The sequence below is a fragment of the Hesperophylax consimilis genome, chromosome 20 (genome assembly GCF_061612785.1).
Source record: "Hesperophylax consimilis isolate HC1 chromosome 20, BYU_Hcon_1.0, whole genome shotgun sequence".
Taxonomy (NCBI): domain Eukaryota; kingdom Metazoa; phylum Arthropoda; class Insecta; order Trichoptera; family Limnephilidae; genus Hesperophylax; species Hesperophylax consimilis.
In genome coordinates, this window is record NC_142855.1 from 9,485,359 (window position 1) to 9,542,801 (window position 57,443).

A 57,443-nucleotide genomic window follows, 5' to 3' on the forward strand; every position below is an offset into this window, starting at 1 on the left:
CATGGGCTATCCATTACTCCAACATTTGTTTGACAGCATGAGGGAACCATGTAAAACCTCAGCCGGAGTAGTTTAGGTTAGGTTAGGTTAGGTTAGTGGGACTATCTGACATGGGCTATCCATTACTCCAACATTTGTTTGACAGCATGAGGGAACCATGTAAAACCTCAGCCGGAGTAGTTTAGGTTAGGTTAGGTTAGGCTAGGCTAGGCTAGGTTAGGTTAGGTTAGTGGGACTATCTGACATGGGCTATCCATTACTCCAACATTTGTTTGACAGCATGAGGGAACCATGTAAAACCTCAGCCGGAGTAGTTTAGGTTAGGTTAGGTTAGGCTAGGCTAGGCTAGGTTAGGTTAGGTTAGGTTAGTGGGACTATCTGACATGGGCTATCCATTACTCCAACATTTGTTTGACAGCATGAGGGAACCATGTAAAACCTCAGCCGGAGTAGTTTAGGTTAGGTTAGGTTAGGTTAGTGGGACTATCTGACATGGGCTATCCATTACTCCAACATTTGTTTGACAGCATGAGGGAACCATGTAAAACCTCAGCCGGAGTAGTTTAGGTTAGGTTAGGTTAGGCTAGGCTAGGCTAGGTTAGGTTAGGTTAGTGGGACTATCTGACATGGGCTATCCATTACTCCAACATTTGTTTGACAGCATGAGGGAACCATGTAAAACCTCAGCCGGAGTAGTTTAGGTTAGGTTAGGTTAGGCTAGGCTAGGCTAGGTTAGGTTAGGTTAGTGGGACTATCTGACATGGGCTATCCATTACTCCAACATTTGTTTAACAGCATGAGGGAACCATGTAAAACCTCAGCCGGAGTAGTTTAGGTTAGGTTAGGTTAGGCTAGGCTAGGCTAGGTTAGGTTAGGTTAGTGGGACTATCTGACATGGGCTATCCATTACTCCAACATTTGTTTAACAGCATGAGGGAACCATGTAAAACCTCAGCCGGAGTAGTTTAGGTTAGGTTAGGTTAGGCTAGGCTAGGCTAGGTTAGGTTAGGTTAGTGGGACTATCTGACATGGGCTATCCATTACTCCAACATTTGTTTGACAGCATGAGGGAACCATGTAAAACCTCAGCCGGAGTAGTTTAGGTTAGGTTAGGTTAGGCTAGGCTAGGCTAGGTTAGGTTAGGTTAGGTTAGTGGGACTATCTGACATGGGCTATCCATTACTCCAACATTTGTTTGACAGCATGAGGGAACCATGTAAAACCTCAGCCGGAGTAGTTTAGGTTAGGTTAGGTTAGGCTAGGCTAGGTTAGGTTAGTGGGACTATCTGACATGGGCTATCCATTACTCCAACATTTGTTTGACAGCATGAGGGAACCATGTAAAACCTCAGCCGGAGTAGTTTAGGTTAGGTTAGGTTAGGCTAGGCTAGGCTAGGTTAGGTTAGGTTAGGTTAGTGGGACTATCTGACATGGGCTATCCATTACTCCAACATTTGTTTAACAGCATGAGGGAACCATGTAAAACCTCAGCCGGAGTAGTTTAGGTTAGGTTAGGTTAGGCTAGGCTAGGCTAGGTTAGGTTAGGTTAGTGGGACTATCTGACATGGGCTATCCATTACTCCAACATTTGTTTGACAGCATGAGGGAACCATGTAAAACCTCAGCCGGAGTAGTTTAGGTTAGGTTAGGTTAGGCTAGGCTAGGCTAGGTTAGGTTAGGTTAGGTTAGTGGGACTATCTGACATGGGCTATCCATTACTCCAACATTTGTTTGACAGCATGAGGGAACCATGTAAAACCTCAGCCGGAGTAGTTTAGGTTAGGTTAGGTTAGGTTAGTGGGACTATCTGACATGGGCTATCCATTACTCCAACATTTGTTTGACAGCATGAGGGAACCATGTAAAACCTCAGCCGGAGTAGTTTAGGTTAGGTTAGGTTAGGCTAGGCTAGGCTAGGTTAGGTTAGGTTAGTGGGACTATCTGACATGGGCTATCCATTACTCCAACATTTGTTTGACAGCATGAGGGAACCATGTTAAACCTCAGCCGGAGTAGTTTAGGTTAGGTTAGGTTAGGCTAGGCTAGGCTAGGTTAGGTTAGGTTAGTGGGACTATCTGACATGGGCTATCCATTACTCCAACATTTGTTTGACAGCATGAGGGAACCATGTAAAACCTCAGCCGGAGTAGTTTAGGTTAGGTTAGGTTAGGCTAGGCTAGGCTAGGTTAGGTTAGGTTAGGTTAGTGGGACTATCTGACATGGGCTATCCATTACTCCAACATTTGTTTGACAGCATGAGGGAACCATGTAAAACCTCAGCCGGAGTAGTTTAGGTTAGGTTAGGTTAGGCTAGGCTAGGCTAGGTTAGGTTAGTGGGACTATCTGACATGGGCTATCCATTACTCCAACATTTGTTTGACAGCATGAGGGAACCATGTAAAACCTCAGCCGGAGTAGTTTAGGTTAGGTTAGGTTAGGCTAGGCTAGGCTAGGTTAGGTTAGGTTAGGTTAGTGGGACTATCTGACATGGGCTATCTATTACTCCAACATTTGTTTGACAGCATGAGGGAACCATGTAAAACCTCAGCCGGAGTAGTTTAGGTTAGGTTAGGTTAGGCTAGGCTAGGCTAGGTTAGGTTAGGTTAGGTTAGTGGGACTATCTGACATGGGCTATCCATTACTCCAACATTTGTTTGACAGCATGAGGGAACCATGTAAAACCTCAGCCGGAGTAGTTTAGGTTAGGTTAGGTTAGGCTAGGCTAGGCTAGGTTAGGTTAGGTTAGTGGGACTATCTGACATGGGCTATCCATTACTCCAACATTTGTTTAACAGCATGAGGGAACCATGTAAAACCTCAGCCGGAGTAGTTTAGGTTAGGTTAGGTTAGGCTAGGCTAGGCTAGGTTAGGTTAGGTTAGTGGGACTATCTGACATGGGCTATCCATTACTCCAACATTTGTTTGACAGCATGAGGGAACCATGTAAAACCTCAGCCGGAGTAGTTTAGGTTAGGTTAGGTTAGGCTAGGCTAGGATAGGTTAGGTTAGTGGGACTATCTGACATGGGCTATCCATTACTCCAACATTTGTTTGACAGCATGAGGGAACCATGTAAAACCTCAGCCGGAGTAGTTTAGGTTAGGTTAGGTTAGGCTAGGCTAGGCTAGGTTAGGTTAGGTTAGGTTAGTGGGACTATCTGACATGGGCTATCCATTACTCCAACATTTGTTTGACAGCATGAGGGAACCATGTAAAACCTCAGCCGGAGTAGTTTAGGTTAGGTTAGGCTAGGCTAGGCTAGGCTAGGTTAGGTTAGGTTAGGTTAGTGGGACTATCTGACATGGGCTATCCATTACTCCAACATTTGTTTGACAGCATGAGGGAACCATGTAAAACCTCAGCCGGAGTAGTTTAGGTTAGGTTAGGTTAGGCTAGGCTAGGCTAGGTTAGGTTAGGTTAGTGGGACTATCTGACATGGGCTATCCATTACTCCAACATTTGTTTGACAGCATGAGGGAACCATGTAAAACCTCAGCCGGAGTAGTTTAGGTTAGGTTAGGTTAGGCTAGGCTAGGCTAGGTTAGGTTAGGTTAGTAGGACTATCTGACATGGGCTATCCATTACTCCAACATTTGTTTGACAGCATGAGGGAACCATGTAAAACCTCAGCCGGAGTAGTTTTGTGAATCTGAAAGAAAATTGTGGATGTTCTGTTAAGATTATAATTGCTTACCCTCTTAACAGAACCATTTGTAGGATAGAAAGTGTTCTTTAGCGCTCTTGGTTCGTGATTTCTTGCGTTAGCCATGTTTTAGATTGATCGGATAGCTATAGTGATCGTGCTTAATGTGATTTAAATTTATTTTTATGTCTTTTCATTATTATTTATTTTGTTCCTTAATATTTGTAATGATGTTTTTTGCGAACTTAATGAAGATTTTTCGGAGAGGTATAATTTTTATGACATCAGAAATGTCAGTAAAGTTTATATCTCTTCTCTGGCATTCTTTGGTTATTTGCCATCTTTCCATCGTGAACATTGGGCAGTCTAGCAATAGATGTTTCACTGTTTGGTCCGATAGTTTGTCACACGGGCATGCGGGACTATCTTTCAGCTTGAATCTGTGAAGGTAGGATAGGTTTGCTCCGTGACCGGTAAGGATTTGTGTGAGTTCGAAAGTTGGAGTTGTCTTATTACCAAACTCTTTGGCTTCTGTTATACTCCTGAAAAATAGCCGTGTTCCTTTACCTGTTTCAGAGTTTTTATACCTTTGGTCCCATTCTTCGAGAATTGCCTCCTTTATTTTGAACTTTGCGTAGCTCAGTGGGAATTTTGAATAGAGTTTTTGTGTTTTGCTTTTTAATGCAGCGTCTTTTGCTAGCTCGTCTGCTCTTTCATTTCCATGGATTCCATTGTGCCCGCGTATCCATAAAAATTTACAGGTAGACCCTCTTTCTCTCAAGAGTTGAGCCGAGCATTGTATATTGAAGACCATAGGGTTGGTATGTGTCCCTGTCTCTAGTGCGTGTGTAGCGCTTTGTGAGTCTGTCAAGACGTTAACCTTTTCCCAATGCTTTTGCTGTTTGTTGACCCACTCTAGTGCTTGCATTATTGCGAAAAGCTCTGCTTGAAATACTGAGCAGTGATCTGCCAGGGGCAGTTTCTTTGCTGTAATTTCTCCGCTAGCATTGAACACTGTGTAGGCCGCACCCACTTTTCCTCCAGTTTTACTTCCATCTGTGTATATGTCTATTTCGTTCTCTTCAAAGGAGTTTCTCTCGTATGTTCCTGGAAAGATGACATGTTCTCCAATTTGTTTACTAGGGTGAGGTAGACGAGTAACCTTTACGATTCCCTGGTACTTTTTATCGTCACTTAGTAGATGCAAAGTTCTGTTCCTTTTTGTCTCACCGATTTGATTTCACTGAGTTCTTTGAGTTTTAAGAGGTAGGTTAGGTAGGTTAGGTAAGGTTAGGTAGGTAGGTAGGTAGGTTAGGTTAGGTTAGGTTAGGTTAGGTTAGGTTAGGTTAGGTTAGGTTAGGTACATCAGAATATTGAATCAATCTTTACTGTCGTATTGTTGTACTAACTTTAATACACTGTTTTGTGTTGAGTTTTTACTGTCGTATTGTTGTACTAACTTTAAAACACTGTTTTGTGTTGAGTTTTTTTGCAGAAAATCAACACAGTTTTTCTTTAATTTAGACAAAATAAATTACAACACCCATTTTATTTTATTTATTAATTTAAAAAAAAACATGACATATTACATATTACAGTGATCTTTGGCTGTCCAACTAGGAGATTACCTGTTTTAGGACAGTCAGAAATAGGCAGATATATTAAATGCGATTCTTGTTTAGTCTAGTGCAGGGGTGCTCAAACGGTCGATCGCGATCGACCGGTCGATCTCGAGTGCTTTTTGAGTCGATCTTGAGAAAATTTCCCATTTTTCATGCCTTTTTTATTATTTATTTGTAGCTTGTAGCAGACTGAGTTACTGAACGGAGTGTTCTGGAACAGTTGGCAAATTTCGTATTCGCAATGTTTAGGTCAACTTACTTGTGCGAGTCTGCATTTTCTGAAATGAAGATAATTAAGTCAAAATATCGCAATCGACTAACTGACGAACATATGTCATCGTGCTTGCGATTAGCACTAGTTAAGTATGCTGAGGACATGCAGTGCCACGCTTCAACATCCAAAGTCATTATTTAGTTAAGTTTAGAAACTAGAACTCGTTTGTTTTTTGTAAGAATCAATAAACTTGCAATTTTTAATAAATAACATTTTTTCATCGACTTTTTAGTGCAGACCTCCACCTACCTTGACTAAAAAAATGCATATTGCGAACTAATTTCTGTCGTTCCTCCAAATTCTATGTGGATTCGTGGCCATGCAATTATGCAACGTCCCTATATATACACTTATACCTGCGCCACGATACACCCTACCTACATAGACGACAATCCTGCATCACACATACTTGCAGCCTCTCAGAGTCGATCGATCGGAATCTAATAATATTGAGGTAGATCGCCAGCAGTTCAAGTTTGAGCACCCCTGCTCTAGTGTATTGACTTTTACTTAATTATTGCACTTTATAAATAATTTGAAAAATTTTCTTGGTAGATATAAGAAGTTGCTAACTATATATTTTAAATAATATAAACGTAGAGAATAGACTAAAAGAATATTCAAATATGATAATTAAAAAATTGCAATAAAGTAAAAAAATATTGACATGTGAGTTCATCAAATTGAAATTTTACTTTTTATTTAGATGAAATTAATAAGCTAGAAAATCAAAAATAGATAAAAGAAAGAAAGGAGATTAGAAGAAAATAGAGAATAAAAATAAGCCAAAAAAAATACAAATAGGGAATTAAAAATATGCAAAAAGAAAAAAGTATATGTATAAATAAATAAATAAAAATATATAAGCATGTAAGCTTTTCAACCATTCCGTGAAATCTTACTTTTAATTTGGTGAAATTAATGCGCCAGAGATATACATATTGATTAAACTGGTAGAAAAACCAGCAATAAATGGCACGATCAAGTGAATCAAGTATGTAGTTACTCTATTCAGGTCATGTCAAGAACGATCATCGTTGATCTCGCATATCCCACAAACAAAGTTTAATCGTTAAAAAGTCCCTCCAGACAGCATGCTCAAAGAAGATAGTCAAATTAATTCCCTCAATAATTTCAAATATTTTCCTGTTTGCGAAAAAGTAACTGGCGTTAAGATAAGAGTTACTGAAATAAACCAAATCGTTATCTCTTTCATGCTCTGAGTGTACAGATAAAAATACTTTATAAATATGATTGCTTGGCTGTTTCCAACCATTGTAGACGTGACGTTGTAGAGTACGGTTTTTAAAAATAACTTCAAAGTATTTTTCAAAATGAGCTTCTTAAAGGAAATCGCGTTCACTGTGTTAGTAATTACTTCTTTAGTTTCGGGACAGCTGCAAGGTAAGAATTATAATAATTTTTTCACACTTTAAAAACATACGCACATTTACATTTTTAATTTAAAATCTGAAGAATTGTCTTTTTTAAATTTTTCTTTTACATATTCAAACTGATTGATAATGCCTTTGAAAGGCGTAACATCTGTCACGCTCATTAATAATTACACAGAACATTTATTTAGGTTTTTTTAATAAATTAAATAATACTATAGCATATTGAGTAGATTAAAGAAAAACTTCAAATTAAAATGGAATTCCGCAAATTAAAGTTGATAACAATTCATAAAATATAATGTGTTGTCCATTTTTCTGTGTTACATAGAAATTGGAAACAAGTTATATACCTAACAACTATATAATTTGTTGAATTTTAAAACTAGATTAACTGGCATTGATTGTAATATACCAATTTTTACTGAAACCCGTGATTATTATGAGTATCTAGTACCAACATTTAAATGCAGTTTAATAAATTAGATTGATTAATTGTATTTCAAGTAGATAGATTTTAAATAAGAGGTTTATTAATAGATTTGTTACAAAAAAAATCAATTCGACACAAATACTTACAACACTAAACAATAGATTTACTGACATTTATTGAATGCTAATTTTTCTTATTAAAATCCGTCATTTCCACAAATGAAATTTGTTAAATAAAAAGTCCTTAGTATTTTTTTAATCGTTATGTTTTAATTTTTTTTAAATACGTTTTCGTGTATATTTTTAACACAGATTTACTTCATAAATATTGTTACCTAAATCCAATCTGGTCGGATTTATAATATTATGTAAGTACATTGGAAAATAAAACTCAATAATACAAAAATGTCTAGAAATCGTTACATAGTTAAGCCCAAGAAAGTCATAGTTGACGCACAAGAAATACATAGTTAATGCACAAGAAATACATAGTTAATGCACAAGAAATACATAGTTAACGCACAAGAAATACATAGTTAATGCACAAGAAATACATAGTTAATGTCCAAGAAATACATAGTTAATGCACAAGAAATACATAGTTAATGCACAAGAAATACATAGTTAATGCACAAGAAATACATAGTTAATGCACAAGAAATACATAGTTAACGCACAAGAAATACATAGTTAATGCACAAGAAATACATAGTAAATGCACAAGAAAAACACATTTAATGCACAAGAAATACAAAAACGTGTGAGAAACTCAATTTATAAAAAATTGGTTACATAATTAGTGACTTAAATATTTAGTTATTTTTTAATACCGCACAAAAGTCCCAATTGCTAACGTTTTATTTGAATCATCTTTTTTCGTTTTAATTTTATTTTAGTTTATCAGAGAAACAAACGAATACATATTTTATCAATATAATGACATGTTACATGTTTGCATGAACCAATAAAGTTTCCGCATAAAATACAAAAAACATAAATGATATAAAACTTTGCGCAACGTTTTTCAGAAATAATTTGATTTTGAATGACGAACTCGATTTTTTCATATAAAACTACTGGTGAAAAATTTAAGCACGAAAGAATTATTTACTTTTCCTTTGTGAGGTGCAATCTAATGACTTGTGATACACTAAAATATTTAACACATTTCTTTGATCCTCGCGAGGCGTAGTCCGTTTCTGTACTGTTCCAAATTAACAAATTCTAAGTTTAAAAATTTTTCACACAATTCCCGACCCTTTTTTAGATCCAATTTCCGATCAAAATATTTCTGTTTTTTCCAATTTCTCAACATGGAAAATTCCCAAACATCACATAATATCAAAAAGATAAATGATTTTGGGTTATTTTCCCGAATGTGTTATATTTACTATATGATTAGATAAAGGGGCTTTAAGTTGTGGCAATACTAAATAATTAACTAACTTTAAATAGTCATTTGAAAACCTTATACATATGTTGTGGTCCGCTGGACTCATTTTTGTAATCAGTGATTTTTGAACCAAAAACTATTGATTATTTCGGAAATTTGAACTTAGTTAGTTATTTAGTAATGCCACAATTTAAATCTACTTGAGCTAATAATATAGCATGAAAATCCCTTTTTGACGCAGGTCGGGAAAATGATTCTTTTATGAAAAAAATCACAATTTTCCTGAAAGAATGTTTTTCACAAAGAATAAAAAATTTGCAACACGTAAAATTTCCAAAAATCACAAAATATAAAAAAAAGCTTTTATAAAGATTTCCCCACCAATTTTCGATTAAACAATTTCCTGGGATTTTTTTCCCTAAAATAGCAATTTCCCAACATGGAAAATTGTTACACATTTTACAAAATTTAACGAAACATTTTCCGAACTTAAATTTTCCTATTTTCTTGAAAGAATTTTATTTTATTTCCAAAAATTTACGTTATATCAAAAATATAAATTATAATAATGATAATTTCCTCGTGACTAATTTGTCACGAGGAAATTTTTTCAAAAAGAATGAATCCAGGGTAGAACATTTCCCAACAGAAAAAAAAAGTATTCCAGGATGAAAAAGTTCCAAACTTTTCAAACTCGAATAACAAAGTAAAAAAAAAAAAATTAAAATTACACTTTCAACATTAAAAATAGTAATTGTACTGAAAAAATGTAACTTATGAATCCAATATCATATGAGAATATTTTCCTGTTTTTTTTCCCGGTGACTTTTCTGCCACTGGATCGCTAGAGGTTACGTTTGTTGTAAGGACTGGTTTTTTCATAGAATTTGAACAAGTCATCAAATGACTCTGTTCATGTTAATGTTCAAGTTCTATTCAAGTTCTGTTATTATATCAGAATTGACCAGTTGTTTAAAAAAACTGAAATAATAACAGAACTTGAATAAAACATTCAAAGATCTTGGAAAACAACTTTGAAATTTGATGAATTGTTAAAATTCTATAAAACAACCCGTCCTAAGACTTATACCAAAAACTTCAATGCACTGACTTCAGTTGACAAGTCTGGCAATTATGGTTACGGCATTCTATTTAGAAATACACGATTTCTGCAAATTCTTTAATTTCTAGAGTCTTTTGGTAATAAATTTATTAGTAAATTGAAACTCCCATACTTAGTACTAATTAGTATTTATTCGTCCAGTGAATTTAAAATGAACTGATTTAATTGAAGACGTACATATATTACGTAGGTATTCAAAAATGGTTTTTATTTGGATACATAATTGAATAGATAGGTACCGATGTGATAAGCCACTTTTTGCACACATTCTAATAACTGCTATTGTACATACAAAGGGGCAAGACTCCACTTTAAGGGAACTTTACTAAATTGGGCGAAGCTGGATATTGATGTTACAGTGGCGTAGCTGAATATTGATGTTACAGTGGCGTAGCTGAATATTGATGTTACAGTGGCGTAGCTGAATATTGATGTTACAGTGGCGTAGCTGAATATTGATGTTACAGTGGCGTAGATGAATATTGATGTTACAGTGGCGTAGCTGAATATTGATGTTACAGTGGCGTAGCTGAATATTGATGTTACAGTGGCGTAGCTGAATATTGATGTTACAGTGGCGTAGCTGAATATTGATGTTACAGTGGCGTAGCTGAATATTGATGTTACAGTGGCGTAGTTGAATATTGATGTTACAGTGGCGTAGTTGAATATTGATGTTACAGTGGCGTAGCTGAATATTGATGTTACAGTGGCGTAGCTGAATATTGATGTTACAGTGGCGAAGCTGAATATTGATGTTACAGTGGCGTAACTGAATGTTGATGTTACAGTGGCGTAACTGAATATTGATGTTACAGTGGCGTAACTGAATATTGATGTTACAGTGGCGAAGCTGAATATTGATGTTACAGTGGCCGTTACCTGAAATTTGTAAGTGCGTCGAGACATATTATATCTTCATTTATTGGTGAAATATATTTATTTTTTTTGACTTGTCAAATATTTTTATGTTTTTAATGATAAACTAATGTTTATAAGACAAGGTTTAATGCATAGCACAAAGGATAACAAATAAATGGAAGCAATAATTATTCGCCTGAAATATCAATACAAATTGAAAATATCGCCCGAGTAAAAAATAAAATAAGCAGTAATTGTTCATTGAGGTACTAGTACTTTGGCGGGTTGAAAATAAGCCGACATAGCTCAGTGGTTACAGAGCACCTGACCGGACATCAGAACGCACGGGTTCAATTCCCGTCGGCGGCATTTATTTATACTCGGAAGATATTTTCAATTTGTATTGATATTTCATGCGAATAATTATTGCTTATAATTATTTGTTATCCTTTATGCTATGCATTAAACCTTGTCTTATAAACATTAGTTTATCATTAAAAAATAATCAAAAACTCTTTTTGAAATAAAAAGAGTTTTATTAAAATTATTATTTATTAAAATCTACACGTAACACACAAAAACAACTAAACACACATCACTCACAAACACACAAGAATATTTTCACTGTATTATTTTTTAATTTTAAATGTATTATTATGTATTTCGTATTTTTAATTTTAAATTTATTATTTTCTTTTCAAATTTATTATCTTCTCTTTAAATGTAATATGTAGATTAGATTTTCATAATATAAAATGAAGGCCTCAGCACGGGCAAGCCACCCAGTGAGGCCTACATTACTGGAAAACATAAATTGTAACAAAATAATGTACCAAATAAAAAAAAAAAAAAAAAAAAATACCAAGCTGGAAAACCTAAAACTGATTGACATTCTTTATGTGTGACAAAAAAGATAATATTATTAATTTGACATACAAGATCACATTGACCAATAATCGGTATTTAATTACATACAAAACCAGACACATTTACAAAACCCTTTTGTAAAATAGAATTTAACTTATTAAATATAAGAGCCATGCTTGACTTGAATAATTGTTATTATTGATGTTTCTTATTATTCCAACGTAACGACCTTCAGAGAAAGAATCACTCTCTTTATTAGGTTTTGATGTAAATTTAAATTTCTGACATTATTGCGACAATTTTAATTATTTTTGAAACAAAATTTTGCAAAGCGACCAACAGAATTACATGACCTGCATTTGACATTTATATCTGTGTTGCTGACCACATGTCATCTTCAACAGGGTATAATATGACTGTGACGGTGACCCGTGATGATTGAATTGACGACTTGCCGATGAATTAACGACTTGACGACCATAATGACTTGATCCTCTTGGACTTGACCCTCTTTGACTTGACTTCCTGACTTGTCGAATGACTGTTGACATTTTGCCTTTGATAAGATGACCTTGACTGTCTTGATGCACTTTTTTGCTGACTAATTTGAAGGAAACCCGTTATTGTTATGGCTACATTCAAATGCAGTTTGATTAATTAAACTGATTTATTTTATTTCAAGTTGCTTCTTCAGAAGTTTAATATAACATTTTACAAAAAAAAACCATTCCGCACAAATATGGACTTAAATCTTTATACAATGCATTTACTGGCATTTATTAAAAACTATTGTTTTACTAAATTCCGTCATTTTGATAGGTAATTAAAGCACTTGGTATTTTTTTTTTTTCTTTTTACTAGAGTAACCCATCAACGATTTTGTCTTGTACTGGCTCAGTTAAAATATTGTTTAAGTTCACTCTAGGTATGTGAGAAAAATTCCATTTAAAAAAAAATCTAATGTGTAGTTAGTGACCTAAATATTTCGTTATTCTTTTTAATACCGCACAAGAGTCCCAACCGCTAACATTATTTGAATCATCTTTTTTCGGTTTTCTCGAAACACGAAACTCTATAAACGTAACATGGTTGCATGAACCAATGAAGTTTCCGCATAAAATACCAATAAACGTAAATGATATAACACTTTGCGTTTTTCACAAATACTTTGGTTTTGAAAAACGAACTCGACTTTTTCATATGCAAAAACAATGGAACGAAATATATATTTTTTAATCCTAGCAAGACGCTGTCCGTTTCCTTCGTGAGGTGCAATCTAATGACTGTTGATACACATGAATATTTAACAAAATTCTTTGATCCTCGCAAGGCGTAGTCCGTTTCTGTTATTTTCTTCCCGCGAGGTGCAGTCCGTAATAATAGTGAGAGGCAGTTTGACCATGTAATGACTCAATAACTCCCATAATGCAGAGTGCTTGAGGCAGTACCAGTTCCAAGCCTACTTCAGAATAACTAGTATAAAATACTTCCTCTTCTAATACTAGTCCCCGGCGTTGCCCGGGCTTTACGCATTTTTTCGAAATCAGATGTAGACAGTAATTTTCCTCTTATTTAACCTACCCACAAGCTGCGTAACTTTGATTCAACCAACCCAAATTTGCTTTGAATTTAAGTGTTTTAATTTTTAAATTAGACCGATTGTGTGATGAATTCAGATAAGCGATTAGGTACCCACCTATTATACGAATTTCAGTTGTCTGTGCTGTGCGTTAGTCCTGCGTGAAATCTGGAATTTAAATGTCGTTTTCAAAATATGAACTGATTGTATCAAGCATTCAAACAAACGATAAAGTAGATAAGTACATTAAATTTTGTTTTTTTTGTTGTTTTGTTTTTTTTTTTTGTTTTTTTTAAATAAATTTAAAATAAATCAAATTTAATAATGTTATGATAATTAGTAAGTTCTGCAAGTATTTCTGTTAGTTTTACAGTTTTTAATGTGACAGCTGTTTCGGCTTTTGAGGCCATTATCAAACTGTGGACATGTCCACACGGTGACGACTTATTTATATGATTTTATCTATTCCCATCCATTTAAATTTCTATAATGTTCAAAAATGATTCATTAAGAATTGGAATAACCAAAATATTTGGAAATCCAGCAGTGTTTATACACCTGTTAAAATTAATGACCTAAGGGTTTTCTTAATTGTTGGTACGTGGGTGATAATGTTAAGGGATTATATTTTTTTGGTTTTTTGAAAATATTAAGCAGGGGAGAATTGATCATTTTTGTTTGATTATTAATTAGGGTTATGTTTGGATCATTAGTTCTTTTATTTATCTCTAATTGTTCTAGTAAATTTAATCTAAAACCCTTTCTTTCTATGTGTAAAGGTTTAGGCTCGTTGTTGTCAAGCGGGACGTGGTTTTTCTCAAAGAGGTGAGCTGCGAATTTTGAATCAATTTCATTATTTTTATAGCAACGCATATGTTCTTTGAATCTAGTTGAAAAGGCTCTCCCAGTCTATCCAATATAAACGGCATCACAGTCTATATGGTCGCATTTTAATTCATAAATGCCGCTATTTTTAAGTTAGAACAATTAGAGAAAATTAAATGGAGTTCTACAAATTAAACACCAAAACAATAAATTAAATTTTGTTGTTCTTTGATTTGTTCGTAATTCAGACTATTCCGTGATTTTTAGTTGTTTACTACTTGGATGAATGTCTAACTAATTCAAATGCACGACAATAATACAAGTGTTGTTTCGCTTTATATTTATTTCAAGGATAGACAGATATATTATTTTGCCATTTGCAATTTTGACAATAATTAGCATTATTAGCCCTTCTTATTATATTCTTAGAAAGTTAAGTAAACGACAAATGGGATCCACCTCTGATCTAGAGCCTCAAAATACAAAAAAAAAACCCTTGAATTTGTGCAAAAACAGGCGATCCGTTTGATAGATAGATGGAATGCTGTCCTTGTTATACCGGTATTTCAATGGAAGATGCTCCGAGGAACTAAAGTCATTGATACGTTTGTCACCGGTGCAAAGTAGCGAGACACGCTAAATGCGCCCCAAACATTTGTCTCAAAAAGACCCCCCACACAGCATCCGAAAAGATAACATTATTCGCATTGAGTTGTGTAATTGTGAATTAACAATTGTGACTAACTCCGTGGTCGAGTGGGCGACTAATACATTGAAACTAAACAAGGCACGTGTTCAAATTAATCAATTCTTTACAAACGTATCTCGTTGTTACGTTTTGTGTGTGCATATCGGTATGACACCCCCACTTACCTATTTGTACCAGTCTCAAGATGGCTAAAACCGGTTAAGGTCAAAAATAAAATACAGTTTTTAAATTTTATATTGTTTTTGTGCCCTTATTTAAATAAGATAGATTAATTCATTTGCGTTGTTTTCTTGAACATTTTTATCACAACATGTTAACTATACCATAATGAAGCAAGATTCTTTTTGACTTTATTCACTATGGTATAATTTAACAGTTAACTATGTATACCATAATGAAGCAATATCCTTGTTGACTTTATTCACTATGGTATAATTTAACAGTTAACTATGTATACCATAATGAATCAAGATCATTTTTTGTTGTTTGTTTTTGAGGTGTTATGCCGTGTTGCGCTAACTCCTTCTTTAGCCGACGTTTCGGACAGCGTTGCAGTGTCCATCATCAGGGCAGATCCGGTAGGTCCGAAGATGTGGATCTGCCCTGATGATGGACACTGCAACGCTGTCCGAAACGTCGGCTTAAGAAGGAGTTAGCGCAACACGGCATAACACCCCAAAAACAAACAACAAAAATGCTTTTGGCCGTGAAAATCTAAAAACTTACCCAATCAAGATCCTTGTTGACTTTATTCACTATGGTATAATTTAACAGTTAACTATGTATACCATAATGAAGCAAGATCCTTGTTGACTTCATTCACTATGGTATAATTTAACAGTTAACTATGTATACCATAATGAAGCAAGATCTTTGTTGACTTTATTCATTATGGTATAATTTAACAGTTAACTATACCATAATGAAGCAAGATCTTCTTTAAAGTTTTTCGTGATAAAAATACAAAGCCAGTGTAGTGTTAGCAAGTTCCAAACTTGACCTAAATGTACTATCTTCGTTAGTTCAAGTGAATTGACAGATTTAAGGTAATTACAGATCAGTTGTATTGTTTCGCAATCGCAAAAGACGTTAAATGGCTTGTTAAAAAGTGCTTCTTACCAACGGCTTCTTGGCATATATCCACCTCCACAACGTATAAATGTTATTTATTACATCGACCAACTTATTCGTGTCATTGATTAATGATTATCCTGTTATGTCTTATTGGTTTGGTGAAATTATGTGAACCATGAGTTGTTTTTAATTTTTTCTATTCAAGATAAGCAGAAAAATGACGAAATTCGACTGTCGGAGATAAGCACAATCATGTTTTTCAAAATTCGAATGTCGGAGATAAGCACAATCATGTTATTCAAATTTTTGTCAGTGTTCTTTTTGTTTTTTTTTTTATTTATTCTAATATCTCTTTCCTTTAATAAAAAAATCTAATTTTAAGTCATTTAGGGTTTTTTCGTCTCAGATTTACAAGTTTACACTGAAAAACTTTCCTCTTGAGAAAATGAACTGTGAAAGATCATTTTCTTGGGACAATGCTTTGTCAGATGATTTTCTTATGACAATGCTTTGTCAGACGAATCTTTGTCAGGCGAATTTCTTAGGACAATACTTTGTCAGGCGAACTTTGCCCTCAGGAAACATTTTGATATTTTTCTGCTTCAAGGACGTCTTTATCTTTAAAATAGTTCTTTGGGCTAAAGAATGAGCTGAGCCCAATTGTATTGTCTATGGTGGCACATTAATGACTTTGAGCCTCTCTACCTTGTCTATCATCATCGCTCCATCGGCTATATCCGTGGTTAAGTAGTGCACAAACTGTTTCCATACAAGAAGATATCGATCTAGTGAATGGTTTATTTATGGTCACCTGTTTCCTCAGTGAGCCCATATATAGTGGTTGCTGCTATAAATACGTGTCATACAACTTATAGACTAATTGTGTTATTACAATTGTGCATTTATTTAATAATCCCGTTACAATCGACAGTATCTACAGATTAGGTACAAGTGATTCCACCACAGTTCGTAACACTAGAATAGTTGCTTTCTAATGATTAAGAATAATTCAAGAAAGATTTAACATTACATTTCATAGAGTATTTATCTGAAGTTACAGCGCATTGCTACGCAACTTGTGAAATTCAATATACTCATAAATGTTCTCGTTTTTTTTTGAATTTATAATGAGCAATCTGTTTTTTTAAACTTAGATAACAAAATCATTACCGAACCATTTAGGAAAAGTTGATATATTTTGTGACGTAACGTAACGTCCATGACTTATAATAGCTAGTTTAATATTGTCATTTATTTTGTCATCATTCAGATAAAACCAATCAACCTTAAGTAGGAAGTCTTCTGGAAGAATTTCTGTGGCTTTATCAAAGTTATGAGACTTTCATTTAATTTAATGATTTTCACACATATTATTGTTAATGGTTACATTTAAAGATAGTTACAGCAACAGATTTGTTATAAAAAACTACATCCAGAGTTCGATCAGTGCTATTTATCTTTTAATGACAGATAGTTTCAAGTTATTACTTGCAGATAATTCTGAAGAGAATGGATCCCCTTTAATGTTTGGTGGATTATAGTCATGTATTATGTTATAAATAGTTGAAACATACTAGAAATACATTAGATTAGAAGGTTTAGGTGGTTAGTAACACAATACGCGTCGAGGGGTAAGGTCTTCAAGTAGGAATACAGAGGTTGCGGGTTCTTCTCCTTTCTCTCACTTCATTCTGGTTTTATGTTGCAGGAGAGCTGTGTGTGACGGATGTAACTATTCAGGCTGGCGTTTGCAGACACTTGCACAAGTGCCCCACCGTCATGAATGCGGCATTTCAAGGAATACCACCTCAGGTAAAGTCACATACATAATAATTAGTCACCAATGCAGACGTTCTTTTTGAAGATCCAAAGATCCAGAATGTAGATATATGTATATAAAATCGTTATGTTATTACTCCTATTATTTTATGTATCTATAGTTCACATTTCTTGCAAAACGTTGGGTACTTTGAATTTTTATATTAAACTGCCACAGTGATTTTAAAACGGAGTTTTCACCACTGCGCCTGGCGTTATCTGACAAAAAAACTTAATTTAGGCTCTTGTTTTTCTTTCTGCCGTATATTTGAAAAAATAAACGTTTGTCGAAAAATGTTCATACGTTTTTCAAAGCAGAATCAATTTGCTACAATTTAAAAATAAAATAAGATATACAATATGTAGATATATTCTGAGAAACAAGTTTTTTATAAAAAAAAAATATAGGTATGGCAGTTTCCGAGATACAACATAGTGTAAAATATTGAGGTTTGTCAGTTTCCGATATACAACTTTGTGTAAAACATATATGTATGGCAGTTTCCGAGATACAACTTTGTGTAAAACATATATGTATGGCAGTTTCCGAGATACAACTTTGTGTAAAACGGTTTTTTTTAATAAATGTGAAAAAATTATCTAATTATTAATATAAAAATTATTATAAGAAATTATGGGGTGTAGGTAAATAAAAACGTCATTACGATCTCGAGTAAAAATGATTGTCAATAATTTCAGCCTAAGATGTTAAATGGCCTTGAAAAATATATTGGACATGGGTGGGATAGATATGTGAGCAGATTTTGTGTATGGTTATATAACTTACCTGACAATTTCAGTCAAGTCAGCAACATTCTTAACGAAATCTAATTGGGTTGCCACAGTGATGTAAAAACCAAGTTTTCGACATCAACCAGCCCCCGCACCCCGCGCTACCCTATAAAAACATCAAAATTTACGCCTTTGCTTTCATTTGTGCTGTATATTAAAAAATAGCCTGTCTTTTGAAAAAAAATCGAATTTTTTTTTAAGGAAATTAATTTTGTTACAATTTGAGCATAATTTTTTTTTTTACATAATTTTTTTTTAAATTATTGTCGTCTCTGTATAAACCATCTCGTGCTTAAATTGTAGCAAATTAACTCTACTCTCAAAAAAAAGATTTAATGATTTTTTGGACGGTCGTTTATTTTTTTAAATATACGGCAGTAACGAAAACAAGGGCCTGAAGATTGCTGAAAACTTGGGTTTACGTCACTGTGGCAACTCTATTGAGATTTTGCAAGGAATTTCGCTTGATTGACTGGTAAGTCATATTACCAAGAAATAACTTCTGCTCACGTATCTACCCTACCAATGGTAAATATATCTCAGGAAGGTACACGCAAAGTCATTTTATACACAAATTAAAAAATTTAATGTTTGCAGATGATATGAAAATGTATAAAACGGTCATCTCTCTATCGGACTGTAGAGAGCTACAAAGTGACTTAGATAGGCTCTGCAACTATTGCACAGCTAATTATTTGGACCTTAATGTTTCAAAATGCCACACCATGTCCTTCACCAGAAACAAGCATATAATTAACTTTCCCTATTCACTCCGCGATGAACCCGTGATCTCAAAAAGCGAATGTAAGGACCTTGCAGTCTTCGTAGACAGTAAACTTATATTTAATACGCACATTTCTTCAATCACTGCTAGATCTTACAAAATTTTATGTGTCATACTGCGTCTGAGTAAATTATTTAAAAATCCACGTACGCTAGTAATGCTTTATTCCTCACTAGTCAGAAGTACACTGGAATATGCATCGCCTGTCTGGAATCCCAAATACACTTACTATGTCAATAATATAGAGCGCATACAAAATAAATTTATTAAGTACCTAGGTTATAAATACAACAATAATTATATCTGCACTCTCCAATCCCTGAAATCCAGGCGAACGGTAGCTGACATGGCATTTCTCCATAAAATAATAAACGAAATAGACTGCTCAGAACTTCTATCCCAAATAAATTTTAATACCCCATCTAAAAGAACTCGACACACCAACCTTTTTTACACAACTAGTAATAATACAAAAGCTGCAGCCAATTCCCCTATTTCTCGCATCTTTCAAACATTCAACTCAATTCAAACAAGCACAAGTACCGATATATTTTTTGATTCTCTCCCTCTATTTAAGAAAAACTTTTTTAGCACACTGAATTCTCCAACATAACACATACAACCACACAGAGACACACACGCACACGTACACACACACACAAACACTCACACACACCTCTCTCCTTCCCCAGCACACTAATTAACTTAACTTAAAATTGTAACTTAACGGTAAAATGTATAATATACCCCCTATGAATATATGTCAGCGACATGTCATTGGTACCAATTATTGTACTAACTTTTATAACTTTGTAACTATTGTCATCTATGTAATTATGTACTGTTTGTTTCTGCAATAAACAAAAATAAATAAATAAATTTAATTTTTTATCAAAAACTTCTGAACATTTTTTTCTACTTTTTGAAATATGTGGTAAAAACAAAGACAAGTGCTAAGTTAAGATTTACTGTTTTTGTCGGGCAACGCTGGGCGCTGAGTTCACTGAGGTTGAAAACTTGGTTTTAAAATCACCGTAGCAACTCAAACCATATATCAATATTTCTACACTACATAAAAGGTAATTTGCAAGGAATTACCACTTGTTGTGCTATGTTGACTGTTGTGTTATTATGAACTTGTTTAAGCTAGTATCGATCTACGTACAATATATCGTATTCATATTTTGTAGACAAATTAACTCTATCGTCCTTGGAAGAGATTGGCTTCTCCAAAAAGGAACATGTTGACAAAATTAAGAAAACTTTAAATGCTTTCTGCCACTTTGTAAAATACAAAATATAAACTCACGCTGAATATTACAATCTGTGAGATTAATTTTGAAATAAAAAAAAACTATCAGAAATATCTCTTATTTTTTAGTAGCAAGAAAACATACAACAATCAACCATATATACTTCTTATGGACATTTTTTTCCTTTGGCCTATTTTAAGTCGATATTTCCTTGACTGTTCAACAGAAAAAAGGTTATTTTTTTTATAAAAAGATAGTTTTTTTTAAATTAACTTAAGGCCGAGTGTAGTTTTTTATTAATTTAAAATAATAATAATATTATTAAGCAAATCGATAATGATAGTGTTTTCAACAAGTAAATTTTTTTTATACATTTTTTAAATTAACATAGGCTTAGTAATTATCAAAATCAAATCGAAAATATGACCTTTTTCAGACCGTAATACGTGCGTTTAAAAAAATACTATTAAAGGCTGAATATCGTCGAAAAATACCTGAAGGGGTTTTCTTTAAACGTACGAAAAAAAAACTAAAAAATAAATAAAATAGGTTCGTAGTTTAATTTTTTCATAAACACTAATTGTACTTGTTTTTAAAATGCAGATTATAAAACTTTGGATACGTTTATTTAACAAAACTATACGATAAATTTTTTAAAGTTAATTTTTTATTAAAATATTATTATTATTAAAATATTATTATTATTAAATTATATGATATTATACCATATGTTTAAAAATTAAATATTAATAATATGATAATATTTTGTAATCCTACATGTATTTAAAATGACTGACTTTTGCATTTTTATATATAAATTTTTTGATAGATCTAATACGCCTAAATTTTTTTATATGAGAGGTAGGTATAATGCCAGTAGCCGAAATTACAAATGGTAATATTTTTATAGTGAGAATTCCAAATTCTTTTGAACTCATTTCCTAAATCTGTGTATTTTCTTATTTTTTCAAAAAAAGATTTTTCTATATTACAGGAATTTGTTTTTTTATATCAAAGTACTTAAATAAGTACAAAAAGAAAAAGAGAAAAAAATCTAACCTATTAGGTATGTGAGTTTTTGAGCCACTGGCTTAGGTTATGCTATTCTGTACACTATACTGTAAAACTCTCGACCCGAAGTTTGCGGGATCGAATCCCGGAGTGGGCAAGTAAATTTTATTTGGTTAATTTGTGTTATTCACAATTAATGAATTAATATACGTATGGTATATTCGCGGTACGTTTCATAGTGAAAGATACTCTCAGTATCGCCTGGTGTAAGACCACCATTCAGAATTGAAACGTTGCTTGAAATGGCTTTAGCCGTGTTTGGTGACCAAATCTGAATAGATTTGCCAATAGCCAGGTAGATTCACTTATTCAATAAATAATACCCGTTCTGCGGTCTAAATTTAAATAATGATTTGTGGTCTTTCATCAGGGCGATACTGACAGTATCTAACGCTCTGGAAAATGCCGCAAATATAATACTTATGGACATTGTGAAATAACACAAATTATTAAAATAAAATGTAGGTTGGTACTCGTGCACGCCATAGTCGGGCCATATCAAGAGACAGAAGGTCAGCGGTCCTATATCGATATATTATTGTGTTTGTAAATTATTCTCAAAAAACATGAATGAAAAGACCAAACACAAATAACCTGACTGCCATATGTTGTGGCTAGAGTATTTTAAAGTCCAAGCGAGCAAGCGTAATTACTAGCGCCACGTGATTATGATGCACGTGTGAGTCAACGCTCATAAAGGCAACTCAAACAAACATCATCTCTCAAAAAGTGTCGCTACGTTTGAATATATGGGTATAGGTTTTCAAGTTACAACATAAATATGTTTTGTCAAACAAATAATGCTTTTTCGAGGACCGGAGTAAAACCGACTCATGACCGTCAAGTGACTCAAGGCCGATGACGCGACTAATTACCCTCGCAGACGTGCGTGACAAGTTTTTTTAGTAAAAAACACAGCCGTAAGTGATTTTTTCAAAATTTAAAATTGCGCGGGACTAGTCAATTGAGGAGTACACGTTGTATACGCGGTTCTCGTCGCGCAAGATACCTCTCTTCGCGGTCTAGAGGCAGAGCGTTCGACACTCGTTATGCAGGACCCGGCTTCGAATCCCATATTTTTATAATTTTTAATTTTTTTTTTATTACATGCTACTTATAAATATGTGAATTTATAAGTAGCAATTTAGTAGTAATTTATTTTTACTTGTGTCATGACATTGTTTTTATTAAAGCATTACATATTATTTACTTAGGCACCGTTGTTTTCTTCTATGATCCTTAAAAAAAACCTTACAAAAAGCAGGTTTTTTTTGTTATCCTTCAAAACATGCATTTTCTACTCTTGAATAGTCTTTTAGCACGTTTTTTTTATTACGGTCAGAGCGCATTGATGTACCTACCTAGGTACCTACCTCTTGTATTTTTTATGTCAGCGCGGAGCCTTGTGCAGTGGGAAAGTGTTTTAAAAAATCAAATATTGACATACAATATAAGTCAGTTATAATTAGTGACATCTTACGAATTTCAACAAAACTTTTTTAGTAGAGAACTTTCTTTAAATGGCTAGTAAAACCTAGTTCCTCCGCTGGAGGCATTGTTGTAGTTTCGTTCTGAACAGGGTACCTATTATACTTGGCCTTAACGTATGACATTTCAAAAGAGCTAAGTTTTTATCCCAACTAATCGTGACTACGAAAAATACACGAGTACTTTAATAAAATAAATAGAAAATATTTGACATGGCAGTTCTTATGACTTATGACATGTCTTTCACGACTTAAAACACTTTGTCAACAAAATGATTTGTAAAATTCTTCGTCCTTCTTCTGATTCTAGGAAAGTTTGAATTCTCGAAATTTGCGTTCAATTGTGTTAATATCAGGGTGTTTTATTTCTGTGAACAAGAATGGAGCAACGATATTTAACGTTGCAGTTATGACCAGAACGGGTTTCAGACAAGAGACATTTTCTATCTGTTTCCGAGCTGCATCTTTTGTATTCTTTTTATTCCAACAATAACAAATAGCTTGAATATGTAATTATTCAATCTTACCACTCCAGCTCACTGATAATTCTAGAAACGACCCTGCCTACCACTAGCTCCATTTTACCGATTTTACGGTTTTATATATATATTTCTCAGACATACCACTCGTTTGTTTGATGTCAAAAACTTATGCATTTTTTATACAAATATTCTATATGATGTGGTAATATTATTGTATATGCCCAAAATGTGCATCATTTGCACATCTGCATATTTAAAGGAAAACCTTTTTGCATTTAACTACTGGAAGAAAGTAGAGGAATAAAAATAATAAATTAATAATTGAAAGTATATATATATTTTTTTTTATTGGAAATTTTTTGATACATAAAAGAAGTTAACTTTTTTTAATGTAGATGGTAACATATTATCATACATAATATATAGGTAACATATTCGTAGTATAAATTATAGAAAAAATTCTCTCACTTTCAGATACTTTTTTACCCAGCTTTTGACATTTATTTTATACGAGTTTAGGTTTTGGCACATCCTGATGGAACTCGGCAAGGAATTAAACAATTTTGGGCCAATATAGTTAATGTGTCTTTGGGCTAGCCTAGTTTTGCAGTGAGGCAGTTTATTCATATGAATGTATCTATATATGATCTTAATAAAGCTGGCAGTGCTTCTAGTGAAGAGAGGATCGAGCGAAATATGTTTAAAAGGGATGCAAGAAAAGAGTATATAACTGTTTTGGAAGGAAATCAAATGGTCCCGAAGTGGTCTAAAAGTATGTTGCGTGTTGTATTCTGATGATGCGGTGCTTATTGCTAACAGTATGGAAGATCTACAGTCTCTCGTGTCTAGGATGAACCAATTATGTATGAAGAATGAGTTAAAGATGAATGTAAGCAAGTCTAAAGTCATTAAGGTGTTTGAAAGATAGAGTACGAAAACAGTGCACACTATAGTTGTAAATAAGGAATACTTGGAGCAGGTGGATGAGTTTGTGTATTTATAAAGTATGTTTACGAGAGAGAGGAAAGCTGACAGACATTTTGAAAGAAAGGTAAATGCAGGTAACTTCATCACTGAACGCAGTTGGCGCTAATAAAAAAATGTCTGAAGGAGCGAAGCTAGCAGTCCACAATGGAATGTTGGTACCTATCCTGATGTATGGAAGTTAGGAATGAAACTGGCAGAAAGAAGAAACGGAATGGAAGGATGAAAGTAGACTGAATGCTGTAGAAATGAGAGTCCCTGAAACTTTTGTATGGTAAATCCATGTATGATCGTGTGAGAAATCTGGAGAACCGCAAAAAGTGCAAGGCTAATGTAAGCATAATGAGTAAGCTCAAGAAAGGGACGCTTAGATGGTTTGGGCATAAAGAGCGAATGAGCAAATAAAGGTGTGTAAGGAGAATATACAATGCAAATGTGAATGGTAGCAGAAGTCGGGGGCGCCCGAGAAAGACATGGTGAATCAGATACGTTGTAACATTTATACACTCATCAGACACATTTTATTACTCATATGAGGGTTAGAATCAAAATAAAATAGATGATGGCATTATGAAATTAAATATTTAATACATAATAAAACCCGAGACTCTATAATTAGGACTGATAACATCTCAGAGCGTGTTCAAGGTTCCTTTTTGGAAACGCTTGTAGGTTGGAGTAATTGCAAAGCATTATTTCGCACGTGACATTATTAAACCATTAGTACTATCCTTGTTACAAAATGGTGGGCGCCATGTGAGTCAAAGATTGACCTCACAAAATATAATAAAAACTAGAAACACGATGTCCAGCAACATGCAAGCTAGTTAACTCGTGGCCATGTCGTCTAGAGATCACCAATCGAATCCTTATAAGAAGACCGCTTCCGTAGGCTTTCCGCTGAGCACTCACTCGCTCGTTCTCCGCCGGTGGCCCTGTTCCGTAGTCCAACAAACGAGCAAACTGTATCAAGTCAACATCAGTTCCCAGTTACTGATCGAGTCAACATTCGATTCCTGGGGTAGCAATTATAACTGTTACAACTTTTATAGCGCACGCTTTTGTATAGCGCCGCTTTTGTGAGTTATCACCTAAGGGGCGCTTAATAGAAGAGTATGTATGCAACGAGAAATGAATGTGAATGAGGCAAGAAGTGTGTGCCAAGAACGAGTTGTTTGGCGGTCCGTCTTCTCTGTTTACCCCTGCTGGGAAACTTCGTGTTGGTTAGTTTATATAAAAATCAAAGTTCTTATGCAAACTGCTATGTATAAAACTATGTCTCCCAGAACCACTACACTAATTATATATCTCCCAATAGTCAATCAGTATGCCCTGTACTGCCGACCTCGCTACTACTTGTATATTTACCAATTGTTGATATTTTTTGAAAATTTGGTACGTTTCAAAGGTTAAAAAATAATGCATTGTGGAGAGTAATTTTAAAAAGTAGGTACGCCCCCTCATGCAGATGTACAAATGAATTGGTAATTCAATGTAGTGCGTTTTCAGATGTGCGTCTCCCCGAAGAACAGATTGATAGTGTGCTGCCCCTGGGTACCAGGGCAAAACACAGGACTGGAAACCAGACTCCAGGCAAAAACAGATACCCCTAGAGAAGGTACATCACTTTCAGTTCATAAAGTTTATCAGTCACCATCACCTGTTGTGTTGTATAACCCTGATGTATCTGTTTGTTTGAAGGTGATAACTGCACGATGGCAGTCACGGGGATAACGGGAGTATACAGACCATTTGCCAACTGCCAGACAGCGAAGGAGGCTGCCTGTAAAGGCATTTTACCACAGGTACTGTTCCCCTCTTTATGTAAATCTGACAATAATAACAATTTTTTACACTCGCGGAAATTAAATCTACTATTAATGATCATTACACTTGCAATGATAACTTTACTAGCAATGGTATGATTATTTAAAATCAATCTTCTTTAAAAAGAATTGTCAGGTGAAAACCAGTAAAACATTGTACAATTTTTAATATTATAAAAAAAATAGTCTCATAAACAAAACTATATAAATATGAAAACTATATAAGACACAATCCTCCCATCCTTGACATTGACAACTTAATCCCGTGGCCGGGAAATGAAGGGAACATTGAAATTAACGCAACTTGACGCTCGTAATATAAGCCACTTCAGCAAAACTAAAATCGTTTATGCCTTGTCCACACGATGCCAGTATTCTTGTCCGGTGCACGAGGCTAGTATTTAAAACCAGGAAAGCAACATATTGCTAGTGCCTTAGCTAGTAACACTAGCTACGTGTAGACAGAACTAGCTTTGCTTTTAATCTAGTAAGTTAGAGGAAGCCAGTAAGCTATCGTCTCAAGACAGAATAGTTTAATAGGATGTGATTTTATTATTTGAGCTAGTAACGTCCCCCACCACCAAAGTTTATATCCTAGCTTTCTAGTTAGCTTCGTGTAGCCGCACAAAGCTATTACATGATCGACTAGTGCTCGGTGACGAGGTGCTGATGTTTTTTTTTGACAGGATACGAATTTAATAATGCCAAAACCAAGTAACGAGATTAATTTAAAGTTTTTACAGTTATAAAATAATAAATAACAGTCTGCATAATAATAATCACTAAAGACATTTATTTTTCATTATTCTTTATAAGCACCCGCTAAAATGCCAAAGCAGTTTATCAGCCGGCCATATTCACAATATTAATTATGACACTAAAGCACACATATAATGAGTAGCCGCAATATAGAAAATACATAAAAAATAACAAAATTTCAAGTGACCACAATACAAAGACCTAGAATACATAGACAGATAGATATAACACAGTCAACATACTCATAGACATACAGACACTCAAAAGTTCACAACATACTTGCGGCCGTTATTCCCATTCCTACTGATTAACCGCTGAGCCGAAATTTTAGCTGAATACTGCCCAAAAGCACAACTACGCTCTTTCCAACGGAAATGTGACGACTGAGCGATCAACCAATTTAAGGAAGCCAAACTAATGGATTAAGCTTGCCTCAGTAAATGACTAGTTATAAAAACTATCGACAGAGTTAAATATATTCGCGACGCCAAGACACGGTGGCATTAAAGTCAAGCTAACACTTTATTTTTAACATATTACATAGGTTTGTTCAAAAATTTATAAACTATCGGTTTGTGTTTTACAATATTTGAAAAAAAAGCACTAACAATAAATACAATAATAAATTCGTCAATATTTATTTAACATTGAAAGTTTTTACTTTGATGTCATTTTATTGTCTATGAAAGTGGGCGGGGCCACTTAAGAAAACCAACGGTGAAAGTATTTTTGTTATTTGTTTTTGGGGTGTTATGCCGTGTTGCGCTAACTCCTTCTTGAGATGTGTTATTTACCAAATAACATATCTGCCCTGATGATGGACACTGCAATGATGTCCGAAACGTTGGCTAAAGAAGAAGTTAGCGCAATACGGCATAACACCCCAAAAACAAAACACAAAAAAAAACGGTGAAGATGTTTGGAAAAAGGAAAATCGAACGTTACTGAACAAATCATTTGGCCGATCGGAGCATGAGATTGATCTATGGAAAGGTTGAAAACAACGGCCGTTAAACACTCATAGGCATATTTATACAATTACACGCATTAAATAAATGGATACCAATGTATTTATACACAATAACAATATAGAAAATCTTGATCCATTAACCAGTTTTTTAGTTCAGTCCTGCAGATTGATTCGCTTTTTAACTCCATTGGCATTTTATTTATTGATTTGTTTAACATCCACGGTATAAATATACCATACACAATAATTGCATGTTACACAATACAAGCATAATCAAACACTTGTAATAATTGAAACAAAAATAACAATTAACTGTGGCATTTGATCATAAAATGACGACAGAAAGTATCACAGAAAATTTGATAAATAAGTATGAGTAGACTTAGGTTTAATTAATAATGATTTAGAAGATATGATAGTACATATAGTCTTTTTGTACTAAGCTTCTGTGCAGTTAAACAGATCCGCTAGATAGTTGTGAATTCTAGTGTACCTGTAAACTGGGTGTATTTTAAAAGCGGAAGGATTATCATAAGTATTGGTTTCACTCATCTAACAAATAGAATCATTATTATCATCTCATCACTCATTTAACAAATAGAAAAATGTATGTAAAGATTTTGAATGTAATGAGTAATTTTAGATTTATTAAATCAGGAGTGCCTCAAGGGTCAATTTTAGGACCAAAATTATACATTATATATGTAATTGCCATGTCTAAACTTTTTTAAATAGCCCGTAGATTCATTTTTGCTGATGATACTGCTCTAGTTGTCTCTAATGAAAACCCTGAAATAGCTATTCAAGAATTACAAATAGACTTTAACGAGCTACTTAAATGGTCTCATGATGTAGGACTAATTATTAATGTCAAAAAAACTAAATGCATGTATATAAGATCAACGAGCTTGAAAATGTAGAACTTACCTAAAATAACTGCACATCATTTTGAATGCATACATAAAAAAATGATAATATTTGCTGCTGTGAAAAAATTGATTTTACAAACGAATATACTTACCTTGGCATAATCGTAGACAATAACTTTAAATGGGACAAAAGTGTGACCAAAATTTGTAACCAGCTCCGATAAATTAAAATTTGTATTGCCTCGATGTACTCTCAAACTTATATATCATTCTATGGTCGAATCAATACTTAGATATGGAATTCGAACTTGGGGACACTCGAGTAATATTAATATTAAATACATTCAAAATCTACAAACTGCTATAATTAAAAAAATTGTTAAGCCTAGCATTTACAAACAAAGAAACAACTTAAAATTACTGTATTGGTGCATAGTCACAAAACAAGATTTACTGAAAAAAAGGCCTAAAAATTCCACTATAAGTATGGTAGCAGAACACTTGACTATTTAATACCTGTGATTTATAACAAATTTAACAAAAACTTAAACTTTAAAAATAATGAGGAACCCTGCCCTAAACTGACAAAAAAGTGGTTAATAAATGAAAAAAACGTTTATCTATCCTAAACATTATATTTGGTATTAATATTTAAACTTCAGCTAATGTGTATTATGTTATAACATTAAATGGTAGAACCTACAGACAAGCTGATTGTTACAGCTTTGTGGGACTACCCATATCTTATATTGTATTAAATGTAATTATATTAAATTTAATAAATAAAACAAAAAACTCGATAGCGCCATATCTTCCTCGGGTGTCCCCGACTTCTCAAGACATTCACTTCCTAGTCGTAATGTCCCCACGCCTATTTCTTCCTTCATCACTTCCTAGTCGTATTTTCCCCACGCCTATTTCTTCCTTCATCACTTCCTAGTCGTATTGTCCCCACGCCTATTTCTTCCTTCATCACTTCCTAGTCGTATTGTCCCCACGCATATTTCTTCCTTCATCACTTCCTAGTCGTATTGTCCCCACGCCTATTTCTTCCTTCATCACTTCCTAGTCGTATTGTCCCCACGCCTATTTCTTCCTTCATCACTTCCTAGTCGTATTGTCCCCACGCCTATTTCTTCCTTCATCACTTCCTAGTCGTATTGTCCCCACGCCTATTTCTTCCTTCATCACTTCCTAGTCGTATTGTCCCCACGCCTATTTCTTCCTTCATCACTTCCTAGTCGTATTGTCCCCACGCCTATTTCTTCCTTCATCACTTCCTAGTCGTATTGTCCCCACGCCTATTTCTTCCTTCATCACTTCCTAGTCGTATTGTCCCCACGCCTATTTCTTCCTTCATCACTTCCTAGTCGTATTGTCCCCACGCCTTTTTCTTCCTTCATCACTTCCTAGTCGTATCGTCCCCACGCCTATTTCTTCCTTCATCACTTCCTAGTCGTGTTGTCCCCACGCCTATTTCTTCCTTCATCACTTCCTAGTCGTATTGTCCCCACGTCTTTTTCTTCCTTCATCACTTCCTAGTCGTATTGTCCCCACGCCTTTTTCTTCCTTCATCACTTCCTAGTCGTATTGTCCCCACGCCTATTTCTTCCTTCATCAAGTTCGCCTCATTTTACCACAAATAATTATTTGATTCGTATCTTTCTCGGGCATCCCCTACTTTTTCTACTATTTAATTCACGTAGTATTATTAAATTTACATTGTAACCCTTAAAAACCTACCTTCTGTAAACATTAATTCGACTCTTTATCTCATTCCAGTGCAGAGATAATTAGTTAAGTGTTTCTCAGGCGTCCCCGACTCAAACCACTTTTTAAACCATCCTGGTACTTATATGAATAAACTTTGAAATTTTCAACATAATCGGTCGCATAGTTTTTCGACCTATAGGAGACAAACAAACAAACAAGCATTCATTTTGTATATATAAATATAAATTTTTGGAATGGACATTCTTGTGTTGTATGTGTGATCTACTTTATCTTTATATATGGAATCCGACAAGGGGTTTTGCCATACAATTTTTAACCATAATACCCATAGAACAAGTAATATATTAATAGACTTATATAATAATTTGATATATCTTCTTTGTACATAAATACTTTTGCTTAACGAAAGCTTAGTCATAGAGTTTAGGATTGATTGAATTTAACTTATATTTGTCTTGCAAGAGTTTTCCCAAAACGTTATTCCGTATCTGATAGATTCCAATAGCAATAAATATATTATTTTAATTTAAAAGCAATATATCGTCAAGAGTTGTGAAAAATGGAAAATCAACCAGGTCTGGAGCAGGTGCTAAAGAGGAGTAAGCTGTTCATTTCTCCCTATTAACGGATGTAGACGTGAGGTTACCGTAGTCAGTGCAAAGATGCTGGCTTTAAATTTCCTATCAGCGTGTACACCGCTCTGGTTTGTGCCAAACCAGGATAGTAAGCCAGGATCGCCTCTTATGCACCGGATAGTGGTATTGATGGGGGCATCAACTTAATAAATTCACGTTTGGACAGCACTGACTTTACGACTAAATCATTAGCACCGTGTAAAAAGGCATTAAATATTGAATTAGAAATCTAAACAACTGTACACAACAGTGTCTGCAGTAACGCTAAATCTGAGACTTTTTCAAGAATAAATAATATTGCTACAATAATATTACATTAAGAAACTCTTGGCAAGGATAACCTTAAATAGATATTAATATTAAACGGTTTAGTTAGAGGGAAGATCAGATGACCATAAGGTTCGTCGGCTAAAATAAGGTTTTTCAGTAGCACAGTGGTTGATGTATTCCTCCCGGAGCGAGTAGCGAACCCGAGTTCAATTCTTGGTTGAGATCTAATCTCTTATCTTCTGTGTCTTTTATCTTTTCTGTTCTTTAAATCTTATTACCATTGTTTCATTAATTATTAAAATCACAATGAACACTAAACCATTTTTTTTCAGATTTTCGCTTTAGAGAGAACGGTTCAGATTGTTTGCTGCCCTCTGGTGACAGTAGTTGAAGGTATAGTACCCAATAATTCATTTATTTAATGAATCATCACTCTCAATAAAATGTCCCTATTCTTGCATAAATGGTATTGTTGCTTTTGCAGGTGATCAATGCTCGGTAGTTGAAACAGGGCGGGCCGGCAAATGCCTTCGTATATCAAAGTGCCCCGTTGCCGTAGAGGCTGTCCTGAAGGGAATCACTCCTCAGGTGAACTTTTACAGTCTCTAATCTAATTTATATTTATTGAATTTTATTTAATCTTTTTTTACAGCACTATTTTTAATCGTGAACTTAATTAAAAATAATGTCTTTTCCATCAGGATGCAAGTTTAATGCAAGTTTGCTTTTTTGCTTTCAGATTTGCGATTCAGATGGCTCTGTTCCGATTGTCTGCTGCGAGGGGGTTGTTGCAGGTATAGTACCCAGAACTAAATCATGATTGATTAATCGTATCAAATCGATTGCGATGGTAAGTTTGGTTTTCTGTACAGTAACACAAACCTGTTATATAGGTATTGCAAAAGGAAGAGTGTTTGAGACTTTATCACTAGAAATTCTTGATGATAACTCGTACTGTAGCCCAGCAATCATTAACCATCAAAAATTTCACTGACCCACATTATTTCCGTATTATGGGTAGAATCTTCATTGTCATGTTGTGTTGTGTAACCCTAGTGTGTTTGTTTGTTTGAAGGAATGAACTGCACGATGAAGGACACGGGGACAGCAGGAGTGTATAAACCGTTTGCCAACTGCCAGACAGCGAAGGAGGCCGCCTCTAATGACATTTTATCACAGGTGCTGTACTTCCCTTTATGCGTCTCTGAAATTAACAAGTTTTAATATTCACGGAAATTTTACCTTCTATTAATAAAAAACTACTAAAGAAAATATTTCGATCTAATGCGTCGGTTAGGTTTATAATCTCCAAACCCATTTTTGGATCTACTTGTATTCTGTTCGCTCGGGTCACCAACTAATTTATTTGTCCTCTTTTCTGCTCTTCATGTTGATAGGTTTTTCTCTGGTTTGTAGATATCTATTAGATTGGGTCGCTTTTCTAATCATGTTGTTCCTATGGCTAAAATTTTGTTTTCGCATCACCTTTTCGTCTAGAAAAGGCAGGATTTTATCTTGGTTTTTCAGCTCAAATTAACCATACCAAATTAAAAGTTAAAACCACATTAATTTCACTAATTATAATAATAACTGAAAAACCGGCACTAAGAGGATTAGCGCTCGCAATACGGTTTCACTTACATAGTAAATAAACTTGAGCAAACGTCAGCTTGAAATCCGGAGCAACTCAATTCAACAACAAGATCCCTCCCACCTTGAATATGAGTACTCAGACCAGAGTAGGTTAGTCCCACAGGCCGAGAAATACAACAGTCCATGATGAAAATATCCATCAAGAGCATAAAAATGAAAGCAACACTAAACGTATCTTGGCACTCATATAAGCCACTGCGAAAAAACTAAAATGATTTAAATACTGTATCATCTTGTGCAGTAATGCTAGATCCGGTTGTTCGTTTTTTATTATACTTATAAATTTAGCTTATCATTAAAAGATTAAATTATTAAGTACTGTTGGTACCTAGCATCGTATTACCTACACCTTTCCTTTTAATCTCCTTTATGAATATTATTGTTGCCCACCGACCCAAGTCCTACTTTTCCTATGCCGACTTAGCGTAACCAGTTCAGTTGAAAAAATCGTCCTGTCAACACATAATCTGTGTCTGATTACGGAGCCCCCTTTTCGACCGTGTCGAAACTTGAAAAGCCATCGTGAGCTTTTAGAAAATTAGTGTATTGTGTAAGAACCAGCGCAAAGGAGAGAAACCGTGGAAGAATAGAAAAAAAGGTAAGTCGTCATATCCGAAGTTTCCATTCCTGACAATAACAAGTTCTTCAACTTACGGCAATTTGATTTCCTAAATTAAATCAAAAATAAAACCAGCAATGAACAAACTGTTTGATATCAATTCTCTTTTCAGCTGTTTTTCCTTACTCACTTTCATAAAAACAAGAAGTGTCCGGTGACAACAACAAAAACAATTTCATATAAATATAGTACCTTTATAAACAAAGGTGTAATAACATATACACAATACAACAATTCTTAGCGTTCAAACGCAATCGATGTAGACATCCGAAGCGATTCGGCGAGTTAGTCCCACAGGCCGGGAGATAAAACAGTATTTAAAGAAAAGATATCCATCAGCAACATAGAAATTAATTTAACAATGAACGCAAGTGGAGACTCATAATTCATAATATTTTTGAACTCTGAGTTTTTTAACTGTTTTGGCCTCAAACCCAAATTTGATGTATTCCTCTCGGAGCGAGGACAGGTCCCGAGTTCAATTGTCGTGCGTGAGCAAATCGTTTATTTTCTGTGCCTTTTTATTCCTCAAATCTAAACAGCAAAATCATAAAGAAGGTTAATTTTAAAAAAGGTAATTTAAAATAATAACAAAACTTTTTTAATAGAATTAAAATTAAAAAACTTTTTCACTTTGTTCCACTTATTTATTATTACCAGGACCGGTTTCATCCTACTACGGACATTTTCAGACTGGTAGTTGAAACTCTTATGCTACTGATTTTATACAAACTTAGGTAGGGGTACACAACATTGTTTATATATAATGAATGATTCTATTTTGTTAATTTGAGATAGGTATTATGAGTTATTTTGTTAATTTAGGGTACATTAGGTAATTATAAAGTTTATTTTTACAAATTATGAATGATGTTACAAAGCAAGTAGATATTTATAGTTCATATGAATATAAAAGAATTTATATAATTAAAAAGGTTTGTGATTTCTGATATTTTATTTTTATAATGTTGGGATATTCCCTCCTTGTTGCTTAGGGCTTATTGTCAAATATTGATAGCACTTAAATAATAATTATTATTAGGGTTCCCCACATATTTGGGTTATTACATATTTAAATTGCATACTTAAATTATACCACTGCTCTCTGAAGTAAAATTATTCTAAGTGAATTATAATGGGTAAATTAATGGTGATTGAGCATTATGTTCCAACTGTTTATTCATGACATATTTACGATCTATTTTCTTCGTTAAGCGATTGATTTCTAGTGACTTTTTTGTTTTCAGACATGCGACGTAGAGGGCAACGTTCAGATTGTCTGCTGCCCTCTGGTAACAGTGGTTGAAGGTATAGTACCCAGAACTTAATTATCATTCATTACAAATCCAGTAGGCGATGCGATGACTCGATGATTTCCTAGGCTCACTCATCACCACATTACCATCATTGCAAAAGGCAGCCAGGCGTTGAGGCTGAATAAGAACGGCTCTGAGTGTTTGCAACATTATCACTAGGAATTCTTGATGATACCCCGTACCGTAGACACAGCACTTCTGAGTATTTAACATGGTCAATCGATATAGCTTTTATCGATAATGTTCATAACTTGTCATTGTTCCCGAGCATGACTGCAGATCCTCTACCAAATAACAGTTCCCATATATTCTACTTTTAATGTTGTTTGTATATAAGCGATCTGCATTCGTGCTCGGGAACGATGACAAGTTACTGATATTTTTTATAATTTTTTTTAATAAAATATGCTAGGGTAGCTGGTTCTATGATAACTCAACACAGTGACAATTTAACACACTTTTAAAAAGTGATATAAAGTCATTACAAACGTAGAATTTTTTTTAACCTAACCTAACCTACATAACCCAGTTAATAAAGTTTGTTTCATCACTTTCCATGACTTTATATAACTTTTTAAAGATGTGATGAATTATCATTGTGATGATTTATCCGGTTACCAGGGTAGCTTGATGGTGGCTATAATTGTCATCTTCATGTTGTGTTGTGTTACCCTGGTGTGTCTATTTGTTTGCAGGTGATAACTGCACGGTGGTGGACACGGCGGTAGCGGGAGTATACAGGCCATTCGCCAATTGCCTGGCAGTGAAGGAGGCTGCCTATAAAGGAATTTTACCACAGGTAATGTTCCTCCCTTTAAGCGTCTCTGTAAATGGCAAGTTTTTACACTCATGGAAATGTTTCTTCTATTAACAAAAAAATAAACTAGCAATGAAAATATTTCGATTTTATTTTCGGTTCTTCTCATATTCTTTTTGCACGGGTTACCAACAAATTGATTCATCGTATTTCACTTTAACACACTAAAAGACACCATAGGTCATAATCTGAATTGATTAGATCCAACAACAAGATTGCTCTCCCACCTTGACTATCAGTCTATGAGTACTATGACCACGGCAAGTTGGTCCCGTTAATGGAGATTTAATTTCTTATTTTTTTGTCTTTTTTCTCTTTTACTTTCTTTAAATCTCAAAAACATTGTTTCAGTAATTGAATTGTTTCACAACGAAGACTGACGCTTAGTTAATTTTTCAGATTGCCGCTTTAGAAGACACCGTTCAGATTGTCTGCTGCCCTCTGGTGACAGTGGTTGAAGGTATAGTACCCAGAACTACATCATCATTCATTACAAATCCAATAAGTGATCCGAAGGTTCGTTGATTTTGTAGGCTCCCTCATCACCACAATACTGTCGTTGCAAAAGACAGCATTGTTGAGGTGGAATGCGAATATTTCTGATTGTTTACAACTTTATGCCGTGGATCGGAAAAAACAACCCCAAAAATTCGTAAATTACTTCTGGATTGTGAGTAAAATCTTCATCATCATGCTTTGTTGTATTACATAACCCTGGTGTATCTTTTTGTTTGCAGGTGATAATTGCACTGTGGTGGACACGGAGATAGCGGGAGTATACAAACCATTCGCCAACTGCCAGACAGCGAAAGATGCCGCCAGTAAAGGCATTTTACCACAGGTAAAAAAGAAAACAACAAAACCTAAAATAAAATAAGTAGGTTAAAATATGAACAGAAATTAAGAATAAAAAAACCCAAGAGATCGCTCCTCACGTAGAAAAATATCACTAAAATAACATCCTGGGGGTTAATGCTAGAAGTGTCTGTAATTTGATTTAGGTACCGAAAAGTACTCCAAAACCTCCCTCATTCAAATATTATTAATACCAATATCAAGTGCTCTAAATTGATGAAATTTTTGTTCTTTCCTTTATGCGTCTTTGAAAATAATAAGTTTTTAAATTCACGGCAATTTTACCTTCTATTGATAAAAAAACTACAAAAGAAAATAATTTGACCTAAAGCGTCGGTGAGCTTTAAAAACTCCAATCCCACTTTCGGATGTACTTGAATTCTGTTCGTTCGGGTCACCAATGTATTGATTCGTCCTCTTTTCTGCTGTAGATGTGGATAGGATTCAGTGTGTAGATATCCATTAGATTGGGTTGCTTTTCTAATCACATTGTTCCCATGGCAAATCCATCACCTCTTCGTTTAGAAAAGGCAGGATTTTTTCTTGGTTTTCTCAGCTCCACTGTGAACTTACCAAAATTAAAGTTGAAAACCACATTAATTTCAATAAATATTACAACTATTGAAATACCGGCCATAAAGGGATTAGCGCTCGCAATACGGAATCACTTCTGTAGTAAATAAAAACACACATTTCGAAATCCGGAGTGATTCGATTCAACAGCAAGAATGCCCTCCCACCTTGATTATGAGTCTATGAGTATTAAGACCATTGGTAAGTTAGTCCCGCAGCCGGGAGATACAACAGTCCATGAAGAAGATATCCATCAGGAACATAGAAATGAATGCAACAATAAACCCATCTTGACACTCATATTAGCCACTGCGGAAAAACCAAAATTGTTTAAATACTGTGTCATCCTGTGCAGCAATGCTAGATCAGGTTTTCCGTTTTTCTGTTTTACTTATAAATTTAGTTTTCACGCGTTAAGGATGATCTTGGCCATATAAGTTTCAGATTTTTCTTAAAACTTGTTAGGTTTTTTTTGTTTTAGTTTTAATAACATCGAAGAATGTAACGTGATGCGGCAACATTGCATTCTTCCCGGAGGAGAGGTCTTGGCTCAATACTTGGTGTGGATTTAAATTCTTAATTTCTCTGTATTTTTCTCTTTCACCGTCTTTAAATCTCAGTAACCTTATGCAAAACATAATAATTAAGTTTTGCAATGAGTTATTTTGAAACATCCGATTGATACTGCTCTTCCATTAAAAACATTTGCTTTTGGGTGGAATAGGAGTGTACATTTGGAAAAACATATCACTTTATTGATATAGTAAGGAGCAAGCATAATTTTGTGAAAATTTATTTTCAAATTAAGGATTTCTTAGGAAGTATATGGTTACACCCTAATCATGATTATGAAATTAAAAAACAAACATTTTATTAATTAAAAACACAATGCATGTTTAAATTTGATGAATTCCTCAAATTCTCCGAAACAACCCGTCCTAAGACTTAATTTTTTGTTTCAGATTAGCGCATTAGTGGACACCATTCAGATTGTCTGCTGCCCTCTGGTGACAGTGGTTGAAGGTAAAGTACCCAGAACTTAATTATTATTCATTAGAAATCCAGTAGGCGATGCGGTGGCTCGTTTATTTCCTTGGCTCACTCATCACCACAATACCGTCATTGCAAAAGGAAGCTAGTCTTCTGAATTTTTGATGACACATCTTACCGTAGACCCTAAAACATCAATCGGAATCTGGATTGCGGGTAGAATATTCATCGTCATGTTGTGTTGTATTGTTTAACCCTGGTGTATCTGTTTGTTTGAAGGGATGAACTGCACTATGAAGAACACGGGGACTGTGGGAGTGTGCAGACCATTCGCCAACTGTCAGACAGCGAAGGAGGCCGCCAGTAAAGGCATTTTACCACAGGTACTTTTCCTCCCTTTATGTGTCTCTGACAATAACAACATATTTGACTTTGCGCCCCTAACATGACCTTCCTTTGCTTACAGAAATGTGACTTGACTGATAACGAGTCGGAGTTGGTGTGCTGCGCGGAGGCTGCCTGTCCGCCGCTGCCGAAGGGACTTGTCACTGAGCTACCGATTGGTTCCAAGGCCACAGACTGTGAGTATTGCTAAACCTGACCACAAATATTCGAAAATTATGTTGCATGTCTGAAAATGTGTTTCAGTTTTTTTTACAGTTTATTTGTAAATACACCTAATACATAGTTTCAAAGTTAATAATTATTTCTTCAAATTTTTCAAATTCACTTTGTGGCACCATTTTATTAATAAAATAATTAAAACACTTTGTTTTGACCACGATAATCTTTATTTTTTATATAAAGTCAACATGTTTCGAGAACGATGTTCTCTTCATCAGGACAAGTAATGTACTAAAAACTAAATTGTCAAGTATATAGAGACAGGTGTGGGTAGAAAAGGAAATAGGGGGGGGGGTTAGGGGAGGGATGAGAGGTGGAAAGGGGAGGTTCTTAGAACATCAAAGACAAAAATTACAATGGAAATATGTTTAAGACAGGGTTATTCAAAAAATTTGTTTGATTATTAATAATATTTAAATTTCTGTTGACATTTTTCCTAATTTCTAATATTTCTAAAAAATTTTCTTCTTTGTCTTTGATGTTCTAAGCACCTCCCCTTTCCACCTCTCATCCCTCCCCTAAACCCCCCCCACTATTTCCGTTTCTACCCACACCTGTCTCTATATACTTGACAATTTAGTTTTTAGTACATTACTTGTCCTGATGAAGAGAACATCGTTCTCGAAACATGTTGACTTTATATAAAAAATAAAGATTATCGTGGTCAAAACAAAGTGTTTTAATTATTTTATTGATAATTATTTTTGTATTTTCTCAAATTAAAACTATGCAATAGAAGGTTGTACGAAAGAAAACGACAAACACCTACTAAAAGCAATTAAAGAGAAGTTCAATGTAAAAATACCAAAATTATGAAACTGTTTTTTGAATTAATTATAAATTTTAATATTCACAATTACAAACACTAAATATTCGTAATCTTGATACTCACCACTCTTCTAGACACAAGCGCCAGCTTCTATAGAAGAGGAACATTAAAAAATCAAAAGCAGTGAAAACTAATTGTATGAATTATTTTAGTTAACATTGATTATACTCTCTAATACATTGTACTGTAAATTGATTAATTATTTAATATATAAAAATAAAACTATTCAATAGTAGGTTATACGATAAAACTGTTACTTTTTTTTCAAAGTTCCCTCATTAGACATAATAATAGAGTTATTCTAACTTTAAGTAAGGCACTTTCAATTTATTATTTCGAGACCTCCTACTAAACAACACATCCGCAAAAATAATTTTTATGTTTTTCCTTTAGCGTAAGTGTAAAAATTAACGTTTTAATTTTATTAAATCATACGTTCAAATTTAGTTGACCGAGGTAATGAAACAAGAAACATTATATTAATATACTCATCTGATATTTTTTTTGTTTCCTCTACAGATTGCATAAAGCTGTCGGAAAAAATTTTCCCGTGTCAAGAAACAAGGTTCGGTTGGACTCGTGGAAACCTGTGTCCTCTGCACACACCAGACTCCAACATAGAATATCACCTGACTCCCATGATGACTGCCGCCGAGGCCCCGTACTTTGTAAGTTTCAGACATTCTTCTTCGATGGCGCTACAGCCCATATCGAGCTTTGGCCTCCTGCAACAGTCGCCTCCAACTCCTCCTGTCCTCAGCGGCTGACTTCCAGTTTGTCACCTGGAGAAGCTGTGCTGCATCCCCTCTTACCTCATCTTCCCACCTCAGTCTGGGTCTTCCCACTTTTCTCTTTCCAAGTTTCAGACATTAGGTAGCTTTATTTATTATATATTACTAAATTAATTGTTGAAATGACTAACTAGCCTTCACGCAGTTTCCTGGCAGGGGCAGGCAGAGAGAATAGACCGTTACATTACTCTCGCATTCACTCCTTGCTTTATTCACATTCATAATTCATCTCACATACTCCTTCGTTATTCTGACTTTTGACCCGACCCGACTCAAGTAACTTCCACGTCGTATGTTCTCTTTACACTACTTTCTTCGTTTATCCGCTCTACATGCCCAAACCATCTAAGCGTCAAGATGCCGAGTTGATAAAGAAATAATATGAAATTTCCTTGATGGAAATAATACTCCAGTTATATTATTTAACGTCCTGTAGGTATAAAAAAAATCTGCGTCTTTTCAAAATGCTGATTAACTAATTTAATTGTAGTGGTAAAAAAATACAATTTTTAATAAAATATCCAATTTTTTCTGTATTTTAAATAGTCCTAAGCCTCTCTTAAACATACTTCCCAATTAAACAAACTCATCCACCTGTTCCAAGTATTCATCACTCACAACTATATTACATTGCTATTAACACATGACCTTAGAGTTGGGCTGGCTGCGCCACCAGGCAGCCGCCCTATAAAGTAGCAGCCAATATCACCAGTTCTACTGGCTGCCACGACAAGTGCGTGAGGACTGAGGACTGAGGCATCCACACACATGTACCCTAGTCACATTTGAGGCTGGCTTCCACAGCCGACGATATTTGGCTTCCATAGAGCCCTAATACACATTGCAGATCATGTTGGCTGCCTAGTGCGTGGCCAGTCAAGTATATACAAACTGCATTCATCCTAGACACGAGAGACCGTCGTTCTTGAAATAAGCAACATTCAAATAGACGCGTACTTCCATACTATTTGCTTATTCATTGCAATACATTTATGTATTTTGAGGATGTTAAATTTCCACGTGTCATTATTTTGTACTTTAGTTATCTCCAAACTTGGTTGGTAAAGAAGTGGTTATCAATTTGTAACGCACGTTTCTCTCCAAATCAATATTTGTTTTATCATGTTTAAGAAACGAATTTTCTTGCTTATTTTATGACATGTTTAGAACACATTATTTAATTTCTTTCGAAGATTTTTTAAAATGTAATTATTTATCAATTAAGTATGTTGGAGAAAAACTAAATGTTTTAAACAAAAATGAAAGACCATTAATAGAAAGGAACTAAAAACATCGGCGGGCGGGTAAAATCCTTGGCTCTGGATTCAGTGGTCACGGGATCAAATAATAATATACTAATCATGTGTATTTAAAATATTTATATTCATTTTAATTTTTTTTTTTTTAATTAATTTTTTACACCCAAAATAACATGTCAATTACTTCTGTTAATTACGGTGATTTATTTTTGGGGTATTATGCCATGTTACGCTATCTCCTTCTCTATCCAAGTTTCCTCTCCAAATCAAGTCAAATCTTCTCCTTCCGTTTCCATCATCAGGGAGATGTTATTATGAGGCTGAAGGTAGTGAAGCGGGGAACAGGTGGCCACTAAACACGGCTAAAGCCACTTCAAACAAAGTTTCCATTCTGATGGCCTTTCACCGGGGCAATACTGAGATGTTTTACGATATTTTACTTCAAGTGATATATCCCTACCATCTCCAGCCAGTCCAGGGCGCCCGACTAGCAATCCGGAGGTCGCGGGTTCAAATCCCGGTATGTGCTGGTCAAGTTGTGTTATTATGTATTCATTTAAAATAGTATATAATATACAAGTACAGTTTAATCATAACTGTAACGCTGCTTGAAATGGCTTTAGTCGTGTTTGGTGACAATTTCCTTATTTTTAACCCGGTCATACGTGATTATATCTGGATAGGCAGGTACTTTTCTTTTCCGCATCTCGTTCCCCTTCCCACTACCTTCAGCTTCACAACATACCGCAATTTGGGATACCATAGTGTCACTGGTTCCAGATGGTTGGTTGGGATGCCATAGTGTCTCTGGTTCCAGATGGTTGGTTGGGATGCCATAGTGTCACTGGTTCCAGATGGTTGGTAGGGATGCCATAGTGTCACTGGTTCCAGATGGTTGGTTGGGATGCCATGGTGTCACTGGTTCCAGATGGTTGGTTGGGATGCCATAGTGTCACTGGTTCCAGATGGTTGGTTGGGATGCCATGGTGTCACTGGTTCCAGATGGTTGGTTGGGATACCATAGTGTCACTGGTTCCAGATGGTTGGTTGGGATGCCATAGTGTCACTGGTTCCAGATGGTTGGTTGGGATACCATAGTGTCACTGGTTCCAGATGGTTGGTTGGGATGCCATGGTGTCACTGGTTCCAGATGGTTGGTTGGGATGCCATAGTGTCACTGGTTCCAGATGGTTGGTTGGGATGCCATAGTGTCACTGGTTCCAGATAGTTGGTTGGGATGCCATAGTGTCTCTGGTTCCAGATGGTTGGTTGGGATGCCATAGTGTCACTGGTTCCAGATGGTTGGTTGGGATGCCATGGTGTCACTGGTTCCAGATGGTTGGTTGGGATGCCATGGTGTCACTGGTTCCAGATGGTTGGTTGGGATGCCATAGTGTCACTGGTTCCAGATGGTTGGTTGGGATGCCATAGTGTCACTGGTTTCAGATGGTTGGCAGTACAAAATGAACAAATCAAATGAAAAAACGAAAATCAGCAAATATTTTGCGAGCAATTTATAACAACACTTGCTTAGAGATTAATATGAAGTTGTGTTGTGTTCCCAGGGACGTATTGGAACAGGTCGGAGAGAAGAGATCTCCTGGTGGGGGAGTCCAGTGACATTACTGAGTGACAGGTGGGTGCTGTGCTCTGCATACGCCATTACAGCGTTTGGGTGAGTTTATTGTTTCTTCATTTAAAAATTCAACTCCTTGTAATAATGACTGCAACGATGATTTGATATTTGATATTTGAACAATCTCACTTTAAAGAATTAAGCGCATTTTAAACGATATTTCACAAACTTGTGGTATACACGGTGTCTGGAAACTCGTGGTATACACGGTGCTGGAAACTCGTGGTATACACGGTGTCTGGAAACTCGTGGTATAAACGGTGTCTGGAAACTCGTGGTATACACGGTGTCTGGAAACTCGTGGTATAAGCGGCGAACTAAAGAATTTACCTCACATAATTGAATGAATTGAGCGTTGCCAAGTCCTGTTTTAACTCGACCGTTTTGCATTTCATCTGTCTGTATGTTTAGTTTTGGGTTCAGAATGGTGGCCGTTTTAATTATTCAGTAAAGATTACTTTTTTATGTAAAATTGTCGTGTTTACTTCCTTATTTGCATTTTTACAATATTATGGCACCTACCTGCCTGAAGAATATTTGAAAACAGAAATGTCATTGAGACCTTTTTGTATAAGTCCTTATTTGAAATTTAAAAAACGATACAAAAACCATATATTTGTTTTATAAGTAAAGACGTATTAAATATCTACTAATAAATCTTATGACTTCAGAAGAAATTATGCTTACTATTAGCTTCACACAGGAGGCCCGGAGAAAAATTGTTCCCCACTTTGGGGATGCTGTGTGGGGCGTCTTTTTAGGAAAGGAAGGATGGGAAGTTCTGGGAAGGAGAAAGGTACAAGGGGTGAATAGGAATCTGGGGGTTAGTTATGAATCCATCCCTCCCACTGCGGTGCGAGGCAATGTTCCGAGAGAGTCCTGCTAGAGAGGTCAAAAGGTCTCCGTCAACCAGTCTCTCCCGATCCGGCCTGCCATGCAGTTGGTGGGCAGACACATCTACCGCCAAGACACCGATAAACCTGATGAACCGGGCACCCCTGCTAAGTCACCAAACGTAGCGAACTTGGGGTGACCTGTCAGAGGTGTTGGTTATGTTATAAATAGTTCTCGGGGCGGCGGTACCCGTACCTGCCTCAATTCACCGCGTATACGACTTCTTTTCCAATTCTAAGAGCTTCGTTAGTTCAACTCTGTTCGTTAATAAGCCAGTAATTTTGCATAACGAACGACATTATTAAAGAAGATGTGTATATTGACAGTTAAACGAAGCTTATCTGATGCTATGGAGGCCTAAAATATGTTTATCGGCCGTCGGATCATTTCTTATCAATTGTTGACCATATATGACATATGGCTTTATCGACTGACCGTGCTAGACCTCCAGTAACTTTAAGAGATACAGATTGCTTTTGGAGTGTTTCCGTTGAATTTGGGATACAAGTATTACAAGTAAGTACCGGTATTTCAATGGAAGATGCTCCGGTTAACGAGCGTCATAGATCCTTTGGCACCAGCGCATAGCCGTGAGACCCGCCAAATATTTTTACAGAGTTATCACATTTGTCACATGAGAACAGGTTGTTTCAAAGATTTGTTTTTTTTTTTAATTCTACAGCTTGGCTGTGTTTGTTCCCTCCTAAGATATGGGTTTCTTCAAGACCCTCTTCAAGAATTACTTTCTTTCCTCAAAATAACCGACAACAGTGAAATTATTTTCCCGAGGCCTAGTTTAGTAATGTGGTTTTTTTATTGATATTTCTGATTTTGAATTATTAGAAAATAGTGTTTTTGTCAATCCTTAGCCATTTGCCAACCAGTCTAGTTAGTTAACTGAAAAGGCACGGACCGCCACTGGTATACACTCATATAACTGTAATATACATTCAAATGATGTAAGCCTGACTGCTCTGTGCTTACCCTTAAACCTAATGTTAAATACATTGGTATTATATGAAGTGGAAATTACAAACAGTACAAAGGATAACAAAATGATAGTATATTTTTTAAAAGAATAAAACCGTTCTCCCACGGATCAGTAAGCAAACGACACAGGGTCTTATAGCACTCGGTTTATATCGATTCCTTACCGACCCGTGGGACAACGGGCTTAGATAAATATTTAATTTTATAGTAGAACCATTTATTTCTTCCTGAATCATTCTCGGGGGAGGTACATTCAAAACATTCCACAAAATATTAATAAAAAAATATTTTTAATTACCCCCCCCCCCCCCACTATCAGACTAATTCAAGACTTTAAAGTCCCTTCCCTGCAAATCTATTTATATAAATAAAAACGAAAATGTTAGTTTCTTTAAAATCTTAAATCTCCGAAAGTTCTTCTGATTGCTTTGTTATTTTGACACAACGTTGCATTCGAATACGCATTCGTTTTCATATACCTATAGCATATAGATGTCACCTGTGACAGGTAAAACATGTTTTCTTCTTAAAACAACACCATCTGTTGGACGTAAAAGTAACATGCGCCATTGTCTCTCTATCTACACAGACAGACAGAACCACAGCAACGCGTGGCGGGGTACTGCTAGTTATTTATAAAAAATATCTCTTTTACAAATTCAATTATTTTGATGATAAAAACATAAAACCACTTTCAAACAGAAATAAACTAAATATTCTTGGCTGAATAACTATCATAACACAACCACAGACCAACCATTTTATAAAAATATACTCGCTGATGTACCATAGGCTTTCCATAGAGTTTTTCTAAATCTTATGTAGACTGTAGCCTTCCTCTTGTTTTGAAGGTAAAGTGTGCTAAATTTCACCGATTTCGGAATAAAACTGTAGATTTATATATGTATGAAAGTTCCGCTGGTTTCCTCCCCGCGGCCGCCCGAGATCGCCAGGTGATCACTCCTTCTTATTATTCTGTTTATATTATATGTCTGACCATAGTAGAAAAGGAGATGAGGAGTTAGTTTCATGAGGATTTGTTATTTGGTGACAGATATAGCACCACATGACCCAACTGGTTTTAAGCCACGCATTCCGTATTTCCAAGAATTTATAACACATTTCTCTTGAACACTTTAACATTTAGAGTTCCTAAAAAATATATATTGTTTTTAAAGATATTATTTATACATTTGAGTCGAAACGGTAACTATACGAAATTCCATCAATCAAAAAAAATCTCAAAGTGTGCTCCGAAAATGATAGGTATTAAAAAAATCACAGTGTTTCTTTAAATGCAACTTAGGCATTTGTAGAAAGAATTCTTACCAAACGAATCGTGTTTCATTAAATATTTTAACAATTTTCGCAAAATTATTGTCGTTTCATATCTCCATTCAAACAATCTTCTTCATCTTTTTGAACGCTTACTACGGAGCCTAAGAACTCTCTCTCTCTGTTTGAAGAGTAAAGTTAGCGAGATGAGTCAGTAGTTGAACAGAATCAATTCCGATATCGACATATATATATTTAGTTTTTAAGAAGTTGCTTTTAAACAGCATCTTTGTTGTCGCTAGTATGGTACGCAGTTATTTTATTTTTCACTCCATGTTTACAAATTATACACCATAGTGTATAGCTACACTAAATTCTGCTTTGTAATACGAGTATGTATGTACCGACTTATATGAATGCAATTTATTTCAAGACGCTTTGAAATTAACGATTTTGTAATTGTATTTAAAAGAATAAAAAATTGAATTGAATTGAATCAGCGGTTTTCCTTTGAAATATAAAACCATAACAAATATATTATGGTGGTGAATCTTAGATGACGTAGTGATTGTATTAGACAATTAGACCTACTTAAGATGCACATGGCAATGTTAATATAACCTGCACTTCTTTTGTTTCAGATCAGAGGATGTCAAGTTCGTCGGATTGGGGGGGAACTTTACACCTCGGTACAACCCTGACGCTACATACAATGTGATAAAAATACACTCCCACCCACTATACAACAGGACTTACTCCATAGTGTATAACAACATCGGCCTTCTGCAGCTTGACAGACAGTAAGCTTTTCATAATTATACAAAACATTGGAATAATGTTAGTAAAAATCACAAAATAAATAAGTTCATGGGTGCGACTGGAATTTCAATTAAAGACCATTTGCTATTCCGGCGTTTACTCTAGCAACTGAGCTATCTGCAGAACCTTCAGACCTGCCGCATTTCTGCATTCCATTTTATACACATTTAAGTGTGTACATATTATTTTATCAACATTACCAATCTGACGGCCACCGTGGTCGAGTGGTAAGGCTCTCAACTAGCAATCTGGAGGTCGGAGGTTCAAATAGTAAATCTTATTTTAATAATTTATTATGTAGCACATTTGCAGTACTTTCTATAGTGGAATATACTCTCAGTATCGCCCTGGTGTAAGACTACCATTCAGAATTGAAACTTTGCTTGAGATGGCTTTAGCCGTGTTTGGTGACCAGATCTGAACAGCCAGGTACTTTCCCACCTTCCTCTTCCCCATCTCCTAGGTTAGTTCCTTATAACTTATTAGCAGGAATAGTTCCACCTGTATAGTGCCACCTCAGTGTAGGTCGACCAACAAACACTCCTATGTCCTGTCCTATCTTCCATTCTTGCTACATGCCCTGCTAGCGGAACAGGCCCACTGTTGCTTCACATGGTCTGATGCTCTGTAGGGAACTCGCGCGCATACAAGGGTTAGTTCAAGCAACGCCGGTTCCTTATAACTTATTAGCAGGAATAGTTCCACCTGTATAGTGCCACCTCAGTGTAGGTCGACCAACAAACACTCCTATGTCCTGTCCTATCTTCCATTCTTGCTACATGCCCTGCTAGCGGAACAGGCCCACTGTTGCTTCACATGGTCTGATGCTCTGTAGGGAACTCGCTTGCATACAAGGGTTAGTTCAAGCAACGCCGGTTCCTTATAACTTATTAGCAGGAATAGTTCCACCTGTATAGTGCCACCTCAGTGTAGGTCGACCAACAAACACTCCTATGTCCTGTCCTATCTTCCATTCTTGCTACATGCCCTGCTAGCGGAACAGGCCCACTGTTGCTTCACATGGTCTGATGCTCTGTAGGGAACTCGCGCGCATACAAGGGTTAGTTCAAGCAACGCCGGTTCCTTATAACTTATTAGCAGGAATAGTTCCACCTGTATAGTGCCACCTCAGTGTAGGTCGACCAACAAACACTCCTATGTCCTGTCCTATCTTCCATTCTTGCTACATGCCCTGCTAGCGGAACAGGCCCACTGTTGCTTCACATGGTCTGATGCTCTGTAGGGAACTCGCGCGCATACAAGGGTTAGTTCAAGCAACGCCGGTTCCTTATAACTTATTAGCAGGAATAGTTCCACCTGTATAGTGCCACCTCAGTGTAGGTCGACCAACAAACACTCCTATGTCCTGTCCTATCTTCCATTCTTGCTACATGCCCTGCTAGCGGAACAGGCCCACTGTTGCTTCACATGGTCTGATGCTCTGTAGGGAACTCGCGCGCATACAAGGGTTAGTTCAAGCAACGCCGGTTCCTTATAACTTATTAGCAGGAATAGTTCCACCTGTATAGTGCCACCTCAGTGTAGGTCGACCAACAAACACTCCTATGTCCTGTCCTATCTTCCATTCTTGCTACATGCCCTGCTAGCGGAACAGGCCCACTGTTGCTTCACATGGTCTGATGCTCTGTAGGGAACTCGCGCGCATACAAGGGTTAGTTCAAGCAACGCCGGTTCCTTATAACTTATTAGCAGGAATAGTTCCACCTGTATAGTGCCACCTCAGTGTAGGTCGACCAACAAACACTCCTATGTCCTGTCCTATCTTCCATTCTTGCTACATGCCCTGCTAGCGGAACAGGCCCACTGTTGCTTCACATGGTCTGATGCTCTGTAGGGAACTCGCGCGCATACAAGGGTTAGTTCAAGCAACGCCGGTTCCTTATAACTTATTAGCAGGAATAGTTCCACCTGTATAGTGCCACCTCAGTGTAGGTCGACCAACAAACACTCCTATGTCCTGTCCTATCTTCCATTCTTGCTACATGCCCTGCTAGCGGAACAGGCCCACTGTTGCTTCACATGGTCTGATGCTCTGTAGGGAACTCGCGCGCATACAAGGGTGGAAACTGTGATATATACCTAGCGCAGACCCTTGAAACATCGCAGATAGTCTGAATTCTCAACAAATCAGTTCCAATTTTGAAAATAATGACACTTAAATTCAAAACCAAAGTTCTGGATATGATTTTTAATTTTCACGTCTTTAAATTACAGTTTCTTTTTGGGGTATTATACCTCCTTCTTTAGCCAACGTTTCGGACAGCATTATAGTGTCCACCATCGGGGCAGATGTGTAATCGAATGTGAAATTACATGTTTATTTGTAATTACTGTAATGCTGTCCGAAGTGGGCTAAAGAAGGAGGTAGCGTAACATGGCATAACACCCCTAAAATAAATCAAAGTTCTGGAGTTCATTGAACCAGAGTTACGGACAGAGTCACAACTGACATTAGAACCTATTTGTAATTATTATTACAATGTTACAGTCAATAATCTGTTGAAAAGTAATGTCACGATATTTATTATTTTTATGAAATTTTATAATTTATTGTTACTTTATTACCATTATTTCCAATGTCAAATAACAGGTGACAGGGTCTCACGAGTGTCATGCGTCATGCGTCATGCAGGAATATCGGCATACCGCACCTAAAGGATTAGGGAATATTATTGCATTGCACTACCACTTCACAGTTTTACAGAAATAAATTATATAAATTTCAGGGTAACATTCACAAGCAGAATAATCCCAGTCTGTCTCCACACCGGCACAACTCTTCCTGACAGTGGCTTCCTCCTCACTGGGTGGGATGGCTCACTCGCCGCACCTCCCCACAAGGTTAGAACACATTTCTCTGCCTTCAGAATGAACAATGACCGATGATGTGATAACTATATTATAGACAGCTGTGGCTGGTACTAAATGTACATTTGTTTAAATAGATATCTAACCCCGCAGGGGTAGGCAGAGAGGAGGGACCGCCACACAACTCTGTTTTAACACACACTCCTCGCTTTATGCACATTCATACATAGGTTCTGTTAATCTGAATCTTGAGATAACCCAAGTACTTGCCATGTCTACCTTGGGAGTCCCAGACTCCTTCTCCCATCCACTCCTTTCTCCGTACATTCGCTCTACATGTCAAACCCATCTTAGGGTCCCTTTATAAAACTTTTCCACAAAGCTTACATTATTGAATTCTTTTCCGATCTCCACATGTTTATGGTATTTCTACCACTCTGAAGAGGACAAATGAAATGTTGATTAAAGCACACACTTAGAAGTAGCTGCTTCAAATCCTCGCGTTAATTTCACGATAAATTATTAATTTAATAAAAGTAATGTACATATATACCTATTTGTGGCACGTTCCAGAGTGGAATATACTCTTAGTATCGCCCTGGTGAAAGATCTTCATCCGGATCGAATGTATCTTGAAATGGCTTTGGTCGTGTTTGGTGACCAGATCAGGTACTTCCCCACCTTCCTCTTCTTCATCTTCTTCGCCTCCCCACTTCCTCAATTGGGGATGTCATAGTCCCACTGGTTCTAGACGATTGGGAGTAGTTGAGAGACTTGTGTAGTATTTACATTAAAAAACATATTTTTTCAAAACGTCACTTCACATTGTAATACTATACGGATTGTTCTCATTGGATAAAACAATTAGTTGGTACGTTTTTCAACATTTCAGACGACAATGCAGAGAGTATCTCAGGAGGAGTGCTCTAGAACATTCCCCGCTGACAGCTATCATCACCCTGCCGGCGTAAAACATGACCTGGAGATATGCAGCCGCCCAGTCAACACAGCTGGAGGATGTCCGGTATGTAACGCTGGGATGCATTGTACACCAAGCTCATTATAACAAGGATGTTTTTTTATTATTTAATATTGATAATAAAACATTGATATAACAAGAATTTTATAAATAACAAAAGAGTAGTCCCGCTGCCTGCCCCATGGCAGCTTGTCTACAGGTCTACCATTTTTTTCAATTTAATTAACACAACACATAATTATTTTGCATATAAAAATTATTTTTAATTTCATAATAATGTTTATGTTATGTAATGTAACATTCAATCTCTACGAACGGGTTGTTTCACAGAATTTGAACAATTTATCAAATTTCAAAGTTGATTTTCAAGTTCTGTGAAGGTTCTATTCAAGTTCTGTTAGTATTTCAGCTTTGTGAAGCCCTTGGCCAATAAAGATAAACTAACAGAACTTGAATAGAACCTACACAGAACATGAAAGTCAACTTTGAAATTGGATGAATTGTTATTATTCCGCGAAACAACCCATCCTTATTCTTCTTCTGATTGCTCTCTTCTCTCGGAATGTATCTACTATTAAGGAGAAACGACTTCCTTAATTAATTCCTCCCGTGGATTATCATTTGGGTAACTTTTTCATATTATATGATTAAGTAGTTAGGTATATAAGTACCTACTTACAAGTGTTAAGTTTTCAGAGGAAATATTGATTTAATGAAAGAAAAACGAAAACATACATTTTTATCACAGAACTACTAGGGTTAGGTTAGGTTAGGTTAGGTTAGGTTAGGTTAGGTTAGGTTAGGTTAGGTTAGGTTAGGTTAGGTTGGGTTAACTAAATCATTTCCATTGACCATGAATGTAAACACTGACCACCTACCGGTTTTAGAGAAGCGATTAATTAATTAAAATGAATTAATAATCTGCCATTTGAAGTGTGTTCACTTTATCACTTTATTTGTTCTCAGGACTGGTACAACGGCAGCCCGCTGACAATAACCAACAGCCCCAGGGTGGCCTGTACTCACCTGCTGGTGGGGTTGGCATCCTCGAGTAACACTTCACCCTGCATGGTGACCAATACGCGGATATCTACCTTCGTCCCTTGGATAGAGGGTATTGTGTGGCCTGAAAGCGGTGTTGTTGTTTAGGACCGTGTTTTAAGCAATTTTTAAATTTATTTTTTTACAACTATTTTTTTTCTTTCTGCATATAATGGTATCAATAGAATTAGTTAAGGGGGGCAGTTGCCCTAATTCCTCCCCCCCCCCTCCGTGTATACATGGTGTCTGGAAACTTGTAGTACAAGCGGCAAACTGGCGCATCTACGTCACATAGAAAACCCAAAAAATACTCTGGTTTTGTTCGATCAGAGCATTTCAATTCTTTTGTTACATTTTTCTATTAAAACCTTTTGTAACCGGGCCGACGCTTCGACACTTTTCAAAATACTACCAATTAAAGAAATATTTAAATTCCAACTTCTGACTCGATTAACTCGAAAATAAAAACTCACAAACCTAATAAAAAAATACTTATGTGATAGGTTCATCAGTTTCCCCTTTGTACTATGAGTTTCCGGACAACATGTATTACACAAATCCCACACAGGCAAGGCCAGTGGGTAGGCATACTTGGGATTAGTTAAAGGTACTTAAACATGACGTATTGTGGAATGTAGGTACAAACCTATTTTATTTCTATAAAAAGGAAATTTTTATGATTTAATAATATCAAAATCATTTGTTTTTTAAATTGTAAACACGTTTTACAGAAGAAAAACATATTTTTGTAATATTGTTTCTTATACTAAAATTAAGTTCAAAAATGGAGCACTTAAATTTTTCTTACTTCTATCTGAGTAATGAAAAGTAAAATTAAAATGTTATCGACCTCATTCTGCTATTTAAAAAAAAAACCAGTTGACTGAAGTTATATAACAAATCTGAGGTCAATTGGCCAACTGGTTATTGAGAAATCGTAGTTGCCGATTTGTATTTGTGCGTGTAAAATGGATGTACCATTGGGTGAGATTAAAATGAAGTAATTGATAGTTAGCAGCTAATCAGCCAACCCAGGGCCAAGAACAACTTGTTCCTCTCTCTTGGAAATTGGATTATAGTCAGTTTGGCATTCTGTCCTTCAGTTCTTGTTACTTGTTGCCTTCTCACTACTTGTCAGTACTCATACTTCTCTCTATTCTATACCTTTCTAGACAACAATACCGCATTAAGTAAGGTGGGGATGATGGGTAGATACTGCGTGCAAATGAATCAGGAATATGTTTTAGTGTTTTGTGAACACCTCACTAGGAGAACAACATCATATGCTGAGGTGTTCACATGTCTTAGTTATGTGAGTTATTAGAATATTATTGAGTATTATGTTATGTAAATGTTGACTTTTGTTTAATGTTATTAAATTATTATTGGTTGAATGTTGACTTTTGTTTAATATAATTAAATTTTGAATAAATTAGTGCACCTTTTGTTTTGATCCAGACTGAAACCTTTTTTTATTTTGTGTTGGTGTATTCTGTATTACCCATATTGTCGATAAAAGCCTTTCAAAAGCGGCTCTGGGGTTCCGGAGGTGGGAGGTAGTATTAGTAATCCGAAGGGAATACCAATATATTTAATTAATTTGCCGGTACTCACCTATTCTGAAGTCGGCAGCACAATATATTTTTTTATTTAACGCCCAGAGGGCTTTAACATGGTTGGTAGTATAATTTTAATTTGACAGATACTTTGAAACATAAAAAATAAGAATAAAATTACATTTGATAAAAGCTATGCAACAAGTCATACAAACACAAGAAACAAAAACAGAAAATTACAGCTATTTGTAGGTTTACATGATGTGTTTAGGAGTATTGTTGAAATAAATGTTTTAAATGATCCACAAAACTTGCCAAGTTGGTATTGAATATGTCAACATCACCCAAGTAATGATTTCCCATGGTGTGAAGTCGTTGTATCGGAGAGTGGGCAATGTAGTTACGCTTATGTGTGCTGCTGTAGAATATTGTATTTTGTCGTGTTGTTACTGTGGGTGTATGTATGTTTATAAGTTGCAGGAGTTCACAACAGTCGAATTAAGAGTTAAGTATTTTGAATAAGAACGTTAAATCGTTTATTTTACGTCTATCTTCTAATGTATGTATTTTTAGAGTATTTAATAAGAAGTTGTATTTTAAGTCTTCGACAGGGATTTTTAATTTAAAATTAATAAAACGTAGAAATGTATTCGCGCAATGTTGTAAATGTGAATTTTATAAGATGGAGACCAAACTACTGAGTTATATTCAATTAGACTTCTTACTAGAGATACGTATAATAGTTTAATGGCTTGTAAAGAATTAAAGTTTTTAGTTTGTTCACAATTTGATGGATGTGGTGATATTGGTGAAACTTAGTTTTTCGTCCAAAATAATTCCAAGATCTCTCATTTCAGTGACTCTTTCTAAAGCTATGTTATTGATAGAATATTCGAATTAAACAGGATTTTGGTTTCTGAAGAAAGTAAAGGTTTTGCACTTTACTACATTTAAAAATAAATTATTTGAACGCACCAATCTCTAAACTTACTAATATTTGACTCTGCATAATATAAGAAAGAATCTAGACCTTCAATGTCCCCGCATACAGTGTTAGGAAGCGGTATGCGAGCGCTTACAGGTAAGTAACTACAAAGTAATAAATGCTTCTCAACTAAGAAAGACAACAACACAACAGAAAAAAAAGATGGACATTTTGGAGAACGTGGAATTCGTAATAATTTTATTTTTATTTTTTTATAGTGAATACCTCACAAGAGTCCCAACTGCTCCCGTCTGGAGCCAGTGAGACTATGGCATCCCCAATTGGGGGATGTTGTGAGGCTGAAGGCAAGTGGGGAAGGGAAAGAGGAAGGTGGGGAAGTACCTGGCTATTCAGATCTAGTCACTAAACACGGCTAAAGCCATTTGGAGCAACGTTTCAATTCTGAATGGTGGTCTTACACCAGGGCGATACTGGTAGTATCATTCCACTCTGGAACGTGCCGCAAATATACTATATATTATTTTAATTAATTAATTGTGAAATAACACAAATCAATCAAATAAAATTTATTTGCGCACGCCGGGTTCGAACCCGCTACCTTCGGAATGGCAGTCCAATGCGTTACCACTGGACTATGCCGGCCGTCAAATTCATTTGACAAAACCAAGAAAAAAAAAATTTAAAGACTACAAAGTGTAGATGTATCACCAACCTGGAATGAAAAAAATGAGAAACATATTGTTACAGTGTAAAAAAATAAAGAGATAATGATAATAGAAAAGTAAAAAAGGACATATTCAGCAACCATCACGAATATCGTGTGGTCACTGAGTAGCAGATGACCTGTAAGCATAAGAATATAAGAAGAAAAAAGAAAAGGAAGGTGGTTCAGCGCCTCGCAGCTGGCTGTCCTGTGGGGGGATTAGTGGTGGTTGGGAAGACTGAGACGGGTCCGGATGCCGCGCCCCTAAGCCGACCTCCCGGTGGTGCCCCGAAGAAGTGTGTGGGATGGTAGGGATTATACCCTAAAGACCCTAGGGAAGAAATGCGTCGGGTAGTCGGAGGCAGGGCGGAAGGCATCAAGACCCGCACAGTCGTCCCTCTGACCACCATCCTTCCTCAGGGGTGGCGCAGATGTTTGGCAAGGTTCCACACTAACAGAGCTCCAGTGAGCGAATGCGGGGACAAAGGCCCATGGTCCAACCCCAATTGGGGAAGAGAGAAAGACAACACAGACAAACAACGGAGTTCAGTAATCACCTGAAATACATTGCAGAAAATAAAAGTAAAAAAAAATAACAGTATCTAACTAGGTAAAAGAAATAAAATTTTCCTGAAGACAGGAATTCAAGAAAGAGAAACAAAATAAACAATATATTAGGAGTATAAAAATTTAAAGAACATAAGAAAAAGTCATATTAATAATCCTGAAAAACAAGAGAAACTCATAAGAATTAAAGAAAATAACAAAGAAAAAGGAGAGACAAGCAAGGAGATAAAGAAAAAAATATACAAGTTTGTATGGTAAAGTAAAGTGAGCAGTATCCGTGGAAGTACAGGCGCAGTACACTAGGGTTCCTGAGTTTGCAATTAGTCAGCGACTCTAAGCTCAGACCATCTCTCAACCCAGATCCTAGTAAACTTCCTCAAACACTCTAAGTTCACCTTATTAGCGACAAGATCGGTGTTCCACACCGGTCTTATGATGACATCCAAACCATCGAGCATTTCATCATGATCTCACAGTGCCACAGAATGTGCTCAGCCGACTGGTACGTGTTCCCACGGGCACAATTTGGATGGTTAGACAGGGCGAGGCTGTAAAGCCTCCCCCTGAATTCCCCATGTCCTGAGAGAAGCTGGGTTATGTGATGGTCCAGGTTTAGAAAGGCTCCTTCCATTCTGCTTTTAACTGATGGAAAGAAGGAAAAAGTCCATCTTCCCATGCTTGACCTATCCCAACGGACTTGCCACTCTTTGAGCGACAGATCCCTCATCGTTCGGAGCAGTCCAGGTGAAAACAGTGTGGAATCCTCATTGGAAGGAATATTCTGAAGGTATATATCTAATTTATATTACATTGAAACTCGCTTAAGAAGTTTTTTTCCGTCCCTACAAAAACTGCAAAAACACGATTGTTTCCCATATAAGAAGGTTCAAAAGTTCGACAGTGAATCCATCACAAACAATAACTAGTAGCGAAATATAAATGTCCCCTTTTTCTGAAAATATGTTAAAATGTATTTAATTCATTTTATCTATGGAATTTAATAAAACTAATTTATTAACTACGTGTACAAAACTAGAATAGTGTAATCATTGGTCTCAAATTTTGTCTTTTTCTAGGTAAGAGGAAGGGCATTTTGAGCTACATTGGTCCGACGGTCCGATTGGTCGGGGAGAAAGCTCCCAGGAAACAGAAGACGCTCTTGGAGATTTTGGGCAGCAGCATGCGGCAGCTGCGATATGTCAAAGGAAACTATTATAATTATTTAAACAAACGTATCGCTATGAAAACTTCCTATACAGTTTACAGCTTATAAGATTCTCTTTCAAATTTAAATCACATTCTGTCTAGATTCATTTTTCACAAGAGGAAATAATTCGTTTCAATATATATAG

The 57,443-nt window shown here is 35.7% G+C and overlaps 1 protein-coding gene across 1 annotated transcript; it reads left to right on the forward strand.

Moving 5' to 3' along the window:
- Window positions 1-6,823: 6,823 nt before the first annotated feature.
- On the forward strand, window positions 6,824-52,793 carry LOC149414033 (uncharacterized). Its single transcript, XM_089643801.1, has 21 exons — window positions 6,824-6,943; window positions 17,505-17,608; window positions 25,977-26,085; window positions 26,169-26,272; window positions 31,863-31,923; window positions 32,015-32,118; window positions 32,270-32,324; window positions 32,606-32,709; window positions 35,050-35,110; window positions 35,814-35,917; window positions 36,335-36,395; window positions 36,673-36,776; window positions 38,326-38,386; window positions 38,633-38,736; window positions 38,820-38,934; window positions 40,326-40,474; window positions 43,422-43,531; window positions 47,293-47,451; window positions 50,218-50,332; window positions 51,192-51,323; window positions 52,245-52,793. The coding sequence occupies exons 1-21, from the start codon at window positions 6,874-6,876 to the stop codon at window positions 52,425-52,427; spliced, it is 2,169 nt and encodes a 722-aa protein (XP_089499927.1). The 5' UTR covers window positions 6,824-6,873; the 3' UTR covers window positions 52,428-52,793.
- The last annotated feature ends 4,650 nt before the right edge of the window (window positions 52,794-57,443 follow it).

Excerpts from the sequence above, each read along its gene's own strand:
- LOC149414033 (XM_089643801.1), top strand. The coding sequence starts at position 6,874 with ATGAGCTTCTTAAAGGAAATCGCGTTCACTGTGTTAGTAATTACTTCT. Across the intron at positions 36,396-36,672 it reads TCTGGTGACAGTGGTTGAAG|GTGATAATTGCACTGTGGTG; the intron begins GTATAGTACCCA and ends TTTTGTTTGCAG. Across the intron at positions 38,737-38,819 it reads GTAAAGGCATTTTACCACAG|AAATGTGACTTGACTGATAA; the intron begins GTACTTTTCCTC and ends CTTTGCTTACAG.